Here is a 60,948-nt window from a genome sequence, read left to right as displayed (position 1 = left end):
ATGTGTGGATTGGTATATATGTGTGGATTGGTATATGTGTGTGGATTGGTATATATGTGTGGATTGGTATATATGTGTGGATTGGTGTATATACGTGTGGATTGGTGTATATATGTGTGGTTTGGTATATATGTGTGGTTTGGTATATATGTGTGGATTGGTATATGTGTGTGGATTGGTATATATGTGTGGATTGGTATATATGTGTGTGGATTGGTGTATATATGTGTGGATTGGTGTATATATGTGTGGATTGGTGTATATATGTGTGGTTTGGTATATATGTGTGGTTTGGTATATATGTGTGGTTTGGTATATGTGTGTGGATTGGTGTATGTGTGTGGATTGGTGTATATGTGTAGATTGGTATATATGTGTGGATTGGTGTGGATTGGTGTATACGTGTGGATTGGTATACGTGTGGATTGGTATATATGTGTGGATTGGTATATATGTGTGGATTAGTATATGTGTGGATTGGTATACGTGTGGATTGGTATACGTGTGGATTGGTATATATGTGTGGATTGGTATATATGTGTGGATTAGTATATGTGAGGATTGATATCTATGTGTGGATTGGTATATATATGTGTGGATTAGTATATATGTATGGATTGGTGTATATGTGTGGATTGGTATACGTGTGGATTGGTATACGTGTGGATTGGTAAATGTGGATTGGTATACGTGTGGATTGGTAAGTGTGTGAGAGTGATGGGTGTTATGCTGTACCATTTCCAATTTATTTTTCATGATCTAATTATGCTCTAAAAGTACATCATAACTCCCATCACTCTATACTGTTCCATACAGTGGCAGAGCTGGGAGGCAGAGGCCTTGCACCCTCACCACAGGACTCCTGAAAGGTAAGTGAACTTCAAAGAGGGAGAGGGCAGATAGTTAGGAGGGGGTAGTTGCGGCGGGCTTAAGGGACTCTGCGTTAATGTGGCCATATAGGATCAGTCAGTCCAGTCCTGACTGGACCTATTTTAAGGTGTGGGCCTGGAGCTGCAGCTCCATCAGCCCCTAAGTCAATCCTGCCCTGCCACAGGCGCGGTCGCAGTTGCTGCTTGCTCCGGCAACAAGGTAAGTAGGGTGAGGGAGGGGGTGCAGTGAGAAGGGGCAGAGGGGGGTTAGATAGTGAGAAAGGGGGAGAGGGGATAGATAGAGGCGGTACATATTCAGAAGTGGGGAAGGGGGTTACATAGTGAAAAGGGGGAACATAGTGAGAAGGGGCAGATAAGATGAAGAGAGGGGGTAGTGAGAATGCGTATGAGAATGAATGAATGAATGCGTGGATGAATTGTGTGAATGCGTATGACAATTAATGAATTCATGTGAGGATGAATTGCTTGAATGATTTGTGAGACTGCATTAATGAATGTGTTAATGATTTGTGTGAATGATTAAATGCAAAGATGGTACAGGTGGGCTTTAACAATAAATAAATAAATAAATAAATATGGGCTGCTCAGGCTTAAATGCCCGGGCCTATTTTTTGTCCCAGCCCGGGCCTGGTGATACCCCATATGGTTTGTCGGGTTTTTGGGAACTAAAAGGCCACATTTGGTACGTGTGCATTTTTCTAGTTGGAAATTAGATGTGTGGCCATCCTTCCCCCTGTGTTAATTGGGACATTGTTGAACCCGGCCAATTCAATTTACCCCATCAAATCAAAATTTTGTTAAAAGTAGACATCCCATGGATTTAAATCTCCACACTAAAATCTCACCATATTGTAAAATATAACAGAATGAGGTATATGTAGTGTAAATATAATCTAGCGGGGGATGAGTGTGAGGTATATGTAGTGTAAATATAATCTAGCGGGGGATGGGTGTGAGGTATATGTAGTGTAAGTCTATTCTAGCGGGGGATGGGTGTGAGGTATACACAGTGTAATATATAATAGTAGGGGATGGGTGTGAGGTATATGTAGTGTAATATATTACAGCGGGGGATGGGTCTGAGGTATACGCAGTGTAATATATTCTAGCGGGGAATGGGTGTGAGGTATACGCAGTGTAATATATTATAGCGGGGGATGGGTGTGAGGTATTCGCAGTGTAATGTATTATTTTGGGAGTTTTCTACTACAGATACTGTATACATTATATTCATTTTATTTCGTGAAAGATACATTTCATTAGTGCCCGTGTGATCTCTTTATTTCTTAGACTGTATATTAAGGGGTTAAGCAGTGGGGTCACAATAGTGTAACAGACAGAAATCATTTTTTGTAACCCTGAGTATTGTCCTTCAGATGGGACCAGATAATTAAACACTATGGTCCCATAATACATACAGACCACGGTCAGGTGGGAGCTGCAGGTGGAGAAGGCTTTTTGTCTACCAGCCGAGGCAGAGATCCGGAGGATGGCGGCAATGATGTTCGCATACGTCACAGAGATAAATATTAATGGTAGAAATAATATTGGGACAGAGTTGATCACACTTACAGTTTCTATAGCTGATGTTTCTGAACAGGAAAGACTAAGAAGTGGAGGAAGGTCACAATAAAAATGGTTAATTCTATTTGACCCACAAAATGTCATCTTCTGCAAAATAACAATATGTGGTAAGGAAATAATTGTTCCACAAACCCAACATGAAGATGTAAGAAGAATACGAAGTTTAAAAACCATGATGGAGGAATAACGCAATGGGTTACAGATGGCCAAATATCGATCGTAGGACATCACGGTGAGGAGCAAACACTCATTAACAGTGGAAACTGAGAAAAAGTAGAATTGGGTGAAGCAGCCAGCTTGGGATATAGAACTTCCTTCTCTCAATATAATCTGCAGCATTTCAGGTTGAATGGTTGTGGAGAGAAGGATGTCGTTGAGAGACAGGTGGCTGAGGAAGAAGTACATCGGAGCGTTGATGTGGCGACATGCGAGGACCAGTGATATGATTGTGAAATTAGCAGATAATGTTATAAGATAAATAATTAGAAAGAAAAGAAACGGTAAGAATTTAGTGTTGTGAATATTCTTAAATCCAAGAATCCAGAAATCCTGAATTATTGTTCTGTTCTTAAGATCCTGCAGGTGATGCATGATAAAATAATTCTCTGACTGTGTTTCAGAACTAGAAAACTAGAAAAGAAGCCATAGAAGTGTGACTATTATTATTATTATTATTATTACATTTTATTTATTAAAGCACGCTAGTGAATCAGAGTTTGGATTGAACACCCACTGCATTAGAGTATTGAGAGGTTAGTTGATTATGTCAAATTTTGAACATTTTAACATTTTTTTCATGTCACAGTGAAAACAGAGAAAAAAATGTACCATCTATGCCCTCCCTTACGAAAAAATTACTGCAGTTTTTCTGAAGTAATACTGCAGTTCTTTGGACATGAAAAAACTGCAATACTGCACATTTACTGCAGTTTTACTGCATTTGTACTTCACTGTACTGCAGTTTTACTGCAGTTATTTTTGTACGGAAGTACAAATGCAATAAAGCTGCAGCATATTGAATTACAACTGTAGGTTTGCAATATAAAAAAAAGTGCAGTAAATGTGTAGTAAAACTGCAGTACAGTGAAGTACAAATGCAGTAAAACTGCAGTAAAAGTGCAGTATTGCAGTTTTTTCATGTCCAAAAAACTGCAGTATTACTTCAGAAAAACTGCAGTAATTTTTTGTAAGGGCTGTGTAAAATGTTAGCATCAAACTGTGCATTCTAACCATGGAAGATGTAAGAAGAAAAGTTCAATAACTCTTACCATGTCCATAACGTTCTCTCAATGTTCTTGCAATATTTGTCTAGGTTGATAACAATCTGCCTTTTATATCTTTTTTTTCTACTAGGAGCCTCAGGAATCCTCAAGAGATCTCCGACCAAAACAAACAAATGATTCCAAATACACTAGGCCGCTAATTATCCTCAAGACAAAAAGTCTTTAATGTATTTTGGATTTCTAAAAAAAAAAATCAGCTAGTGACACCGGTCAATGGTTTCATCCAGACGTGTTAATAAAAAGCTATGTTTGTATTATTGATTTGTATATTTTTAATATTGCATTCATAGTACTTTGAGCTATGATGGCATACTATATATTGTATGTAATAAAAATAATAATAATAATAATAAATAATAAAAAATAAAAATACTTATTTCACTCTTTTAATTAACGATGCATTCTGGCCTAGGCAAACTCATTAGCAGGCCCATTGCAGTGGTCGGCAAAAGAAAGTACAGCAGTTGAAACACACATCATGCTTACTTTTTCATTATTGGAAGATGTCCATCAGTGCCATCGGCTCAGCAGTGGTAGAAAACATTTGGACTCTGGTAAACACATCTACTGTCCAGAGAAGTTTGGTCAGAATTGATTTTCATGGAAGACTTGAGGAGTGGCTCGACTACTCATCACAACACAGAAATGAAGTTGGAGGAAAATGGCAGCAGGTTCTCTGGACAGATGAGTCAGAATTTGAAATATTTGGCTGTAGCAGAAGGCAGTTTGTTTGCTGAAGTGTTTGCAGGCAACAGTGTGGCATGGTGGTGGTTTCTTGCAAGTTTGGGGCTACATTTCAGCAAATGGAGTTAGGGATTTAGTCAGTCTCCTCAATGTTGAGAAGTACAGGCAGATAGTTATCCATCATACAATACCATAATGATTGGCCCCAAATTCATTCTAGGAAGCGATGGAATGGCTCCCACAGATCCCCGATCTCAACATCACCGAGTATGTCTTGAATTACATGAATCCTACCTGCCAAGTTGCTTAAAATGCTGTGTGCAAGTGCTCCTCGAAGAATTGATGCTGTTTTGAAGGACGAAGGGGGAGTCGCACAAAATATTAATTTAATTTAGAGTTTTCTTCTGTTTACTAACTTTGCATTTTGTTAAATGATAAAAATAAACTATTAACATGTCTATTTTGTAAAAATCATTCTCACTCTACGGCTTTTTTTGCACAGTACTATATACTAGGAGAAGTGACACAGCCTTAGGACCATAGTGGAGTTTTCTTTTTATCCTTCAACTGCTTTCACCTTAGGTTGAGCCCTTGGTTTCATGCAACCATGATGATCCACCTGATCCACCAGCTGGATAATGGTAGACTAGCCAGCTGAGCCAAAAGGTCAGATAAGGAGAAATCAAATGCCAAGATCAAGATGCCAGAAATTATATGACCAAACATGTTTCTCACCCATGCTGAAAAAAGAAACAGAGGGAAAAAAAAGGTTAGTGAATTAACAAAAAAAACAATCACTAAAATAATACAATAAATAATAATTTAAAAAAAATAAAATAAAGTGAGCTAAGTGATGTCATTGTGACATCACTGGCACTAATAACATTTTCAAGAGGTCCCTAAGATGACCTGTAACCATTTAAAAAAAAAAATATATATATATAAAAAATACAACAAAATACAAAAAAAAGAAAAAAAAAATATATAAAAAAGAAAATAATAATAAAAAAAAGAAAAAAAAACTAACATCCCATTGCCCTAATACAACATCTACCCAGTATAAGCCTCCTGCCCCCGTTCACAACCCCCAAACCCGTTAAGCCATAAGCAGAAAAATTCTACGAGTAATGTACACCTTATAGTATGCTCCCTGGTGCTGGGAAAGTATGGAAAATCTATATAAATTAGGTATTTCTGAAATCAGGACACCTGAATTGATAAAATTGGAGCGGATTTTCCATCACTTTACCTCATTTTGTGAGGATTCAGAGGGAACATTTTTAAAAAATTAGGGTTTTTACTAAATTTCTCATCCTAAATTTTCAGCTAATCATCCAACAATGGTATCCAAAGAAAGCTCTATCTCTCCTTGAAAAAACAATATATAGTTTCCATGGGTACACTATTCACAGGAAACGAGAATCATCGCTGAACCGACATACCCCAAAAATGGCAAAATTGCTCCGGGACTTGAGGTACCAAGAACCTCTGGGATTGAAGGGGTTAATATCTGATAATATGGTTGTGATACCATTGTCTGTATATGCATATTGATTGTACGCTTTTCTAGTAATGTGGCTAATTCACTCACCCCTCCTACTAGAAACTGTGCTTCTTAATCAATTACAGGTAAAAACTTTCCTAAATTAATTCAGAAGCTTTATATTTTTTGTGTATTTTCTTCTCACAAAAAATATATTTTTTATATTATTATTATTATTTATTATTATTATCAGAGCCGGCCTTAGGTGTTCTGGCGCCCTGTGCAGACTACTACTCTGCACTCACTACCCCCCCTCTGCCCCTTCAAACTACCCCCCCTCTGCCCCTTCAAACTACCCCCCTGCCCCTTCAAACTACCCCCCCGCCCCTTCAAACTACCCCCCCCTTCTCCTTATCCTAACTTACCTCGAGGAGTCCTGCGGTGGGAGCGGGAGGCATCACGTCTTCTCGCTCTGCCGCGGTGCCGGCATTTCATGTTGAGCGCCAGAATAGTCCGGCGCTCAACATGAAATGCCGGCACCGCAACGGAGTCACGGAGAGTAAGGGGCGTCGAGCGGTTGCTGAGAACTTTATGAGCAACCGCTCGGCGCCCCTGCCCGGGACTTAGATTAAAGCATCGGTGTTTTTTTTTGTTTTTTTAAAACTTTATTTAAATGAATGATGTTAAATAAAGTTTAAAAAAAAAAACAGCAAAAAAAAAACCCCATGTTTTAATATAAGTCCCTGCTGCCATAGCGCCCTGTGCGCACACATCGCACACCCCTAAGGCCGACCCTGATTATTATTTATTCCCATGTCAAACTGCCCTGTGTTCTGTAACAATGGCCAGGGAAAAAGATAAAGTTCGACGGAATGGTAATTTTTACCGATAGTTAAAAATAGTTAAAAAATGAAGAATTTTCATTTGCAAAATAAAGATTTTTCATTTTGTCTCTTAACCCCTTCGTGACAAAGGCTGATTTTATTTTTGCTCGTGTTTAGCTGTACTTTTCTTCTTTCGCGTTTACTGAACCCACACAAGTTATATATTGTTTTTTTCAGGACACGAAGGGCTTTCTTTAGATGACATTGTTTTGATTGTATCATATTACTTACTATAAAAAAAGTATAAAATATGGTGAAAAATTTAGAAAAAATGACTTTTTCTAACTTTTACTCATCTATAAAAGCTAATGCAAAAACCTGCTAAATAGATTCTACAATTCGACCTGAGTTTAGAAATACCGTATTTGCTCGATTATAAGACGAGGTTTTTTCCAGAGCAAATGCTCTGAAAAATACCCATTGTCTTATAATCGGGGTCGTCTTATAATCAGACCTCAAATAGGTCTTAGTATGCGACTAAGATCCAGATCCCCCGCAGCGATGCATCTGAGTCCCCGGTGCTTAGTCCGGGCAGTGTGTAGAGCTCTACACGATGCCCGGACTAAGCACCGGGGACTCAGATGCAGGGGACCTGGATCCGCCTGTGTTATGCCTGTGTTCGCTTGAGCGAAGTTGTGTACGCGAATCCTGTAGAGCTCTACACGCTGCCCGGACTAAGCACCGGGGACTCAGAAGCACCGGTAAGTTTGGAGGAGGGAGTGTTAAATGGGGGGCATAAGGCATTTCTGGAGGCAGAGTGCTCTGTGAAATGCATTTTAACCCCCTTAATGCCACTCTGCCTCCAGAAATGCCTTTTAACCCTCTATACGCCACTCTGCCTCCTGAAATGCCTTATACCTCCCTATATGCCACTCTGCCCCATAATATGCCTTTTAACCCCCTAAATGCCAGAGTGGCATATAGGGGTATAAGGCAATTCTGGAGGCAGAGTGGCACATAGGGGGGTCAAAAGGCATATCACGGGGCACAGTGGCATATAGAGGGTTGAAAGGCGTATCATGGGGCACAGTGGCATTTAGAGGGTTAAAAGGCATATCATGGGGCACAGTGGCATATAGGGGGTATAAGGCATTTCTGGGGCAGAGTGGCAAGCCTGGGGGCAGATGTGCATAACGGGGGGGGGGGCAGGTTGTAAATAAAAGGAAATAAAACCAAATATTTTTCTCAATCATAGCTTTTATAAAAAAAAATAGTTCACATAGTTTACATGAAGTAACATTAACTGGTAAAACTTTTTTTGACCTATAGGGTCGTCTTATATTCAGGTTTTTTCTTTTTTCCTAAATTAATATTCAGATTTTGGGGGGTCGTCTTATAAAATACGGTACCCAATGTTTTTATGTTTTTTCTGCACATTATGGGGCAATAAGTACAGGTAGCGTTTTGCTATTTCAAAACCATTTTTTCCAAATCTGGTCATTCTTCCCCCCATGTGCCATTTTGGGTATCTTTGAAGCCGGCCAATGCAATTTATCCCATCAAATCAAACATTTTTTAAAAGTAGACACCCCATGGGCATTTAACATGCCAGTATTTTAACTCTTTCCATGCAAATTGTTTTAAGCTAAAGCACAAATTTAAGGACTTTTTTTTGCCTTTTTTTTTTTACAGTATTTTGGAACTTGAAGGTTCTCCCGATGTTGACATCAGTGGGAAATTATTTTTACATTTTACTATTTTTTTAAACTGTTTTTTAATAATTATTATTATTAGACTTGGGAACCAGGGGGCTCTTCGTCTTCGTCTTCGTGCTCATCTTCGTCAAAAAAAAAATCTTCGTATTCCGCGAATATGTTTTTTTCTTCGTTTTTTCCGGTTAAGGGGTTAATGCGTACCGCAGCAGCTCTGGCACCAGTAGTTTAAATGTGCGTATCAGCAACTCCATTGGTCGCCAGCAGGGGGCCTCCTGCTGGCGACCAATGAGCACACTACCATATATATAGCTAATATATTCTCGGGCAGAATATTATGCTACTCAGTGTAAAACCAAAGAGGGCAGCATTCTGTCCGAAGATATATTAGCCATATGTGGCAGTGTGTTCATTTTCATTTATTAATTATTTAAATAAAATATATTCCCATGATCCGCTGGTCTCCCCGCTGCAACAGTTAAATGTCCGCACTCGCGAACATTAATTCTGTCAAACTTGCAAACTCATTTATTTTTGGTTTTTTTTAGTATTAAACCATTACACGAAAGGATCATGGGAATATATTTGAATAAATGCAAATGAGCACACTGCCACATATGGCTAATATATGTTCGGACAGAATGCTGCCCTCTATTGGTTTTACATTAAGTAGCATTGTTCCATATGCTTGAAATCCAGTTATTTATTATGCTACTCAATGTAAAACCAACAGAGGGCAGCATTCTGTCCGAAGATATATTAGCCATATGTGGCAGTGTGCTCATTTGCATTTATTCAAATATATTCCCATGATCCTTTCGTGTAATAGTTTAATACAAAAAAACAAAATAAATGGAAAAAAAGAGTTTGCAAGTTCGACAGAATTAATGTCCACGAGTGCGGACATTTAACTGTTGCAGCGGGGAGACCAGCGGATCATGGGAATATATTTTATTTAAATAATTAATAAATGAAAATGAACACACTGCCACATATGGCTAATATATCTTCGGACAGAATGCTGCCCTCTGTTGGTTATGCATTGAGTAGCATAATAACTTATTAAGCTACTCAATGTATCGTACCAATAGAGGGCAGTATTATAATACGTTATTATGCTAAGTTAAATGTCCGTACCAGCGACTTTGTTGGTCGCTGGCATGGACATTTAACAGTTGCAGCAGGGTCCCAGGTTTTTGTTTTTCTTTTCTGCATAGCAACTAGTGATAAGGGGCCGTGCAAGTGAGCCTAGGAAGACCCTGCAGGTGACCAATAGGCTCACTCCCACTACCCTGTAACCCCTGACGATGAATCTGTGGATTTCCGCTTCAGTTAGCTCCCGCGATGCCGTGAAGATAAGGTAGGCTGGATGGGGAAGGGACCGGGGAGATTAGTAGACGAAGGCGAAGATTCTTCGTGTGAGTCTTTGTCTTCACCTACGTTTTACCAGCACTGTCTTCTCTTCACTGTGTCTTCGGAACGAACACGAAAACGCACTCTTCGTGTTCGTTTTCATGTGGCCGTACTGGTGTATATGTTTTATTGTTACAATATTTTCAGTGTAGGTTCCGATCACAAACTTGCTGTAGCCATGAAAAATTTTAATTGCCTGATATTTAGGCTTTACATTTTACATTTCCTGTGAATTTAAATCTCCACTCTAAAATCTCACCATATTGTAAGATATAATAGAATGAGGTATATGTAGTGTAAATATAATCTAGCGGGGTATGGGTGTGAGGTATATGTAGTGTAAGTATATTCTAGCGGGGAATGGGTGTGAGGTATACGCAGTGTAATATATTATAGTGGGGGATGGGTGTGAGGTATACATAGTGTAATATATTCTAGTGGGGAATAGATGTGAGGTATACAAAGTGTAATATATTATAGAGGGGAGTAAGTGTGAGGTATGCGCAGTGTAATATATTATAGCGGTGGATGGGTGTGAAGTATACACAGTGTAATATATTCTAGTGAGGGATGGGTCTGAGGTATATGCAGTTTAATATATTCTAGCGGGGAATAGATGTGAGGTATACGCAGTGTAATATATTATAGAGTGGAGTAAGTGTGAGGTATATGCAGTGTAATATATTATAGGGGGGAGTAAGTATGAGGTATACGCAGTGTAATATATTCTAGTGAGGGATGGGTCTGAGGTATATGCAGTTTAATATATTCTAGCGGGGAATAGATGTGAGGTATACGCAGTGTAATATATTATAGAGTGGAGTAAGTGTGAGGTATATGCAGTGTAATATATTATAGGGGGGAGTAAGTATGAGGTATACGCAGTGTAATATATTCTAGCGGGGGATGGGTGTGAGGTATACACAGTGTAATATATTATAGAGGGATGAGTGTGAGGGATACACTGTGATATATTATAGCGGGGTGAGTGTGAGGTATACGCAGTGTAATATATTTTAGCGGGGTGAGTGTGAGGTATACGCAGTGTAATATATTTTAGCGGGGATGGGTGTGAGGTATACGCAGTGTAAGATATTTTAGCGGGGATGGGTGTGAGGTATACGCAGTGTAATATATTATAGCGGGGGGGTGGGTGTGAGGTATACGCAGTGTAATATATTATAGCGGGGGATGGGTGTGTGGTAAATGTTACTGGTTTCAAACATGGCGGAACGAGAGGCAGCAACTGTAGAATAATGAGAAGCGGGAGCAGTTTGCAGTCAGTGTCATTCTAGCTGTTTGGCTTTATTTTTTTATTATTCTAGCCACTTTTGCATTTTAGGCAAGCATAAGATTTTCCATAACATTTTTTAGCGTTAATAACATATTTTCTCTAGGTTCACAGATCAGTGCTGTCAGTGTGCATATTCACAATTTCAGATGCTCAGTCTGTACACTCAGTTCAATTTACTTCAGTCGATTCACAACTCACACTACTGTGTCTGACTGCTGAAAACAAAATACAAAACAGGTTTTTCCTTTAGACCTGGAATGTTTTCCACTGGACCACTTCAATAAACGTATCCAAATAACAAGTGTCCTGCGTTTCATTTACCATCATATATACACCAATTCCACACAGGGGCGTAACTAGACGCCTCAGGGCCCGGGTGCGAGAATATGTTAAGGGCCCCACCCCCTCACCCCCCACCCCCCCAAAAAAAACATGATTTTTACCCAACAATTTTTTTTCAACAAATTCAATTTACATATTGAATCATATCTATAAAAAATCAAAGAAAAAGGGGCGCATGTACAAAGGGCATAATCCAGGGGTGTCCAAGTTTTTTCTGCAGTGGGCCACTTCATCAGAATTGTATACATGCGCGGGCCGCACTCATTTTTCACTGTGACAAAAAATATGGCCTTTAATAAAATATGCAGATTAAAATAAAGTAAAATGACACAAAACCTTTACTCTTCCTCTCACTGATTTCTGGGCCTAGAAAGTTTTGCGACTACAAATTCAGGATTCCCTAGATTTATTCTAGGGATGAACTAAAATGAAAATTCTGGACCAAAACATTCAGGGTTCACTTAGCCAAAACCGAAAATGACCCCCACCTTTAAAAATAATAATAAAAACTCACATGTTTAATAAAAGTAGGTAACACACAATTGGACAAAATTAGCAATATGACTTGGCATGATAGGAGTGTGATTGCTAACAGCAATCACACTCCTATCATACCCAGGCAACCAGTAAATGCTGGTACCTAGGCATGATGGGACTGTGCTCACTGTGATTGCTGTTAGCAATCACACTCCTATCATGCCAAGTCAGCCAGTACATGCTGGTACAGGGTGGCTGTAAGTGATGTGTAGACCCCATACTGCTGGCAGCATCACTACACAAGGGGGGCAGCTAGCTAGGTTTCAGCATGTACTGGCTGACTTGGCATGATAGGAGTGTGATTGCTAACAGTAGTCACAGTCCCATCATGCCTAGGTTCCAGCACTTACACATCCATCCAGTAAATGCTGGAACCTAGGCATGATGGGACTGTGATTGCTGTTAGCAATCACACTCCTATCATGCCAAGTCAGCCAATACACGCTGGTACAGGGTGGCTGCAAGTGATGTGCAGACCCCATACTGCTGGCAGCATCAATACACAAGGGGGACAGCTAGCCAGGTTTCAGCATGTACTGGCTGACTTGGCATGATAGGAGTTTGATTGCTAACAGCAATCACAGTCCCATCATGCCTAGGTTCCAGCACTTACACATCCATCCAGTAAATGCTGGAACCTAGGCATTATGGGACTGTGATTGCTGTTAGCAATCACACTCCTATCATGCCAAGTCAGCCAGTACATGCTGGTACAGGGTGGCTGTAAGTGCAGACCCCATACTGCTGGCAGCATCACTACACAAGGGGGGCAGCTGGCCAGGTTTCAGCATGTACTGGCTGACTTGGCATGATAGGAGTGTGATTGCTAACAGCAATCACAGTCCCATCATGCCTAGGTTCCAGCACTTACACATCCATGCTATCACACACACACACACTCATTTATTCATATAATCATTCATTCACAGATTCATTCCCTCAATCACACACACTCATTCAAACACCCTCCCCACCCCCTTACCTGTACTGCAGCTCCTCGATGCCGCTCACAGACTTCAGCAGGGGGCGCGGCCTCCCTCTGCCTTCTCTGCTAAAGCACAGAGGAAGTAGGATGTCACGTGAACTCCGCTTCCTCTGTGCAGTCCACAAGACCCTCCCACAAGTAAGTAGCAGGGCTTGAGGTGGCTGCCGATCTTACGCGGGCCGCACCTCGAGGTCTCGCGGGCCGCATTTGGCCCGCGGGCCGCATGTTGGACGCCCCTGCCTTATTTAAAAAAAAAAAAAAAAAACGGAAAAAAGATTTTGGGCGGCCCCTTGGCTTGGGCCCCCCTGCCGCCGGGGCCCGGTCGCAGTCGCACCCCTGCGACCCTGGTAGTTCCGCCACTGATTCCACATACTCGTTAGAGGCTATGGCAATGGCCGTATTTGTGGGCGGAGTCTGGGGAACTACTTAACCCCTACCACTCACCCTCAGGTGCGATGCGTTGAGTCGGGGGTCACACTGTTCCCCCACCCTCTCCATTTCTTAATTCTCACTACTTGGGTATGCCCTCTTTTTGGCGTACCGTCCATCTTGTAGGTAGGCGTTTCGTCAGTCTCACTATTTTCGTTCCTCACACTAACGTCCCAGACTCCGTACACAAATTAGACTTAAATACTCTTTCCGGATTGCAGAACAGATTTAAACTAATCTGCATTACTGTTTCTTTACCTCTTTTATGTTGCATCTGTTAGTTTGAGCCTATATTTTTAACGATACGATTTATTTTTAAGCTTTGAGAACTTGTACACCTTGCATTGCTCAATACTTGCTTTTAACTGAACATACACCACTGATGAGCCATTATGAATCCCTTACATATCAGTTTTAGTTAAAATGCTATTATTTAAACAGTTTTTCATACCTGGAGAATAATGAGAAGCAGGGACAGTTTGCAGTCACTTTTGGCCAGAATGTCACTTACCCCCTCATTACAGCATTCAGCGCCACCTACAGGCGGCTTCATCAATCCTCACATAGTACTCCATGAACTGTACTAATAAACCAATAAAAACGAGAGGTATATGTTTTCTAACAATTTTTATAGTACTCTTTCCAGTCCATCACATACGCAGTGAAATATATTATTTCGTGAGTTTACTACTACAGATACTGTATACATTATATTCATTTTATTTCGTGAAAGATACATTTTATTAGTGCCCGTGTAATCTCTTTATTTCTTAGGCTGTATATTAAGGGGTTTAACAGCGGGGTCACAATAGTATAACAGACAGAAATCATTTTTTGTAACCCTGAGTATTGTCCTTCAGATGGAACCAGATAATTAAACACCAACGTCCAAAAATACACACAGACCACGGTCAGGTGGGAGCTGCAGGTGGAGAAGGCTTTTTGTCTACCTGCTGAGGCAGAGATCCGGAGGATGGCGGCAATGATGTTCACATACGTCACAGAGATGAAAATTAATGGTAGCAATACTATTGGCAGAGAGTTGATCGTAGTTACAGCTTCAATAGCCGATGTGTCTGAGCAAGAAAGACTAAGAAGTGGAAGCAGGTCACAATAAAAATGGTTAATTCTATTTGACCCACAAAATGTAATCTTCTGCAAAAGGACAATATGTGGTAAGGAAATAATTGTTCCACACACCCAACATGAAGATGTAAGAAGAATACGAAGTTTAAGGTCCATGATGGAGCAATAACGCAATGGGTTACAGATGGCCAAATATCGGTCATAGGACATCACGGTGAGGAGGAAACACTCATTAACAGTGGAAACTGAGAAAAAGTAGAATTGGGTGAAGCAGCCAGCTTGGGATATATAAATTCCTTCTCTCAATATAATCTGCAGCATTTCAGGTTCAATGGTTGTGGAGAGAAGGATGTCGTTGAGAGACAGGTGGCTGAGGAAGAAGTACATCGGAGCGTTGATGTGGCGACATGCGATGACCAGTGAAATGATTGTGAAATTAGCAGATAATGTTACAAGATAAATTATTAGAAACAAAAGAAAAGGTAAGAGTTTAACGTTGTGAATATTCTCAAATCCAATAATCCAGAAATCCTGGATTATTGTTCTGTTTTTAAGATCCTGCAGGTGATGCATGATAAGATAACTCTCTGAATTTGTTTCAGAACTAGAAAAGAAGCCATAGAAGTGTGACTATTATATTATTATTATTATTACTATCATTTATTTATTAACCCCTTAACAACAAAGCACATATATGTACAGGCTTGCAGTGCAACGTGATAACGACAAAGCCCATACATGTACGGGCTGCCGTTAAATAGCTGCATCGCCGCGATCGGCGGCTTTGCAGTATCCACAGAAGCCTCACAAGTGAGACTGACTGTGGATCCGGGGAGGAAAGCCCTCCCCGGAAGAAAAATAGCAGCCACCGCACCGATCATCAAAGATATCGAAGCATGTAGTAACACAACCCCCCTACCCCAATAGCTTTGTGATTGCTCCGAAGAGCAACCACAAGTGCCATCATGTACATGACGTTGCCGTCATTCACACGATGGCATCAACAATAGATATGAGTTCACGGAGGGTCTATCGAGACCCTCTTGAGAACTCTCGAGCTCCATCTGCAGGTTGAATGCAGGTACTGCATCCAACCATGCAAGGTCAATGGAGCCCAGCTCACTAATCAGAGTGATTAGTATAAAAAAAAAATAATAATAATGTTCAAAAATGTTCAAAAAAAAATGTAAAAAAGATATGGTAACATGTAAAAATCCCCACTGTCACCAAAAAAAAAAAAAAAGTTTTTAATGAGCAAGTCCTACAATTCTTTATCTTGACAAAAATTCCCGCATGGAAAGAGTTAAAAGATGTCGCAAATATGGGACATGGGGGCAGTAGGATCAGATGTCTAAATGGCATAAAAATACACACAAAGGCAGCATTTTACCTCCCAAATAACCCTTCAAACCCATGCATGGGGGGTATCACTGCGCTCAGGAGATGTTACTGAACACATATTGGGGTGTTGTGTGACAGTGACATATACCAGGAGCGATAAATTTATACCTGAAGTACAACGTGTGTGTGAAAAAAAAAAAAATTACTACCATAAAGTTTGACAAAGGCTGGTGGTAAAATCAGTGCATGGAAAGGGTTAAAATACCAGCATTTCGAATACCTTTGGGTGTCTAGTTTTCAAAGATATTTGGTTTGAGGGGGTAAATTGTATTGGCCGGCTTCAAAGATACCCGAAATAGGATATGGGGCAGAATGAGCAGCTTTGGGGAAAAAATGGTTTTGAAATAGCAAAACGCTACTGGTACTTATTAACCCCATAACGTGCAGAAAAAAGCAAAAAAGGACAAATAGTAGAATCTATTTAGCAGGTTTTTTCATTCGTTTTTGCAGATGACTAAAAGTTTTTTGTTTAAAAAGTGTGAAAAATTAATTTTTTTAACAAAAAATCACCACATTTTAACATTTTTAAAAAAAGTAAATTAGATGATATGATAAAAATAATGTTATCTTAAGAAAGCCCTGCCTGTCCTGAAAAAAACAAACAATATATAATATGTGTGGGAGCACGGAATGAGAAAGAAGAAAATCACAGCTGAACAGCAACACTGAAAAATGTTAAAAGAGCCGTTGTCCCGCAATATACTACGAGTAAGAAACAGCATTCTAACCATGGAAGATGCAAGAAGAAAAGTTAAATAACTCTTACCATGTCCATAACGTTCTCTCAATCTTCTTGCAATATTTTTCTAGGTTGATAACAATCTGCCTTTTATATCTTTTTTTCTTTCTACTACGAGCCTCAGGAATCCTCAAGAGATCTCCGACCAAAACAAACAAATGATTCCAAATAAGGCCGCTAATTATACTCAAGACAAAAAGTCTTTAATGTATTTTGGATTTCTAAAAAAAAAAATCAGCTAGTGACACCGGTCAATGGTTTCAACCAGACGTGTTAATAAAAAGCTATATACTAAAATAGTCCTTCTGTCTCATTTCCCCCTCAACCTCCTAATACCCAGTAAACTTTTACGGAACTGGTCCTCAAGTACATATATACCAGTTTGCTTGTTTGTATTATTGATTTGTATATTTTTAATATTGCATTCATAGTACGTTGAGCTATGATGGCATACTATATGTTGTATGTAATAATAATAAAAATAATAATAATAAAAGTAAAAATAGCAGCCATATGATTTTTTTGTCTTAAATCATGTGAAAGGAGAACCATTATTTCACTCTTTTAATTAACGATGCATTCTGGCCTAGGCAAACTCATAAGCAGGCCCAAGGGGTGGCAATGTAGATGCAGTGGTCGGGCAGAAGAAACTTAGTGCAGCAGTTGAAACACACATCATGCTTACTTTTTCATAAAAAAAAAAATATATATATATATATATATAAAAAAGATAATAATAAAAAAAGAAGAAACAACCTTACATCCCATTGCCCTAACACAACATCTACCCAGTATAAGCCTCCTGCCCCCGTTCACAACCCCCAAACCCGTTAAGCCATAAGCATAAAAATTCTACGAATAATGTACACCTTATAGTATGCTCCCTGGTGCTGGGAAAGTATGGAAAATCTATATAAATTAGGTATTTCTGAAATCAGGACACCTGAATTGATAAAGTTGGAGGTGATTTTCCATCACTTTACCTAATTTTGTGAGGATTCAGAGGGAAAATGTAAAGAAAATTGGTGGGTTTTTTCTAATTTTCGCTAGTTTTTACTAAATTTCTCATTCTAAATTTTCAGCTAATCATCTAACTAAGGCAAGGGGTTAAATGGGAGGTTGCTGGCTCCTCATCAGTCTGGTTGCAGCTTGCTGTCCAGGGGTTAATGGGGAGGAGGTTTAATTGCACCTCCCCCAACACATTAATAAGGTTTTGGTAGCAGTATAAACTGCTTTGTGTGCCCACTATGTAGGAGATGAGAGTCGGTTCTCACCCTATTGAGAGTGTGCCTTGACGTGGCGGTGAGCTTAATTATGCTTTGGCCAATTCATATAACCAAAACCTCTCATTTATTTTTTCTTTCCCCAATCATCTAACTATGGTATCAAAAGAAAGCTCTATCTCTCCTTGAAAAAAACAATATATAGTTTACATGGGTACACTATTCATAGGAAAGGGGAATAATTGCTGAACGGACATGGGATTGAAGGGGTTAATATCTGATAATATGTTTGTGATACCATTGTCTGTATATGCATATTGGATGTACGCTTTTCTAGTAATGTGGCTAATTCACTCACCCCTCCTACTAGAAACTGTGCTTCTTAATCAATTACAGGTAAAAACTTTCCTAAATTAAGGCAGAAACTTTATATTTTTTTGTGTATTTTCTTCTAAAAAAAGTATATTTTTTATATTCTTGCCCTGTGTTCTGTAACAATGGCCAGGGAAAGGGATAAAGTTTGAGGGATTCGTGATTTTTACCGATGAGTGCCATGGATTGGTGAAAGCATTGCCCACTGTTCACTTGTGTTTCAAAAAATTATGCTAGTTTGCATTAAAAAAATAATTACAAAATGAAGAATTTTCTTTTTCAAAATAAAGATTTTTCATTTTGTCTCTTAACCCCTTCGTGACAACGGCTGACTTTATTTTTTGTACCCTTTGTGACAATGGCTGTTATAACATTTCTGCGGGGCTCGTGTTTAGCTGTCATTTTCTTCTTTCCTGTTTTCTGAACCCACACAAGTTATATATTGTTTTTTTCAGGACAAGAAGGGCTTTCTTTAGATGGCATTGTTTTGATTATATGATTATATCATATTATTTACTATTAAAAAAAAGTATAAAATATGGTGAAAATTTTTGAAAAATGTTTCTAACTTTTACTCATCTATAAAAGCTAATGCAAAAACCTGCTAAATAGATTCTACAATTAGTCCTGAGTTTAGAAATACCCAATGTTTTATGTTTTTTTCTGCACGTTATGGGGCAATAAATACAAGTAGCGTTTTGCTATTTCAAAACCATTTTTTCCAAATCTGGTCATTCTGCCCCATGTGCCATTTCGGGTATCTTTGAAGCCGGCCAATGCAATTTACCCCCTCAAATCATATATGTTTGAAAACTAGACACCCCAGGGTATTTCAAATGCTAGTATTTTAACTCTTTCCATGCATTAATTCTACCACCGGTCTTTGTCAAACTTTGTGGTAGTCATTTTTTTGTTTATTTTTTCACACACATTGTACTTCAGGTATAAATTAAAAGGTCCTGGTATATGCCACTGTCATAAAACACACCAATGTGTGTTCAGCAACATCTCCCGAGTACAGTGATACCCGCGCCTGGCTGTTTTGGGGCAAAAGGGCCACATTTGGAGCATGCACATTTTTCAATGTTGAACTTTGGCATTTGGTGATCCACTGCCCATGCCCTATTTGGTACATCTTTGAGCCGGGCCAATGCAGTGTGCCCAATAAAACCATATATTTTTGAAAACGAGACACCCCAGGGTATTTCAAATGCTGGTATTTTAACTCTTTGCAATTTTTCAAAGTTTGCAGTAGTATTTTTTTGTGTGTATTTTTCTCTACACACATACTTTATGTATGAATTTACAGCTCCTGGTATATGTCGCTGTCACACGACACCCGCTCTTTTAAAGCGGGCGTCCACGCCATACTGATCACGGTATTGCTGGTGCTGACTGTGGTGTTGCTGAATACCTCGAGGCATTACAGCAACACTGTTTGGGTGCAGAAAGCGAATGTAGATCGCTTTCTGAATCCATTAGAAGTCATGACGGTCTGGACACGTCAATTGTCTTTAACCCTTCGTTTTCGGGTGACGTGCCTCCAGTTGTCATTAAGGGGTTAAATAGACAATGGGATACATTTGTGAACCCCTCACAATAAGAGTTAAATGCATTTAACTCTTATTGTGGGTGTGAGGTATATGTAGTGTAAATATAATCTAGATGGATGTGAGGTATACGCAGTGTAATATATTATAGAGGGGAGTAAGCGTGAGGTATACGCACAGGGCCGGCCCGACAATGGAGCCGAGTGGGGCAACTGCTCCAGGCGGCACTTTTGAAGGGGCGGCACTTTGCTGCCCTAAGCCCTTTTTTTTTTTAAAGCGGAAGAGAGAGAGAGGCGCCGAGTGGTTTTCACTTACCAAGTTGTTAGTACACGCTCGGCACCCCTCTCTCTCTCCTCTGCGAGCTCTCTAGCTCGGTCTCGGTGCCAGCTTGTAATGCTGAGCGCCGGAAGATGACGTCATTTCCGGCGCTCAGCATTACAAGCCGGCACCGAGACCGGGCAGGGAGACTCGCCGCAGGACTGCTGAAAGGTAAGTAAAATGGGGGGAGAGGAAGGGTAGATAATGGGGGGGTGGCATTTTAAACTTCTCCCCAGGCAGCATTTTGTCTTGGGCTGGCCCTGTATACGCAGTGTAATATATTCTAGCGGAGGATGGGTGTGAGGTATTCGCAGTGTAATATATTATAGCGGGGGATGGGTGTGAGGTATTCGCAGTGTAATATATTATTGTAGGAGTTTTCTACTACAGATACTGTATACATTATATTCATTTTATTTCGTGAAAGATACATTTTATTAGTGCCCGTGTAATCTCTTTATTTCTTAGACTGTATATTAAGGGGTTTAACAGCGGGGTCACAATAGTGTAACAGACAGAAATCATTTTTTGTAACCCTGAGTATTGTCCTTCAGACGGAACCAGATAATTAAACACCAACGTCCCATAATACATACAGACCACGGTCAGGTGGGAGCTGCAGGTGGAGAAGGCTTTTCGTCTACCAGCCGAGGCAGAGATCCGGAGGATGGCGGCAATGATGTTCGCATACGTCACAGAGATAAAAAATAATGGTAGAAATAATATAGGGACAGAGTTGATCGTAGTTACAGTTTCAATAGCCGATGTGTCTGAACAGGAAAGTCTGAGAAGTGGAAGCAGGTCACAATAAAAATGGTTAATTCTTTTTGGCCCACAAAATGTCATCTTCTGCAAAAGAACAATATGTGGTAAGGAAATAATTATTCCACAAACCCAACATGAAGATGTAAGAAGAATACGAAGTTTAAAGTCCATGATGGAGGAATAACGCAATGGGTTACAGATGGCCAAATATCGGTCATAGGACATCACGGTGAGGAGGAAACACTCATTAACAGTGGAAACTAAGAAAAAGTAGAATTGGGTGAAGCAGCCAGCTCGGGTTATAGAAGTTCCTTCTCTCAATATAATCCGGAGCATTTCAGGTTGAATGGTTGTGGAGATAAGGATGTCGTTGAGAGACAGGTGGCTGAGGAAGAAGTACATCGGAGCGTTGATGTGGCGACACAAGACGACCAGTAATATGATTGTGAAATTAGCAGATAATGTTATAATATAAATAATTAGAAAGAAAAGAAACGGTAAGAATTTAGTGTTGTGAATATTCTTAAATCCAAGAATCCAGAAATCCTGGATTATTGTTCTGTTCTTAAGATCCTCCAGGTGATGCATGATAAAATAATTCTCTGAATGTGTTTCAGAACTAGAAAAGAAGCCATAGAAGTGTGACTATTATTATTATTATTATTATTATTATTATTATTACCTTTTATTTATTAAAGGACGCTAGTGAATCAGAGTTTGGATTGAACCCCAACTGCATTAGAGTATTGAGAGGTTAGTTAATTATGTCAAATTTTGAACATTTTTTTTCATGTCACAGTGAAAACAGAGAAAAAAATGTACCATCTATGCCCTGTGTAAAATGTTAGCATCAAACTGTGCATTCTAACCATGGAAGATGTAAGAAGAAAAGTTCAATAACTCTTACCATGTCTTTAACGTTCTCTCAATGTTCTTGTAATATTTCACTAGGTTGATAACAATCTGCCTTTTATAGATTTTTTTTTTTTCTACTAGGAGCCTCAGGAATCCTCAAGAGATCTCCGACCAAAACAAACAAATGATTCCAAATAAACTAGGCCGCTAATTATCCTCAAGACAAAAAGTCTTTAATGTATTTTGGATTTCTAAAAAAAAAAATCAGCTAGTGACACCGGTCAATGGTTTCAACCAGACGTGTTAATAAAAAGCTATATAGTAAAATAGTCCTTCTGTCTCATTTCCCCCTTAACCCCCTAATACCCAGTAAACTTATACGAAACTGGTCCTCAAGTACATATATACCAGTTTGCAGGGGAGGGCTGGCAGCCTAAGGCCTGGGGGGGGGGCAAGTCATGTGGCCCATTGTGCCACCGAATTAGCCCACCATACATGCCCATCTTTTCCTGATTTTCTAACACATATTGATGTAATAAAGCAAGACAAATATGATTCAAATGTGGTTTAACATAATTACATTTAATAGCAACAAAGGATGGTAAAAAAAAAAAAGCAAAACCCAATGTCCCCCTGATGCTCAGCCAGTTAAATGTCCCCCGTGATACTGGCTGAGGATTATGGGAAGTATAGTGCACAGCAGCAGGGAAATTGTAAAGGCTAATATGAGTATCCCACAAGGATCATACCTTAAAGTAGGCCGATACACTCTCAAATATTAATTCACTGGAAGGGCTGACACTGGGAGGGGCTGATTGGGGACAGAGGTGATACAAGAGCTGAATGGGGACAGCAATGACATGGGGGGCTGAATGGGGACATAGCTGACACTGGGGAGCCTAATGGGGATTGAGGTGACACCAGGGGGAGGTCTGATTAGCGACAGAGGTGACACTGGGGAGCTGAATGGGGGCAGCAACGACACGGGGGGCTAAAAGGGGAAAGAGGTGACATTGGGAGGGGCTGATTGGGGACAGAGGTGACACTGGGGAGCGGAATGGGGAAAGCAGTGACATTGGGGGCTGAAAGGGGACAGAGGTGACACTGGGAGGGGCTGATTGGGGATAGAGGTGACACTGGGAGGGGCTGATTGGGGACAGCAATGACATGGGGGGCTGAAAGGGGACAGAGGCTACACTGGGAGGGGCTGGTTGGAGACAGAGGTGACACTGGGAGGGTCTGATTGGGGACAGAGATGACACTGGGAGGGTCTAATTGGGGACAGAGGTGACACTGGGAGGAGCTGATTGGGGACAGAGGTGACACTGGGGAGCTGAACTTGTGAACACATACAGACACAGAGATTTCTTTTTTTGTTTAATTTAAAAAAGTATTATGTTGTTTGTTCCCCACAGGCACACTTACATACACACATTTTTTTTTTTTTTTTTAACGAATACAAAAAAATATTATACAGTCTGTAGAAAAATAAATGAGTTTACTGACCTTCTACTTCTTCCACTTTGGGCCTTTTTCATCCTGACCCCCGTCCTCTGGTAGTGTTTTCTATGCTAGAAACAAAAACTGTCTGCGCTTCTTACCCTAATAAAGTTGGCAACAAATATATAAACATAATATAAATGAGAGGTTTTGGTTATATGAATTGGCCAAAGCATAATTAAGCTCACCCGCCACATCAAGGCACACTCTCAATAGGGTGAGAACCTACTCTCACCTCCTACATAGTGGGCACACAAAGCAGTTTATACGGCTACCAAAACCTTATTAATGTGTTGGGGGAGGTGCAATTAAACCTCCTCCCTATTAACCCCTGGACAGCAAGCTGCAACCAGACTGATGAGGAGCCAACAACCTCAAATATGTGCAAACAGGGAAAAGAAAAAATGTCGGTGCGCTAAGCTAGTCTCAGGCTCAAATAATACAAATGTGTAATACGAGGCCTACCAAACAGGTGTAAGCATGCTGCAAGAAACAGTGTATTGGCTGTACAATGTATACAAGAAACAAAAACTGTGTTTTCTATGCTAACAGGAAGTCACTGACCCGACATCCGGTGCTCCAGCAGTCTGAGTGCGAGAGGGCGGAGCTTTCACCCCTCACGCTGCTCCCATCACTAGGCGGCCATCGCACAAGGCCGCTGCGTGTTGATGCGGCCAGCGCTACTTTAATACTGGTCCGGCTTGCCATATTATTTTTTTTTTAAAAAAAGTATTAAAGTAGCGCCAGCCGGCCCTGCCAGTTTTCTTGTTTGTATCATTGAGTTGTATATTTTGAGATATGATGACATAAACCGTATTTGCTCGATTATAATAATGACCCTGATTATAAGATGACCATCCCCAAAATGTGAATATTAATTTAGGAAAAAAGCCTGAATATAAGACTACCCTGTAGGAAAAAAGTTTTGCTAGTAAATATTAATTAATGTAAACTATTAAATATTTAATAAAAGCTATGATTGAGAAAAATATTTTTTTTGTTTTTATTTCCTTTTATTTGCCCACCTCCCCCCCAGTTATGCACATCTGCCCCAGATATGCCTTTTAACCCCCTATATGCCACTCTGTCTCCAGAAATGCCTTTTAACCCCCTATATGCCACTCTGCCTCCAGAAATGCCTTATACCCCCCTAAATGCCACTTTGGCCTATGATGTGTCTTTTAACCCCCTATATGCCACTCTGCCTCCAGAAATGCCTTATACTCTGGCATATAGGCGGTTAAAAGGCATATTATGGGGCAGAGTGGCATATAGGGGGTATAAGGCATATCTGGAGGCAGAGTGGCATAAAGGGGGTTAAAGGGCATTTCTGGAGGCAGAGTGGCATAAAGGGGGCATATACTGCTTTGATGGGTTCTGACAGTAGATGAACTTAAATTGCCTGTTATTAAAATATTAAAATGTATGCATTAGTCTTAACATGTTTAATTTACTTGTGGATTTAAAGTTTAGGCTCTAGAATCACTTCCGGGAATGATCTTCTGAAAGAAAATGTAGAAGGTGACCAAATTTAGGGAATTTAATAATATTACCCATTTGAACGGGTTTCCCATTAATTCTAGGTGACAGATGCTGATTTAATAAAATGGCAACCACAAGCCATCTACAGACTAAACTAAAACTTAACAAAACTTAAATTCAACAGACTTAAGTATTCAAATTGTAAATAAATTAGGCTAGAACTACAATTTATAGTTCATTTTCTCTCCACTTTTTTGTCTTGGTAATTTTGCACGCTTTACTATTTTTTTTTTTTTAATTAAAAATATAAAGTAATAAATGTATCTATTATAACGTATTTGCTCGATTATAAGACGACCCTGATTATAAGACGACACCCCAAAATCTGAATATTAATTTAGGGAGAAAAAAATAATTCATGTAAACTTTTTTTTTTTTTTTTTTTATTTCCTTTTATTTACCAACCTGCCCACAGTTATGCTCATCTGCCGCCAGTTATGCACATCTGCCCCAGGCATGCCTTATACCCTCCTATATGCCACTCTGCCCCATGTTATGCCTTTTAACCCCCTATATGCCACTATGGCATATAGGGGGTTAAAAGGCATATCATGGGACAGAGTGGCATATAGGGGGACACTTACATACCCACCCAGACACTAATATACCCACCCAGACACTAATATACCCACCCAGACACTTACCTACCCATTGAGACACTTACACTTACCTACCCACCCAGACACTTACCTACCTGCCCAGACACTTACCTACCTGCCCAGACACTAATATACCCACTCAGGCACTTCACTCACCGCGATGCCTCAGCAGGCGCTTGCTGCAGCTCCCACGGGATTTCAGCATGACGCTGTGTGACCCCGCTAGGCCCCGCCTCCTCCAAAAAATTGAAGAGGTCTACCGGATCTGCTTTGAGACGGCACAGAGCCGCCGGGTCCCGGTCCTGCTTCTGGAGCAATCTCCCCAACCAGCTCTGCTTCCCCGCAGTGGGCGGGCTATCCTGGGAGCAGGAAGGTACACGCGTATGCAACCTCGGCTGCTGCCGGTGATAGACGGCGGCAGCAGCTGAGGTTACCATACAGGAGGATCCAGGTCCCCTGCAGCGATGCGGGGGATCTAGATCTTAGTCTAATAGTCAGACCTCATTTGAGGTCTGATTAGAAGACGACCCCGATTACAAGACGAGGGGTATTTTTCAGGGCATTTGCTCTGAAAAAAACCTCGTCTTATAATCGAGCAAATACGGTATATCAATTTTCCCTTAAACTACAGAAGGATCTATAATATCAAAACCGGTGATTGGTTTTATCAAAGTTAATATATTTTATGTAAAATAAGTAAACTAAAATAGGTTACCTATATCTTAAAAAAATCAACCTGTTCTAATATCCAAGATTCCAACATGTTCTATTCTTCTCTATTTAAAGTCTCCTTATATATGTTATAATATAATAAAAAAAAGTGCCGTCATTGTCATTGCACAACATCATTTTATATATCTTCCACATTTTTAGTTTTCAGCTTACATAATTTTTAACTTACATATTTTTTTACTTTTAAAAAAAAAAAATGATTAAATTTACATATTTAATGATTCATTTAACATATTTATTTCATGATGTTGTCGGGGCATTCGTACCACTTTCTATACATTCAAAGTAGAAGGGAAAAGCCATTTCCTCCGCTCCTGCAAGCAGGTAGAGACAGAAGATCTACCGGTAGTTCCTTTACCGATAAGTTATGTTGCGTTGAGGTACAAAATAAGAAGTTACCAATATACGGTATATGTAAGGTTGGCATCTAGCGACCAACTGTCGGAATGCTTGCTGGATAGGTAGGGAGCGTAGAGCAGGATGGCACCACATGGAAGGAATAAGCCAAAGACAATGTCTGAGAGATAAATCCGGGTCAGGGCAGGCAGCGAAGGAGCAATAACGAGAAACAAGCCGAAGTCAAATACCGGGAGGTCACACACGAAAAAGGCAGGATAAATGGGGAATGGCACAGAGAAGAACAAGAGGCACTAGAAGCTCAATAACTAAGCTCAGACTGGAGGGTGAGCAGGGTTTTTATATCCTACAGGCCAGGTTCCTCCCACTGACTCACAGGTGTTACCATCTTCACCTGTGAGGATATGTAATCCCCACCATGGGGTTAAGTAAAAGTTAATTTTGTCTGCCCTGCACTACCGTGCGGCGCACAGCAGATGGCGCATGAGGCCGGGATTGTGTGTGCCCGCAACGGAGTGGGGGCGCACCTCGCGGCCGTGATGGCCAAACGATCTGCTGCGTGGTTGGCGGCACGGGAGGCACTGCAGGAGGACGGGGATGCAGTCCGCCCCACAATGGAGCACGGCGTCCAGCCGAAGACCCTGGTAAGGGGTATGATGAAGGGCTGGGGGCCTGACACCAACATTGGCATTACTGCGAAAACCCCAACATGTATTGGTCCAATCAAAATATTGTTAAGTTCCGACGCACCAAAAACCAGATGAGCTTCCTCTTTTTTGTCAGATGCAATTAGCCCGGAGAAACGACTTATTTTTGGATAATTTGGGAAGGAAAATGGCTTCCTTCGATATTTAGCCATCTGCCGCCCCCCATTGCATTTTACCTCGATTATGGATCTCAGGCTTCAACTCCAACTAGTTAGTTTTTGTTGGCTTTCAGCATTTTTTATAATGTTACCCATCATTTTCCCAATGTACAAGTTACAGTTTTGTGGTCCCCATATAATTGACCATTATTTCTGTGATCTTGCACCCATGCTGGAACTGTCATGTTCAGATGCTACCATTGTGAAACTTGTAGATTTTGCCTTAGGAGCACCTTTTCTTCTTTTACTTTTTTGTTTATTCTTTTCACATATGTCTATATCTTTATCGCCATCATTGGAATTTCCAGCACCATCGGGAGACAGAAAGCCTTCTCCACCTGCAGCTCACACTTGATCGTGGTGATCATGTACTATGGGACTCTGATAATGATTTACTTGGTTCCTTCTAAGGGTCAAGCATCTAATCATAATAATATAATATCTCTTCTATATACAATGGGAAGCTCATTTATTAATCCAGGTTATTAATATATTAATTATAAACAGTTTGAGAAATCAGGAGATTAAGGAAAATATGTTGAAATGTATTACAAATAATTTTAAGAAGAATTAAACACAAAGTTAGCTAATTTCCTGGGGAAAGACTAAACGTTACAGAAAAAAACCTTGAATTTACAAATTATCATTTGTGCCAAATTCCCTAATTCATAGTATTTAGATCTGGGTGAAAACATCTAAAAAAAATGGATGAAAAATATCACTTGTTCCCACGTTGTCAGGATTCCACCCTGCTAGCCCGGACCCTGCATGATTATTTTTGCCGTTCTGTCCGGCTGCTACCACTAGTGGCCACCCTCCCCCTCCCTCTGGAGTGTTTAGGATCAGATTACGAGGTCAGCTGAGTCGGATCACCTGAGTGGAACCTGCCTTTATTAACCTGCCCTTTAGTCAGGGCCTTTGCATTGAAGAGCATGGACCGCTCTGCTTTGGCCTTGTACCTGAACCCGTGTCTTGTACCTGAGCTACCTGCCTGTACCTGAGCTACCTGCCTGTACCTGCCCTGCCAGTGGGCATCCTAGCCGCCTGCCCTGCCAGTGGGCATCCTAGCCACCTGCCCTGCCAGTGGGCATCCTAGCCGTCTGCCCTGCCAGTGGGCATCCTAGCCGTCTGCCCTGCCAGTGGGCATCTTAGCCGCCTGCCCTGCCAGTGGGCATCCTAGCCGCCTGCCCTGGCAGTGGGCTACCTGCCGCCTGCCCTGCCAGTGGGCATCCTGCCGCCTGCCCTGCCAGTGGGCTACCTGCCCTGCCAGTGGGCTTCCTGCCGTCCGCCCATCCAGCGGGCCTCCGTACCCGTCAGCCCTGCCAGTGGGCTTCCTGCCGTCAGCCCTGCCAGTGGGCCTCCGTACCCGTCAGCCCTGCCAGTGGGCCTCCGTACCCGTCAGCCCTGCCAGTGGGCTTTCTGCCGTCAGTCCTGCCAGTGGGCCTCCGTACCCGTCAGCCCGGCCAGTGGGCTTCCTGCCGTCAGCCTATCCAGTGGGCCTCTGTATCCGTCAGCCCTGCCAGTGGGCATCCTGCCTAGAGACTTACTGCCTTTACTTGCTGGTCATATCACCTATATCAATACAGTACCTTTCCACGTATTCTGTTTGTGCTGTGTTTTATTGTGCCTGTCCGTACCATCCCACTTACCGTCATGCCTCGTGGGGTACAAACGGAACCCCTTGTATCCCCTGCTACTGGGCTCCTACCCGACCTGCTTACCAGGGTCGTGACACACTTGGATTTCCACGAATAATTATGCCACAAGCATTGTCACGTTACCACTCATGATGTCACATGATGTCATGATGTCACACATCACATTTTGGGTTTTGCTTGCTATAGCGTTGTCAAGCTCCTTGTCTTAGGGCTGCTGCAGAAATACATGTCAGGTATCAGCAGGGAGCTCCTTGTTTTGTTAGCAGGGGTAAATACGGGTTTACACTGTAAGCAGCTTTGGCACTTCAAACAATCTGATCAAACAGAAAACTAATGAGGAAGAGTTATTTCTTAATTTTTGTTATTATTTTTTTTAAGCATTACAAAGCCCCATGAAGCATGAGAAACACACCCCAACAAGGATAGCACCAACAGCCAAAAGTCAGAACGGCAAGAACCAGTCTACTAGCTGTATTCCACAAGACGAAGATGAACATAGAAATGGAAACAAGTAGTTACCCAGAGCCTGGCTCAGCACACAATCAAATCCGCCAAACCCCATCTAGTAGCTTCAGCAGCAGCCCCAATAAGAAAGGAATGAGTGCCACATTCTGGTGCAGAGAGGCCGAGATGCGACAAGCACTTCCTGAAGATAGCAATAAACTGATAACAGGAAAGGGCAGAACCATCCAAATGGACCAATAGTGAGTGAACACCAGCAGGTCTCACGGATATGAATACTTTGAAGGCAGCCACCAGGCACACGGGCGAGCCCGGGAAGGACACCCTCAAACCTTTACGTTCTTGGTCCATTTTTGAGCATAATGATATCCACTGCATTATCTGAACAAAGCACATCCGACAGTGCAAACCCACCAAAACACATCCAGGTAGGGTTAACCAATTCGATGATGCAAAATGCGGCCCAAGTAAATGCCAATTAAAACAATGACACTTCAAAAGGAGATTTGCAAATAACCGGTAATATACCTATGACGCAAGATAACAATGCAAACAACACTGGGCAACGGTGGTCAACCAGACAGAAACCCTTCTGATAGCCCCGCAGGGCCTGTCTAACCAGACATCCCTTGATGAGAATGGGCTGACCTGAAAACTTAAAGAAAGAGGCCAAGGCCGCCATCCTCGTGTTCAATGCTGGGACTGAAACACCCTCTGGGAACATTTGCCCGATGAACTAAAACAGAACCAATCTCCTACCCTCATGGGACAAGGGGTTTCCTGTCCCCTACAGGAAGCCACTCCACTGTGTCCAGACCTTCTTATAAGCGGACTCATAAGGCGACTGCAGAAAATACAGCCCGTAGGGATAATCCGGCAAGCAAAATTAAGCATGCAGAGGAGGGACTGGAGCTGGCACATTTGAACCCTACAAAAGGCCCTCAAATTTGCATCTAAAACTTCAAAACCTCCAACTTATCCTGTGGCAAATGACACTCTATGGCATCCAAATCCAGCTCTATGCCCAAGAATTTAATGGTAGATGAAGGGCCCTGTGTCTTTTCTCAGGATAAAGTGACTCCAAAATGACCTTCTTTATTATCAGTAAAGCGAAATAAAAGTAGGGGAGGGATTGTAGTTGTGTATTAATTTAAAGCATATATTAACTTTTATCTTCTTATTTTGCTAGGCCTAATAAGTTAATTTGTTTTGTTGATTGGTTCATTCCATTATTATATTTGAAATAAATTGGTTAAATGTAATCAGAGAACACGAATATTTGTTTTGAAAAATAACTTATTACTGAAATTGGGCAATTTGTTCTCTGCCGTCATCCCTATACGCAATGGTCCTTCCCTTGTGTTTACTGTCCCTAGTGTCCTACAGACAGCATATCACAGTTTCCATGTGTGTCTAGAAAAGATATAAATGCATACCGATTGCCACAATTTTGTAATTTTGAAGGGAGACTCCATGAATTTTAATTATTTAATGGGACAACTCGGGTAAGTTGATCAATCTTCTGGTTTTATGGGTGATTATGAATATATTTACTCATACATACTGTGCTTAGACAATACCAGCATATCCCCCACATCGATGGTTAGAAAAATCTTCCAGTGATGTCTTGATTTTGATGCTTAACAAAATTGGATTGTATCATACTTCAAATATTTCATTACTTTAGGAAGTCTTGTAGCGGACTTTAAATCTAAGAGGCTCTTCCTTTAATCAGATTTTCAATATTTTTCAATATTTAACTTTTTCATATTAAATTTTTTTCAATGATACTTTTATTATCAAGCTTTCAGATAAGATAGCCTCCAATTAAGCAACAGACAACGCCACCAAAGAATGACAGTATCACAGATTTGAGGTACGTGGTCCATCGTTGTCCAGGTTATGGATAATGTATCAGGCATCCACTCCTAGATCAGGTAGACACTTGACATACAATAGTACTCATCTACTTGAATACTGGTACCACTTTTTAACAATTACTTGGACATCCTTCCTTTAAATCCTAAAGGGGGGGACCAACTTCATATTAATGTCTATGTATTTAGAATGTGATGTCATCAGAGTTCCTGTTGGTGTAATGGTCAGGTGTCCCAATACTTATGTCCTCTCCTTCAAATTGTATTTCGGTGATATATCTGTTTTTTTCTTTTTAAGTATGCTTTTTCATCTGCTGTTCTCCTCCCCACCCTCTGGTCTCGCTGAGATTACATAGGTCACAAAGGTCGGTGAAAAGATATTATGATATTATAAATATTACAGAAATCTATATATAATTATATCATACTTTAGTAAAGGGTAAAGATATGATTATATTGCATGCAAAATACCTAAATAAGGATACTATAGGAAACTATAAATATAGCCATAATCGTCCAATAGGAGATGGCATCCTTAATGGTAAATGCCGTTAATTTGAACAGCACAGAAAAGGTGTTAACTTAAGCTTTTGAGAACTCAAATGTATCTTCTTCTGATGGAATGCTGAAGAAGGGACCTTTGGCCACTGACCATCTTTGGGCAAAGAAAATGTATCACCTTCAACTTAATCTTCCAAAAACCCACAAATACTAACTATTTTTTCCTGCTCGTAGGATATGTTATCAGCCAACCAGACAAAGTGCATTACATTTCTGCTTTTGGGATTTCAGAACCCCCTGTTTGTTAATCGGATGCTCTTTGTTCTGTTCCTTGTGATCTACATCTTGACGTTAGTCGGAAACCTGCTGATTATTATATTGGTGGCAAAGTTTCCGAGTCTGAAATCCCCCATGTATTTCTTCCTCACGCAGTTATCATTGTGTGATATTCTGCTCACCACAAACATTGCCCCCAATATGCTCCATGTGATAATTGATAGAGGAAGTATCATTTCTTTTTCTGGATGCATCACGCAACTATACTTTCATGGAACTTCTACCGCTGCTGAATGTTATCTCCTAACAGTGATGTCCTACGACCGTTTTTTAGCCATCTGCCGGCCTCTCCATTACACCTCTATTATGAATCTCAGGCTTCAATTACATTTCATTATTTTGTGTTGGACTTCAGCATTTCTTGTATCGTTTCCTGTTATGTTACTAACAGCCAACTTGCAATTCTGCGGACCCTATGTTATAGACCATTATTTTTGTGATTTTGAACCACTGCTGGAGTTGTCTTGTTCAGATAATACTATTCTTGAACTTGTACAAAATGCTATAGGAATACCTTCTGGACTTTTCCCTTTTTTCTTTATCCTTTTCACATACATCTATATATTTATAACTATTTTTGGAATTTCCAGCACCACTGGGAGGCAGAAGGCCTTCCTCACCTGCAGCTCACATTTGACTGTGGTGAGCACGTTCTATGGGACTATAATAGCCATTTACCTGTTTCCCTCTAAAGGACAATCATCTACCGTTAATAAACTTATCTCGCTCCTACTTTCAATGGGAACGCCATTTCTCAACCCAATCATATACAGTCTTAGAAATCAGGAGATTAAGAAAACTCTGATTGAATGTATTTCAAAAAGCCTGGAGGCAAAAAAAACCATCATGTAAGCTAATGCTAAAGAGTGAGGTGATACCAAAAAATCATGTTGTCTTGTGTAAGTTCTTTAGTCTACCTGTACTAAATATACAATAAATAAGTCCAAAATTGAAATGTAAATTGTCTCTGCACAAGTGTCAGGGGCTCTGGTCAGGTTGAAGTACCTGTGAAGGGGCAGGATTGGGCTTTGAACTTGGCTGGAGGCAGTCAGGTGTTGCTGTGTTGAGCTGTTTGTTTTAGCCTTTGGCTTTCTCTTTGGTGCCATCTGTAGACACAACTGGAAAACACCAGGAATCTAAGAATAGGCTCACAATATCAGGTTCTGTAGAGAAGGCAGGTAGGGGCAGGTGGAAATGGGGTCTGTCGGACAAGCAGACATCAAGGCATTCTGCAAGACGAGCAAGTGGCCAGGGGGAATGTGGGACAAGAAGAAGGCAAGGTGTTCTCTAGAATGAGCAGGCTGCAAGGGGGTCTGTAAGATCTAACTCAATCACAGTGCAAAGGGGCAAACCAATGTCAAAGTCCATGTCAAGAGTCAAAATTCAGGTAAGCAAAACTATTGTACTTAATGAAATATAAACACGGCCAGAAACACAATGCTCTTGTGTTGAGCTATGAGCATGTCCAGGTATTTATAGGCACTTGACGGCCATAACAAGCAACAGGTGAGACAGGAGCAGTAGTTATCTATTGTCCATGGGGAGGTAGAAAGACCACAAAACTTCCATGGCTCCTGACAACAAGGAAACAGCCCCAGACCTACGTTTCAGCCTTCACGAGCCTCATAGTGGGGTCCGGTTGGTATTCTAACCTTAGAGCAGAAACATTAAAATCTGGACTCACCTTTCTGCCATTACAAAGGGAACATTTCCATCAACATATACAAATGTGAGGCAAAATTCCTTTGTGTAAGGGAACTAACAACTCCAGACCTACCTTTCAACCTTCATGAGCCTCATCAGTGGGGTCTGGTTGGTATCCCTCTAAACACAAGAGATGATGAGGCCCAGGAAAGCCGAAACATACCAGAGAGGTTGTTGGTTATGATGCTGCTGTCCATTCTTGGTAAGCATCTCAAACTTGCTTTGTATGGCATTTCATCATTGGAGATCTCTTGATGTACCTAATCAGATAGTGTTTGAATTTTGACTACTGCTTGGGTAAGGCCCTTTTCTATTCATGACCGTGTCCCAGTGCACAAAGCAAGGTCTATAAAAACATGGTTTGATGAGTTTGGTGTGGAAGAACTGGTCTGATCTGCAGAAAGCCCTGACCTCAACCCCATCAAACACCTTTGAAATGAACTGGAACGGAGATTGTGAGTCAGGACTTCTTGTCCAACATCAGTGCTTGAATTCACAAATGTATGGGCAAAACTTCCCATAAAAACACTCCACAATCTTGTGGAAAGCCTTCCCAGAAGAGTGGAAGCTGTTATAGCAGCAAAGGAAGGGACCAACTATATATATATATATATTTTATGTCTATATATTAAGAATGAATGTGCTGGCATCAAAGTCACTGTTGGTATGATGGTCAGGTGTCCCAATACTTTTGTCCACATAGTGTACAAATAATATATTCAAGCGTGGATAAAATATGTTGAAGCACACCACCAAGTTAATCCACAAAGTTCCCAATAGTTTGAAATTATCATCATCATATCCAGATATTATAAAGGTGCAGAAATTTGCCCTTTTAGTTGCATGATGCTCCAGGGCCTCATTAAGCCCCACACAGAGCCTCTCAAAATATGTGGGCTGTAGTCACAAGCCCACAAGCCCACAATCCACTGATGGTTTAGATAAAATGCCAACATGTGGCTGGAATTCCTATATCCTATTAAGGTAAAATAAAGTGCATCCAGAACGGAGTTATCCATCTCACAATTTGTTGGTAATTATAGCATCCAAAGTCCTCAGCAGATCAGCATCAGATCAACATACATTGGTGCCTCAGTGCTTAACCAGCTGCTCAAAAAATGGAATAACTATCAGCATAATATCAGGAACCCACACACACAACGAGACCAACAATTGTTTCACTACACAAGCTTCTTCCAGGTCTGAATGAACCAATAATCCAGATCCCCCGCAGCACTGCAGAGGAACCTGTTCCTCCTCTCCAGCAGCCAGAGGAGGTCTGTGCGATGCGTGCACACAACCTCCACTGCTGCCGGGGCTTCTATGACATCACATGACCTTCCGGTGCTCATTTCATAAGAGTGCCGGCAGCAGCAGCGGAGGTTGTCTGTGCACATCGTGCAGACCTCCACCAGCTGCCCTCATTACACACCAAGGAATCTGAAGCACGGAGGAGAAGTCTAGGGAAGCACTTGTAAGTTGGGGGAGGGTAAGCGTGGTATATAGGGGGCTATAAGGGCTTTCTAGAGACAAAGTGGCATTTAGGGGTTAAAAAAAAAGAATATCAGGGAGGCAGAGTGGCATATAGGGCTTAAAAAGAATATCAGGGAAGCAGAGTGGCAATTAGGGGGTTAAAAGAAATATCAGGGAGGCAGAGTGGCATATAAGGGTTAAAAGGCATATCTGGGAGGCAGAGTGGCATATAAGAGGTATAAGGCAAATCTGGGGGGCAGAGTGGCAAATAGGGGGTATAAGGCAAATCTAGGGGCAGATGTGCATAACTGGGGGCAGATTGTCAATCATAGTTTTTATTAAATATGAAAAAAATAGTTTACATGTGAATTAATATTTACTAGTAAAACTTTTTTCCTATAGGGTAGTCTTATATTAAGGCTTTTTCTTTTTTTTCCTAAATTAATATTCACATTTTCGGGGGTCGTCTTATAATCAGGGTCGTCTTATAATCGAGTATGTGTGGTAATTACCACCCCCACACTGGCACTCGCCGCGGAAGTTTTTCCACCCAAAGTACTACTGCTGAAGGAGAAGCCCTCGGCAGCAGCGCCCCAGGATTTAGATGATCCTAACAGCAAGGAGGCCAGGTAGACGTAGGTAATATAGGAACGGAGTTGGATCAACAAGGTACAGGACGAGCGTAGAAGGATCCAGTAAAGGATCTCCGCAGGGTAGGGGTAGATGCCAAAGAAATAGTCAGGATAGCCGGGTCAGTACATAAAATCGGGTAGTCATACAAGCCGGGGTCCAGATCCAGAGAGGTTAGTCAGACGAGCCAAATTGGTAGCCAAATCAGAATAGGTAGGCAAGAGAGACGTCAGGCAAGCAAAGGGTCAAAATTATCCAGGTAACTAAACAGCACAGTACATACAGCAAAGACCGCAACAGGGTAACTGGAGTGAGCATTTCCGGATTTTTAAATCCGGTGCCAGACCTAAGCCCCGCCCCCAGATCACGTCACCGCTGCAGCTCCAGCCGGCCGTCAAGACCGGGCCTCCAGCTTTGCGGCAATGTCATGCCCCCATCTTCTTCGTGAGACCATGGATGCGCCGGGATCGGATAAGTACTTGTCTCCGGGGTCACCACCTTGGCGAGCAGCCCGCTGCAGCGGGGTAGACTGACCTCCGGAGGAACCCTCGCGTCTCCAACCTTGGTGAACGGCCACCCCGATTGCCGACATCAGAGGCGCGAGTCACCGATCGTGATGCCCATCGCGCATGTGCATTAGCTTGCCCGTGCCTGCCGGGACCTGAGGAAGCAACACCAGTCCCCGATGCCTGTCGCGCACGGGCGTTGGCCTCCCCCTGCTTCCCGGGACCCGGGACTGTGACAATTACAATGAGATTTAATTGCAAAGCGAAATAGTATGAAAAGCGACACAAACTTTATTGGGAGTGGAGCCCAAAAAAAAAATGGAAAGAAAAAATATTTTCACACCAAAGAACAAGAAAAGGACAATACATTCTTAACAAATTTACCAAATTATATCCGAATCATGGGAATCAAAGGGAAATAGTACTGTTCCAGCTGTCTCCACGCCCTGATGGGAATAGGCCCCACTCTAAAACAGCCTAGAGACTACCTTGGACCTCTCTAACATTACGCCAGGGAACTGATGTAAGAGTGATAGAATATCCCTTACGAAAAATTACTGCAGTTTTTCTGAAGTAATACTGCTATTTTTTGGACATGAAAAAACTGCAATACTGCACTTTTACTGCAGTATTACTGCATTTGTACTTCACTGTACTGCAGTTTTACTGCACATTTACCGCACTTTTTTTTTTTATATTGCAAACCTACAGTTGTACTTCAATGTACTGCAGCTTTATTGCATTTGTACTTCCGTACAAAAATAACTGCAGTACAGTGAAGTACATGTAACGGGTTTTTGTGTAGACCCACCAATATCTCTGTGGTCATTTATCCCAGTTACCTCTTTGTGCTCTGCAGGCCAATCCTGAGCCTCCGCTACCTGGGAGTTGGGATACATAACTGTGGCAGTGCCTCCACCCAACGGAGCATCCAGGGTATGGATGTGAGCTCCCGCTGGGAACATAGCCGAGTGATTAATAAAACTGACACAGGGCTAACTTAAAATTAACTTTGTATTGCACAGCAAAACACTATGCATAAATGCAACAGAAAAACATGAAATATATTAGAATAAAATATACAGAAATGAAATATACAATACAAGGTTCATCCACCCACAACAATCACTGCGGCCCACCCTAATCTTCGCCCTAGTGGCCGCTGGGTACCTTTAGTTGGTGCACATAACACAGTTGGGGCCCATGAGTAACTTACTCCACAGTATGAGTTGAATTGTATTGGAAACTTCAGTATGTCAGTGGGACTGGAGATCAAACGCTTTTATTGGTGTGTGGCTAAATTCAGGGTGCCCTGTTGTGGAGACAGGGGGAGAGGTTTTAGGCTTACCACTCTACCACCTGCAATCAGGGCAGTTCAGCCTTTAACTTCTTCACTGCCAACTCTGCTGCAAACAGCTCTGTATCTCTGACTGTCTGCTGGAAGATTCTGCCAGGATGCTGCAACTCTCCTCTGAGCATGGATTTCAAGCAGGCCTCTGTTCCTAGGCCTCTCTCACTCTCCTTCTCTCTCAGCAAGGGTCCTTCACCTCTGGCATCCAACTCTCAACTCCTGTCTCCAAACTCCAATGGCCCCTTTTTTCACCTCAGCCATGTGCTTTGCAGTTCGCCATCTGCTGGTCACTCCATAAGAACTGCAGGTGAGTCAGTGACACAGCAGCAGTCACTAAAATCCCTTGAGGGGTTACATACAAATGCAGTAAAACTGCAGTAAATGTGCAGTAATACTGCAGTAAAAGTGCAGTATTGCAGTTTTTTCATGTCCAAAAAATAGCAGTATTACTTCAGAAAAACTGCAGTAATTTTTTTGTAAGGGATAGGCCTTTACAATGTGGATTCCTGAGTGAACAGAGCATAGATAGTTACACCCAAGATGCAGGATTAAGACATGGGGGTGCACAGAGACTACGGCATGGGAGACCTGGTCCGACAACCGTGACCATCTCAATCCCCAGAAACCCATTATTATTATTATTATTTTGTTTTTTAAGCATTACAATGTTCCATGGAGCATGACAATCATCACAACAAGAACAGCACCAACAGCGACATGTTGTCAGATGTCAAAAAGGCAATGACCAGTCTATCAGCCGTATTTCACAAGGTGAGGACGAACGTAGGAACAGAAGCAAGCAGGTTCCTACTGCCCAATGTGGCACATCTAGCTGCCATATAAGGAGTGCCACATTCTTATGTTAGGAGGTCAAGATGCGGCAAGCACTTCCTGGGGACAGGGAAAAACAGATAAAGGAAAAAGAGAGAGCCATCCAAATGGACCAATAGCGAGTAATAACCAGCAGGTCCCACAGATATGAATACCTTGAAGGCAGCCACCAGGCACACCCGGCAGCAAGGACACCCTCAATCCTTTACCTTTTTGGGTCCGTTTTTGAGGAAAATGATATGCAGAGTCAGGATAACTTGTAGCCTTCCCTTCTGTCTCAGGGGCCGACAAATGGAAATGCTGCCTTTGCTGCCAAGACAAGGAATTGGCAACCCACAAATTCAGTTCAAGACAGTGGAGGGCTAATTGCCTAAGCTAAGAAATGACCAGAGAAAATGACGCAGAAATCTTTTTGATCGTCTGGACCACCCCAAGGTTATTGCACCAAAAAGTATTTTTTTTATTCTGAATAATTCCAAAAATGCTAGATAAGTGGATAAGACTGCACGCATTTGTTGGGCCAGGACCCAAACAACCAACGACCTTAAAAGAATGCCCCAAAACCCATAGCGCCTGAAGCATAGATCCAGAGGCTGAGGTCAGTGTTAGACAAACCGTTCTCCAGAAACAACGAGCGCCCATTATACTGATGAAAAAAGGAAACCCAAGTCAGCCATGTGCTTGGCTGCCAGGTTACATAGTTACATGGGCCGAAAAAAAGACATGCGTCCATCAAGTTCAGCCTTTAACATATCTGTTAATTGCTGTTGAATATAATAGTGTGGGGACCGCATGGCCGCCGTCGCTTGGGACAGGCGACGGCAGAAAATACGGCCCGTAGGGATAATCCGGCAAGCAAAATTAAGCTTGCGGAGCGGGGACTGGAGCTGGCGCAATTGAAGGTCCTCAACTGTGCAACCTCAAACTTCAAAACCTCCAGCTTATCCTGTGGCAAACGGCACTCCATTACAACCGAATCCAGCTCTATGCCCAAGAATTCAATGGTAGCTGAAGGGCCCTCTGTCTTTTCTGGGTGTAACCGGACTCCAAAATGATCTTCTCTGTAAAGCAAAATAGAAGCGTTAGAAAGGGAGGGATTGGACATGTTTATTCATTTAAAACAAAAATTAACTTCTTTTTTTTCTTCTTCTTTTGCTAGGCCTGTAACAAAATTGCTATAAAGAGTTCACTTGTTTTGTTGATTGGTTTATTCCATTATTATATTTGAAATAATTTGGTTCAATGTATTCAGAGAACATCAATATTTGTTTTGAAAAATAACTTATTACTGAAATTGGGCAATTTGTTCTCTGCCGTCATCCCTATACGCAATGGTCCTTCCTTTGTGTTTACTGTCCCTAGTGTCCTACAGACAGCATATCACAGTTTCCATGCGTGTCTAGAAAAGATATAAATGCATACCGATTGCCACAATTTTGTAATTTTGAAGGGAGACTCCATGAATTTAATTATTTAATGGGACAACTCGGGTAAGTTGATCAATCTTCTGGTTTTATGGGTGATTATGAATATATTTACTCATACATACTGTGCTTAGACAATACCAGCATATCCCCCACATCGATGGTTACAAAAATCTTCCAGTGATGTCTTGATTTTGATGCTTAACAAAATTGGATTGTATCATACTTCAAATATTTCATTACTTTAGGAAGTCTTGTAGCGGACTTTAAATCTAAGAGGCTCTTCCTTTAATCAGATTTTCAATATTTTTCTATATTTAACTTTTTCATATTTAATTTTTTTCAATGATATTTTTATTATCAAGCTTCCAGATAAGATAGCCTCCAATTAAGCAACAGACAACGCCACCAAAGAATGACAGTATCACAGATTTGAGGTACGTGGTCCATCGTTGTCCAGGTTATGGATAATGTATCAGGCATCCACTCCTAGATCAGGTAGACACTTGACATACAATAGTACTCATCTACTTGAATACTGGTACCACTTTTTAACAATTACTTGGACATCCTTCCTTTAAATCCCAAAGGGGGGGACCGACTTCATATTAATGTCTATGTATTTAGAATGTGATGTCATCAGAGTTCCTGTTGGTATAATGGTCAGGTGTCCCAATACTTATGTCCTGTCCTTCAAATTGTATTTCGGTGATATATCCGTTTTTTTCTTATTAAGTATGCTTCTTCATCTGCTGTTCTCCTCCCCACCCTCTGGTCTCGCTGAGATTACATAGGTCACAAAGGTCGGTGACAAGATATTATAATATTATAAATATTACAGAAATCTATATATAATTATATCATATTTTAGTAAAGGGTAAAGATATGATTATATTGCATGCAAAATACCTAAATAAGGATACTATAGGAAACTATAAATATAGCCATAATTGTCCAATAGGAGATGGCATCCTTAATGGTAAATGCCGTTAATTTGAACAGTGCAGAAAAGGTGTTAACTTAAGCTTTTGAGAACTCAATGTACGGAATGCTGAAGAAGGACCTTGGGGTTCCCAAAAGCTTCTGCCACTGGACATCTTTTTCTAAGTGGGCAAAGAAAATGAGTCACCTTCTAAAAATCCACAAATACTAACTATTTTTTCCTGCTCGTAGGATATGTTATCAGCCAACCAGACAAAGTGCATTACATTTCTGCTTTTGGGATTTCAGAACCCCCTGTTTGTTAATCGGATTCTCTTTGTTGTGTTCCTTGTGATCTACATCTTGACATTAGTTGGGAACCTGATGATTATTATATTGGTGGCAACGTTTCAGAGTCTGAAATCCCCCATGTATTTCTTCCTCACTCAGTTATCATTGTGTGATATCCTTATAACCACAAATATAGCCCCCAACATGCTCCATGTGATAATTGATAGAGGAAGTATCATTTCTATTTCTGGATGCATCACGCAACTATACTTTCATGGAACTTCTACCGCTGCTGAATGTTATCTCCTAACAGTGATGTCCTACGACCGTTTTTTAGCCATCTGCCGGCCTCTCCATTACACCTCTATTATGAATCTCAGGCTTCAATTACATTTCAGTATTTTGTGTTGGACTTCAGCATTTCTTGTATCGTTTCCCATTATGTTACTAACAGCCAATTTGCAATTCTGCGGACCCTATGTTATAGACCATTATTTTTGTGATTTTGAACCACTGCTGGAGTTGTCTTGTTCAGATAATACTATTCTTGAACTTGTACAAAATGCTTTAGGAATACCTTCTGGCCTTTTCCCTTTTTTCTTTATCCTTTTCACATACATCTATATTTTTATAACTATTTTTGGAATTTCCAGCACCACTGGGAGGCAGAAGGCCTTCCTCACCTGCAGCTCACATTTGACTGTGGTGAGCACGTTCTATGGGACTATAGTAACCATTTACCTGTTTCACTCTAAAGGACAATCATCTACCGTTAATAAACTTATCTCACTCCTACTTTCAATGGGAACGCCATTTCTCAACCCAATCATATACAGTCTTAGAAATCAGGAGATTAAGAAAACTCTGATTGAATGTATTTCAAAAAGCCTGGAGACAAAAAAGCATCATATAAGCTAATGCTAAAGTGGAAACTTAAATGAGTGAGGTGATACTAAAATATTATCCTTTCACACCAAAAAAAAAAAAACAAGAAAAGGGTAATACATTCTTAACAAAAATACCAAATCATGGGGATATTTATGTATGATCTATCTAAAATATATCATGTATATGTCATAATATTTACCAATATTTTTTGGACTCCTCTTAGACTCAACTGTATCCTTTCTAGGACCCATGTTCTCAATCCTTCTGCTTTTCCACTATGTTCTTGTAAAAATGTACTGTTACAGTGCTCCGCTTTATTAAGAATGTATGTAATATGTTCCAGACTCCTGTCCTTTAGTCTACATATGATCTTACCCATATAATATTTTTGACATAGATCGCGGCTGATGTAAAATGAAGTTTTATTTTGTATCTGATACCTTTTGTACTTATGCATTCACATTTCACCACTTTCCAATAAATCTGTAACATGGATCTAATTTTATTATTATTATCATTATTATTATTATTATTATACTTTATTTATAAAGCGGCAACAGATTCTGCATCGCTGTACAAAGATGAAAAGGTAACAGATAACGATACAATACAACAATTGACATACAGATACGAGAGGGATGAAGGGTCCTGTTCCAGCAGGAACTTACAATCTAGGTGGATAAGGGGTGAGAAACAGGAGGTGAGGACTGCATGGTAGTGAATGACGTTAATGTAGGGCGAGATAAGGGTTATAAGTGGGTGAGAGAGACGTTTTGATGTTTATGTCAGTGGTAGGCTTCCCTGAAGAGCAAGGTTTTTAGGGAGCGTTTGAAGGAGGGTAGAGTTGGTGAGAGTCGGACAGCACGGGGAAGGGAGTTCCAGAGGGTTGGTGCTGCGCGAGAGAAGTCCTGTAGGCGGGCATGTGAGGAGGTGATGAGTAAAGATGCAAGGAGCAGGTCATTGTTGGATCTTAGAGGGCGGGCTGGAGTATATTTGCTTAAAAAAAAAACCTCTCTGCTTGACCCTCTACAATCTGTTCACAGCATTCCTCCTCCCTGCTAAAACAAAAAAACTCACAACCTTTGTTTTGTATTTTTTAATTTAACCCCTAAAAGATCAGTGACATATCAGACACATCGTGTAAAAACAGTCAGTTAACAACCAATGATGTGCGTGGCACGTCATGGCACTAAACAGACTTAAAAAGTAATCTAAGATTGCTTTCTTCACTTAAACACCGAGATAAGCAGCAGGGGCCCATGTGGCCCCTCTGTAAGGCATCAATATCCACTATACAATGTATAGCAGCAGATGCCCCTGATTTAAAAGAGCTTTCATATATATATATATATATATATATATATATATATATATAGATATATAGCGCTATACCTGGATCGCATCCTAAGCTTAAATGGTAAATGTAAAAACAGTCAGTTAATGACCAAAGATAGCAAAGCATTCAGCGACACTGAAAACCCACCCCAGGACTCACTGTGACCTCTCCGGAGGGCGTTCACAAGCACCACTGCGTTTAAACAAGTTCTCAAGAGGGTCTGTCCAGATACAGGTACTGCATTCGACCATGCAAGTTAAAGGAGCCCAGCTTTCTGATCACAATGTGATTAGTAAAATATGTTTTAAAAAAATAATTATGCAGTGATCTCCCCATAAGGGTTAACATCCAGTCCCAAGAAAATGTAGCAAAAACTAGCACTGTGTCGTTCCAAAGATCCTGACATGGACATGGAGTTAAAATACTAGTGTTTCAAATACTCAAGCAATGTCTTCTTTAAAACAATGTAAATGGGGTAAATTGAAGTGGCTAGCTTCAAAGATGTCTCAAATAGGGCATAGGCACAGACTGACCAGATGTCGAAATAGGGGAAAAAAGCACACCTCCCAAATGGGGCCTTTAACCCATGCATGGAAGGTATCACTGTACTCAGGAGATGATGCTGAACACGTATTGGGAAGTAAAGTACAATGTGTGTGAAAAAGAACACACAAAAAATTACTACAACAGACTTTGACAAAGGATGGTGGTACAATTAGTGCATGTAAGGAGTTAATATACCATCATGTGAAATATCCTGGAGTGTCTAGTTTTTAAAAAATATAGTTTGATGGGGTACATTGAATTAGCCAGCTTCAAGGATGTCCCAAATAGCATATGAGGCAGAAGGACCAGATGTCAAAGTTCCAAGTTGAAAAATGTGCACTTTGAAAATGTGGCATTTTTACCTCCCAAACAACCTTTGCACGGGGGGTATCACTGTACTCATCAGATGTTGCTAAACACATACTGGGGTTTTGTTTGACAGTGACACATACCAGGAGATATAAATTCATAGCTGAAGTACATTTTGTGTAATAAAAAAAAATACTACAAAATTACCACCAGAAATGTTGGAAAAGGCTAGTGGTAGAATTCGTAAAGCGAAAGGGTTAAAATACCAGAATTTGAAATACCTTGTGGTGTCTAGTTTTCAAAAATATATGGTTTGATGGGGTAAATTGAATTGGCCGGCTTCAAAGATGGCCCTATTAGGACATGGGGGCAGTAGGACCAGATGTCAAAATTCCAAGTTGAAAACCTGAAATGTATATATCCCAAATGTGGCCTTTTAGCCCCCAAATAACCTGACAAACCCATGCATGGGTGATATCACTGTACTCAGGAGATGTTGCTACACATATATGGAAGTGACATATACCAGGAGTTGTAAAATGTATACCTGAATTGCAAGCAAGCAGGGCCCGGACTGGGAAAAGCAGCCCTGGAAACATTTGACCAGCCCCATATAGTTTATCTCGCGGCCGAGCTCTTATACCCACACGCACCCCTTATACCCGAGTCACACTATTTACCACACAAATAACTATAAAACATTCTTTTTATCACATTATTTGTATTAAAATGCCAGGAAGCACAAGTGTTCAAAGGCCCTAATAAATGAAATGCATTACACAGAATGGAATCAAAACATTTGCTACTGCAAACATTTTTAGATGAAAAACGACCATTTTATTGAGTGGAACAAAACAGTGATCACATTATTCTTCACCATGTTCTTGTAAGAAACTTTTATTCCTTCATTAATTCATGTAAACTATTTTTTCAGTTTTAATAAAAGCTGTGATTGATTAAACTACCGTATTGGCTCGAATATAGGCCGCACTTTTTTCCCCCACTTTAAGTCTTTAAAGTGGGGGTGCGGCCTATATTCAGGGTCTAGCGCCCAACGCCCGGGACATGCCGGGCAGGCAGCGGTGCAGGGGACCTGCATCCTACTCCCCGATACGCTCAGATGCGTTTTACCTCTGCCCACCCCCCGACTTACCGGAGCAGAATCCCGGGTGTCTTGCGGGGCCGGCGGGGGACATCTACGCAATACGCGTATACAACTTCAGGTGCCGGCACTGGATGTGCTCCGGTAAGTCGGAGGAGGGCAGAGGAGGACAGTGGCAGCATATCTCGGGAGGAGGGGAGGAGGAGGACAGTGGCAGCATATCTCGGGGGGGGAGGATGAGGACAGTGGCAGCATATCTCGGGGGGAGGAGGAGGACAGTGGCAGCATATCTCGGGGGGGTGGACAGTGGTAGCATATCTCGGGGAGGGAGGACAGTGGCAGCATATCTCGGGGGGTGGGACAGAGTGGCAGCATGTTTTTTTTGGTGCTTTTTTAAAGAAAAAAACTTTTTCTTTAAAAAAGCACCAAAATTTTAGGGTGCGGCCAACCTGCCCCCAGTTATGCACATCTGCCCCCAGGCTTGCCACTCTGCCCCTAGAAATGCCTTATACCCCCCTATATGCCACTCTCCCTCCCTGATATGCCTTATACACTCCTATATGCCACTCTGCCCCATGATATGCCTTTTAACACCCTATATGCCACTCTGTCCCATGATATATAGTGGTGTATATAGTCCCAAAGTATATATATATAGTCCCAAAGTGGCATATAGCAGTATAAGGCATTTCTGGAGGCAGAGTGGCATATAGGGGGTTAAAAGGCATTTCTAGAGGCAGTGTGGCATAAAGGGGGTTAAAAGGCATATCATGGGGCACTCTGCCTCCAGAAAAGCCTTAAGCCCCCATATGATACACACACACAACAACCTCCCCGACTCACCACTGCTTCTGGTGTCTGGTGTCGGGTGGAGGCCGGCATTCATGAGGTTAAAGGGGCCGGTGTGCACGCACCGTGCCCCCCAATGGCCATGCCTCAGATCTTCGTCCCACCCCTTTTAAGACGCAGGACGAAGTGCTGAGGCACTGCCATTGGGCGGCATGGTGTATGCACACCGACCCCCTTATTAGGCGCCAGCGTCCGGAGGAGGCAGCCTGTGTGCCGCTTTCAATCCCGCTCACAGTCGCTCAGCGGCTGTTTTGAAGGTTGGTCTGCCGGCCGACTGGCCCACCGGGAAATTTCCTGGTATCCCGGCCCTGCTTGCAAGCCCCCTCAAATCTCACAAGTTAGAGAACCTCCGAGCTATACTCATCTCTCCTGCAGTCAAGTGTGGAGAAATTGCGAGTGATTTTTTTTAAATCTGTAGTCAGCTGACCTCTTGGTTTCGTCCAACTCACAGTCTCAGGACTAACAATCCAGTGAAAATACCCCAAAAACATTCAGTATCGATAAACATTTACATTCTGTTCCTTTCACAAAAAGTCTGAGGAATTTATTCTACTGCATAGCTAACAATTTAATGACATTTCCAGCGTATTTCTATTTAAACCAAGTAAAAGGACACAATGATTTTGCTAAAGTTTTTGGAATGATGCTATTTGTTTAATCCGTCTGTTGAGGTTTCTTTCTTCAATAACTGTCCCTGGTGGCCTTTTACAGAAGTCACATCACGGTTCCCGTGTGTATTTATAAACGATATAAAAATCTTTAAAGCAGCTATAGCTTATTTAATGCATTTGCATTACGTGTGGAGAAGACATGCAAAATCTTCATTAAAAATGTCCGATCTCTATTTCTGGTTCCATCTCGAAAGTGGGGAGAAACTGAATTTTTGAACATTTGAATTTGTGATTTAATAGAACAACCTGTGTTGTCCATTGATTCATGAAGGGTTCATTGAAAATGGAATAGAGAATTGAGGATATATCCCGTGCTAAAGATCTTGGAAAATCTAGGAAAATGCGATGGGCGACATTTCCAAAAAAATAGGTAGGTAAAAAGGAATGGCGGCATTAGTCCAGGCACCCTGGTCATATCTGCCACCATATGAAATGAAATCAAATTTCCTATTGATTGGATGTAATATCTACAACATTTTAACCATATTTTCATTTAATTGGAGATCCAAATGAAGTCTCCAGAATGACCTTTTCTTTTTTTTTAAGGACAAAATTTAAGTATTTAAACAAGAAATAAGTTGGGTTAGAACTACAATTTATAATTCATTTATTATCCACGGCAATTATGTTTGTCTCACTACCATTTCATACTTTATCTGTTTTCTTACTCCAATAAGATAATAATGTAAGTTCACTTTTGTGCGTTTTGAAATTATATTACTTACATCATGTTAATATTAACCTGATCTAACAACCAACATTGTAATATTTTCTATATTTTTTGCATTTGAAGTTACTGTAAATTTTTTATAGTAATTGAGGAATTGTCTTTTTTATATTTATATAAAAAATGTATATATATATATTATATTATATGTTATATTATTCATGTATCACACATTACATTTTTTATCTGTTTGATTTCCAAATAACATGTTTAACTTGCAGATTTCTCTTAATACCTAAATTCTATTTTCCAAACAGTTTTGGGACAGTCGCAGACTCTAAGGTGAGTAAAAATATAGACCAATAGACATGATTTTTTTTTTAAATATAATGCCTCTGTTATTTAATGCCTTGATTAATGATCTTGCAGTGCATATTGAAAGCCATGTGTCACTGTTTGCAGATGCCATACAATTAGGTAAAGTAATGCAGTCATAACTAAAAGCTCTTTCCATGCAAGTTGGATCAATGTTGACAAATGCAAGTTCTACATTTTTTGGGGGGAAATTAATGTTCAAATTACACCTTAAATGGGTCTGTGTTAGGAAAATCATCAAACGAAAAAGGACTTGGAGATAATTGTGGGAACTAAACTTTACAACAGTGTACAATGTCAGGAAGCTGCTGTAAGGTCCATTAACCCTTTGCAGTCCAATAGATTTTCATTAAGTGCGCCAAGCAGATCCAATTTAATTTTCTGAAAAAAACACATTTTTATACAAGTTCAGTTACATTTCCTTATCACTACAAAACAATTATGAAATACTATTCTAAAACCATATATTATGTTAGTCTCTATATTGTTTTTGTATGAAACTTTTTTATAATCATCTTCATCACTAAAATCACATTCAGAATCTCTCTATACTAATAATATGGCAAATTCTTCCTTATAATAGCGACATCTAGTGGTCACCAGGAAATCCAACATTGAACCACAAGCTGTAAAATATTTTTTCTATAGTAGCGACACCTAATGGTCAACTAGTAAATCCGACATTGGACCACAATCGGTAAAATATTTTGTTGGATATATTCCGACATAGGGCCGAAAAGGGTTAAGATGTAAATATAATTTTGCCTCTGTCCAAGTGAATGTGCAATTCATTTCTAGGTGCCTGGAGTTCACATTCATAAAAAGGCATTTTAGAGGGGGTATGATGTCATCACATACAGGGCATGATCAGCCTCTCTCTGATGTCCATTAATAGGACTGTACAAAGAACAAGAGTCCATCCATTAGGAGCTGAGGAAAGGAATTTTCACTTAAAGCAGGGCAAAGTGTTCATTACAGCAAAAAACAAAAAGTTGTGGTATTTGCTACATTGTGACATCAAATTCAATAGGGACTTACATATTTGATTTATCTTATTTATTAAATGTTTTTGTTCTAGCTTTACGTCCTTTTTTGGTGTTATGAGTTTGTATTGTTATCGATACAAGTTGAGTCACATAAATAATATAAAAATGAATGATCTCTTTACGCTTGTCTCTGCTAACCAAGAATCTCCTCTAATTTACAGCTGAAACCATTACAATTACGTGTCAGGAAAAGGAGACTGCTTGCAGTGTTAGTTGGGATAGCAAAACTATCCATTTTTTGTGAACTTACTTCTAGAAAATGTTCCTTGTCAACCATACAGAAGTAACAGAGTTCATGCTCTTAGGATTTAGGAGCCACCATATTTTGACCTTGGTTCTGTTTGTTCTGTTCCTTGTGATCTACATCTTGACGTTGGTGGAGAACCTGATGATAATTATATTGGTGGCAAATGTTCCAAGTTTGAAATCTCCCATGTATGTCTTCCTCACTCAGCTATCAACATCTGATATCCTGCTCACCACAAATATAGTTCCTAATACTCTCCATGTCATAATTAATGAAGGAAGCACAATATCCGTTACCGGCTGCATCACACAGTTTTACATTCACTGTGTTTTAACTGCTGCTGAATGTTTTCTTCTCACTGTGATGTCCTATGACCGATATTTAGCCATCTGCCGCCCGTTGCATTATACCTCTGTTATGCATCTCAGGCTTCAACTCCAACTCATTATTTTGTGTTGGCTTTCAGCATTTATTGTCATATTACCAATCGTTCTGTTAATGAACAATTTAGACTTTTGTGGTCCTCATATAATTGACCATTATTTCTGTGATCTCGCACCCGTGCTGGAACTGTCGTGTTCAGATTCGACCATTGTGGAACTTGTAGATTTTTCTTTGGGAATACCTTTTCTTCTTTCCCCTTTTTTCTTTATCCTTTTCACGTATATCTATATTTTTATCACCATCATTGGAATTTCTGGAACCATCGGGAGACAGAAAGCCTTCTCCACCTGCAGCTCGCATTTGATAGTGGTGTGTACGTACTACGGAACTCTAATAATGGTTTATATGTTTCCTTCTAATGGCCAAACTTCAAATGATAGTAAGATAATGTCTATTCTATATACAATGGGAACTTCATTTGTTAATCCAATTATATACAGTTTGAAAAATAAGGAGATTATGAAGAATCTACTGAAATATCTTACAAATATTCGCAAAAAGAATTAAGGGTACAATATTAGCTATGATAAGCTAAGCAAAGTAAGGGTTTTACCTCTCTTAGTAAAGTTTTTTTGCAATACATGTGATGGAGTGCATAAACCCTTCCTCTAAACAAGCCACCAGGGGTTAAAACCTCAAAACATGAGCAGGGAGTCAGGCCTTTAACATTCTGTCTGCATTGAACAGGTGGATCATGGAGACTTATCACTTGGGTTTGGAAAGTGCTGCAGTTTTGAACCCGAGGGAGAGGTCAGCGTGAGAAGTCTCTAGGTTGGGACTGGAAGCCACCTGATGGTTTCCCAATAGAACGCTTATGGAAGTTAAAGACCAGTGGCAGTCTCTGAAAGTTAAAGAGTCGGCTTTTGAGAGGCTGCAGAGTGAAATAAAACTGACTTTATTCTGAACCTACTGCGTCCGGTCCTGCTGTGAGAGTATCCTGCAGAGGAACACACTACCACAATTACCTAGACTTTCTTCCTAAGTTAGTCGCCACCGATAAAAGCCCCTGATGTCCCTCTGCAGAATAGCACCCTAAATGCAAAGTTTTTTAAAATATTTTCCGGGAGCTCCGAGACACACTATACATTTTTTGTTATTTTTGAACTTCTATGTTAGTGAGTAAGTTAGTCTGTGCTACTGCTGTGGGAGAGAAATAAGATTCACTAAAATTAGCAAACAATGGCTTGAATAGAAAAACTAATGTTGCCTCTTACAGCTGTCATGAAACGTGTTATATCATAGAGCTTGAGAGAGAGGGTGAGTGTGAGTGTGTGTGTGCGAGAGAGAGAGAGCAAGTGAGTGTGAAAAAAACCAACAAAATGCAAACGAAAATTCGAAGCTCTCTGTTTTGTTTTCATTTGGTTTCGTCGGTGTCCCCTCCTGGTTTTTGGAAATTTGTGCAAAATTTGTACAAATCTGAATGCACAAGAAATATGTGTTCTTAAACTTATTTTTCTGTCATTGTGGGTACTGAAAGTTACTCTTACATAGTACATAGTTCATAAGGTTGAAAAAAGACCTAAGGCCATCAAGTTCAACCCTTCTACCTAAACTTCCTATTCTTGATCCAAAAAACCCCTAATTAAGCTACTTCAAATTCTGCTATTAGGGGGAAAAAAATTCCTTCTTGACTCCAAGAGGCAATCGGATTTTTCCTTGGATACTGTTATATTTTTATGTTAATGTATTGAAACCACTTGGCTTTATTCTCTTTTTTGACCTATGTATAAAATTAAAGCTTAGAGAAATAACGCCAATAGCAGCAACACAACATTAACACATTAAGTTTTTTATTAAAACAATTCCAGTAAAAAGTGTATTTTTTATCCATTTTTTATATGGACTATTTTTTTCATCTATATCCTTATATAATGAACTGAAGCAGTTGTCTTATGTCCTTGTTTTTTTTAGACACATGAGATATAACCCCTTCAATCCCCTATAGACGTACCGGGACGTCCAAAAAACGCCCACTAAGAAACCCCTATGGACGTCCCGGTACGTCCAGCCCTTCGTGCAGCGTCAGGGACACATCCCTGCCGCTGCACGGGAGACCAGGCTGTCGTTTGACAGCCTGGACTCCCCCCTGACAGCAGAAGCCAGCTTTGCCGGCTTTCTGCTGTCCGATCTCCTGTAACAGCTTCCGGCATGAAAGCCGGTAAGCTGTTACCGGTAAACTGCCCGATCGCGCGTTTGAAACCATTACCTTCCGGGTTGCGTCACTGCTGACGTAACCCGGAAGGTCGTCGGAGGACAGGATATCCTGCCCTCCGATGATATCCTGCCCTCCGATGAGGCACAGAGACGCTGCGATCTCCATGCAGGTCTGTGAGGACCTGCATAGAGATCACAGTGTGATCGGTGCAGGGGGATCGCGGGGAGGGGAGTGAGAAACCATCTCTCTCACTCCCCCTCCCGTCCTGTAACAGAAAAGCTGGGAAAAAAAAAAACAGTTAGTCATTAAAAAATAATATTAAATAAATGATTAAAATAATAATATAAATAATACTAAAAAAAATTATAATGTGAGCTGTGATGTCATTGTGACATCACTGGCATGTTCAGGAGGTCCCTAGGAGGACCTCTAACTATTACTGTGTAAAAAAATATATATAAAAAATACAAAAAAATGTAAAAAAATTAAAATAAAAAAAATAAAAAATAAAATATATAAAAAAAGATAATAAAAAAATTCTTAAAAAAACCTTACATCCCATTTCCCTAGCATAACATCTAGCCAGTATAACCCTTCGGCCCCCGTTCACAACCCCCAAACCCGTTAAGCCATAAGCATAACAAAATGCTGCAACTTACCCTGCAGATGCCACTGGTCTCCTTCCCTGTTCAATTAGTTAAAGACCAGTGGCATCTGCAGGGTAAGTTACAGCATTGGGGTTTTAAAACCTCAATGCTGCAACTTTCCCGGCACATCCCACTGGTCTCCCTCCCTGTTCCATTTGTTAAAGACCAGTGGCATCTGCAGGGTAAGTTGCCGCATTGGGGTTTTAAAACCCCAATGCTGCAACTTACCCGGCCGATGCCACTGGTCTCCCTCCCTGTTCAATTAGTTAGTCTGTGCCGGGTTAAATGTCCGTACGAGCGACCAATAAAGTCGCTCATGCGGACATTTAACTAATTGAACAGGGAGGGAGACCAGTGGCATCTGCAGGGTAAGTTGCAGCATTGGGGTTTAGTATGCTCCCTGGTGCTGGGAAAGTCTGGAAAATCTTTATAAATTAGGTATTTCTGAAATCAGGACACCTGAATTGATAAACTTGGAGGGGATTTTCCATCACTTTACCTAATTTTGTGAGGATTCAGAGGGAAAATGTAAAACAAATTAGTTTATTTTTCTAATCTCCGCTAGTTTTTACTAAATTTCTCATTCTAAATTTTCAGCTAATCATCCAACTATGGTATCAAACGAAAGCTCTATCTCTCCTTGAAAAAACAATATATAGTTTACATGGGTACACTATTCACAGGAAAAGAGAATCATCGCTGAACCGACATACCCCAAAAAAGGCAAAATTGCTCTGGGCTTTGAGGTACCAAAAACCCCTGGGATTGAAGTGGTTAAAGTCATTTTTTGTGGGGGTGCGGTCTGCATGGCAACCTTGGCAACCGTGTTTCATAGGAGCGCTCTCCAGCCGGCTACTAAATATTAATAGAATCACCTCTAATCCACCTCAATCCTGCTGTCATTTATAAAAGTAGGCTTTATTAGGATGACCACCCAAAAATCTAAGCTTTCTACATCTAAATTGCCATGACTTTTAGAGCAGAAAATTACCATTAGACTTGTGCATTCGTCTTCGGGCGAACATGAAAACGAACACGAAGAGTGCATTTTCGTGTTCGTTCCGAAGACACGAAGAAGAGAAGACAGCGGCGGTAAAACGTAGGCGAAGACGAAGACACACACCAAGAAGATCTTTGTGATTGTCTTCGTCTTCGTCTACCATTCCCCCCCCCCTTCTAACTTACCTTGTCTTCGCGGCATCGCGGCAACGCGGCAGTTCCAGGAAGTGGAAATCCGCAGCTTCCCCGTCACAGGTTACAGGGCAGTGCGAATGAGCCTATTGGTCGCCTACAGGGACCTCCTCTGGCATCAACCAAAGGAGATTAATGAAATAAAATAGGTTTGTTTGGAGAGATGGAGGGCTGATGCATAGGAATAGGACATGCGTTTATAATGTATAAAGTCAGGTGAGAGAGACTTCCTCCACAGGCGTTCAGCAGTATGTGAAACACAGGTTTGTGTGAATTGTCCATGGCTAAGGTGGATGGTGCACAGTTACAAGGGCAACCGTATCAAAGGCTAAGGTTAATGTATGGTGTGGCAACATCAGGACAGGAGGAGGAAGAGATGCTTAAGAGAAGTGGCAGAAGTACATTAGCAAATTGTAGACTGTTATGGTCACGGAGGTTGCGGTAGGCTTGTGTTACGGAGACACGGAAAGTATGGGAAGGTTTAATGATCACAGGCTTTGGACAGACAGAGAAAAGAAAAGTTAAAGAAATAAGTAGGGCTGCAACTAACGATTAGTTTTTATAATCAATTAGTTGGCCAATTATTTTTTCGATTAATAGATTAATCGGATAAAAAAATAAATGTACATTTTTCGTTTATTTAAAATAATATACCCGGGTAGCTATTGTAGTCTGTGAGGAAGATGGTAAACACGGTGGGTCGCTGATTTCTGGCTGAAACCTGCTGGATATCAGATTCTGGTACAAATACTAGCCATGGAGGTCTCTGTCCTGTAAATCCAGACCTGATGGAGGGTAAAACACCACACATAAACCCCCTCCCAAAATGCAGGTGCCCCAAATCTGTGTCCGAGCTCCACAGTCTCTGGTAACAGGGGAAACGTGGCACTCTGTACCAGGGGTAAGAAGTAGTCCCAATGGACCCCCTGTACCCACCTCCCCAAAAACAGAACCCCTTCCAAGACCCCCCATAGTCTGTAGGAAGGAGGCTGGCCCTCAGGCCCCTCCAGGAGGCATGGAGGCTTTTGTGACAGCAACTGTCAACAACTTTGTGTCCTGTTACTTCCACAAAACCCCCAAAAACATATGCATTGTCTTCTTTACAAAGATCAATTATTTTCTCGGTATGTTTTGAAATGGAGAGCTACTAAACCACTCCAAATATTATATTTGTCTGATGGATTACTCTCCCAAAATACATAACCTGTGCAAAAAATCTAAATCTATGTTGATGAAAACGCAAAGCTTTTAGTTACGGTTAACTTTGATAGTGATTAGAGGAGTTGTCTGTGTCTATAAATATACACTTGTGTGGATGTTTTATGGGTTCTTTCTTTGAACAGTCCAGTAAAAACTCAGGATACTAAATGAAACAAACAAATGAAACAACAATGTACACCTTCTAATATTTGTCACATAATTACCAAAAATATATGGACATTCTAGAAAAATGAGCCATTTCCAAAATCAAAACACTTAAATTATTACATGTCACTGAAGCCTCCGTGCCATGGGCTTCTGGAGGGGACTGAGTGCCAGCCTCCTTCCTGCAGACTATGGGCCATGGTACAGAGAGACACGTTACCCAAAGTACAAGAGAATCTAAAGACTGTGGAGCTTGGACAGATTTGAGGTTCCTGCACTTTGGGAGGGGGTTTTATGTGTGTTTTACTCTTCATCGGGTCAGGACTTATAGGACAGAGACCTCTATACCCTGTATGTATACCTGGATCTGATTTCCAGCAGGTTTCAGCCAGAAGTCAGGGAAGCGCCCATGTTTACCATCTTCCCCACAGACTACAATAGCGACCCCCTGCTGGGCTAAGGTTGGCTGAGTGCAATTACTGAGCCGTGTGCAAAGGAGGACCTGATGGAGAACTTTGTGTGGCTTGTTGTATCTCTTGTATGTAAATTACCCCCTGTACTGTTTAAATACCCCTGTGTTAGCAAATAAACTGAGTCCTTTTTTCACCTCGATATGCGTTATGTCTGATGCTTGGGGTGGGCTGCTATGATCCTTTATTGTCCTTTTCAGGACAGTAGCCACACTGTGTAGATAAATTTCGGCTAGCCACAGTGCCAGCGCAGCTCTGGTGCTGCGACGTCCCCCTTCTCTCTACAACGCTGGTTCTGTCTGGCGGTGAAGGCGTTAATTGCTGGTGTCCCGGCAGGAGGAAGGAACGTTTGGTGGGAGTACCCAGTCGGGGTACAGGACCTCAGGTACAGGTCACATTACATTTTAGGGGTAGTTTTCTCATCTTGACTAATTTAATGATGATTTATTTAGGAAGATATTTGTATTAATAATAAGCTACGCATACACAAATGGTACCAAATGAAAGCTTTATCTGTCATTTAAAAAGAAAACAATCCTCAGAGTGGTCACAATCACCAATGTGAGAGATTTTGCCTCTCGCAAGATGGCCACGTCCTTTAAAAAAAAAATGAACAAGAACTCTGGGCTGTCCCTACAGGTTGAATACAGGTAGCATTCAACCATGCATGTCAATGGAGCCATACTTTCTAATCACAATGTGATTAGTAAAATATATTTAAAAAAATTGAAAAAATAAAATAGTTGGAAAACCTTTTGGTCAGGTTCAACAATGTCCCAAATAGAACAGGGGGGCAGAATGTCCAGATTTGGAAACTTATTGTCCAGTATTGTAACTTGCAAAAAAAAATTAAAAACATTATGGTATTTCTAAAATCAGAACAAATAGTAGAATCTATTTAACAGATTTTTTCATTAGCTTAAGTAGATGAGTAAAAGGTTTTTCTAAACAAAAGTGAGAAAAGGTGCTTTTTCAATTAGTTATCATATTTTATTATTTTCTTTTATAGGAAATATTATATGATCAAAGAAAAGGTATCTGAAGAAAGCCCTTCTTGTTCTGAAAAAAACAACATATAATAACTTGTGTGGGTTCAGTGGGTTGAGATTGACTCATCTATCCAGCAACCAAGTGTGAACTTGCGAGTGATTTTCTTTTTCTGAAGTGAGCTGACCTTTTGCTTTTGTCCAACTCACAATCTCAAGACTAACAATCCAGTGAAAATGCCCAAAAAATGTTCAGTATCGATAAAAGGAGAGTACTTTATTCTACTACATAGCAAACAATTAATGACATTTCAAGCTCATTTCTTTTTGAACAAAGTAAGTAAAATGACATGATGATAATGTTTTCGGAATTATGCTATTTGTTTAATCCGTCTGTTGAGGTTTCTTTCTTCAATAACTGTCCCTGATGGCCTTTTACAGAAGTCACACAACGGTTCCCGTGCGTATTTATAAAAGATATAAAAATCTTTAAAGCAGCTATAGCTTATTTAATGCATTTGCATTACGTGTGGAGAAGACATGTAAAATCTTCATTAAAAATTTCCGATCTCTATTTTCTGGTTCCATCTCGGAAGTGGGGAGAAACTTTGAATTTTGCAACCTCGAATCTTACTTATTTGTGATGCAATAGAACATCCCGTGTAGTCCATTGATTCATGATGAATTAACTGAAAATGAAATAGAGGATAAATCCTGTGCTAAAGAACTTCTGGGAAACGCGACGGGCAACACTTCCAAAAAATAGGTAGGTAAAAAGGAATGGCGGCTTTAATCCAGGCACTCTGGTCATATCTGCCACCATATGAAATGAAATCAAATTTACCATGTTTTAATTTCATTGAGGGCCCAAAGTGAAGTCTCCAGAATCAGTTTCAGGAACGATTTTCTAAACCAAAATGTCACTAATTTCCAATGCATTTTAAGGGAAGGGAAGATACTAATTTAGTTAAATAGTAACCCTTGTCTCACTAACTACAATGAGCTTTATGTATATAACTTTATATTACTTGTAGTGTTAGGACTAAGGGATATTGAGGCAGTTTTGTGAAAAAAAACTTTTTTATCTTTTTACATTTTTTATTATTTTTTGCACTATGCAGTATGGATCAAGATCCCTTAGGTGATCTCTCTTATACTTTTTGAATGCTCCATAGCCCTGTATTGCTGATCCCAATATTCCACCAACAGAGGAGAGACCAGGCTGTTGACAGACATCTCCATGCTGCTGCAACAAAGTCTGGATGTGACGATTTTACTAAGAGGCATCTTGGCACAGTTTTTAAGACATACCAGTATGTCCTAAGTGGTGCGAACGGGTTAAAAAACAAGCTCAGAGAGTTGTAGTTAACTTAAATAAATGTTCAAATTTTACCTTAAATGGGGCTGTGTTAGGAAAATCATTGAACATTGTGACATCAAATGCAATAGGGACTTACATGCATATTTGATTTATCTTATTTATTAAATATTTATGTTCTCGCTTTATGTCCTATTTTGGTGTTATGAGTTTGTATTTTAATCGACACAAGTTGAGGTCATAAATTCTATAAAAACAAATGCTCTCTTAATGCTTGTCTCTGCTAAGCCAGACTCTCCTCTAATTTACAGCAGAAACCGTTAGCCAACAATATGTGTCAGGAATGGGAGACTGCTTGCAGTGTAACTTTTTATTCAGATAATGCTAGCCATTTTTTGTGAACTCACTTCAAGAAAATGTTCCTTGTCAACCATACAGAAGTAACAGAGTTCATGCTCTTAGGATTTAGGAGCCACCATATTTTGACCTTGGTTCTATTTGTTCTGTTCCTTATGATCTACATCTTGACGTTGGTGGAGAACCTGCTGATTATTATATTGGTGGCAAATGTTCCAAGTTTGAAATCTCCCATGTACGTCTTCCTCACTCAGCTATCAACATCTGATATCCTGCTCACCACAAATATAGTTCCTAATACTCTCCATGTCATAATTAATGAAGGAAGCAGAATATCTGTTACCGGATGCATCACACAGCTTTACATTCACTGTGTTTTAACTGCTGCTGAATGTTTTCTTCTCACTGTGATGTCCTTCGATAGATATTTAGCCATTTGTCGCCCGTTGCATTATACCTCTGTTATGCATCTCAGGCTTCAACTCCAACTCATTATTTTGTGTTGGCTTTCAGCATTTCTTATCATATTACCAATCATTCTGTTAATGAACAATTTAGAGTTTTGTGGTCCTCATATAATTGACCATTATTTCTGTGATCTCGCACCTGTGCTGGAACTGTCGTGTTCGGATTCTACCATTGTGGAACTTGTAGATTTCTCTTTAGGAGTCCAATTTGTTTTTCTACCTTTTTTCTTTATCATTTTCACGTATATCTATATTTTTATCACCATCATTGGAATTTCTGGAACCATCGGCAGACAGAAAGCCTTCTCCACCTGCAGCTCACATTTGATAGTGGTGTGTACGTACTATGGAACTCTAATAATGGTCTATATATTTCCTTCTAATGGACAAACGTCAAATTATAATAAGATAATCTCTCTTCTATATACAATGGGAACTTCATTTGTTAATCCAATTATCTACAGTTTGAAAAATAAAGAGATTATGAAGAATCTACTGAAATATCTTACAAATATTCTTCAAAAGAATTAAGGGTACAATTAGCTATGATAAGCTAAGCTAAGGGTTCTACCTTTTTTGCAATATTACTGTGATGGAGTGCATAAACCCTTCCTCCAAACAAGCCACCAGGGGTTAAAACCTCGAAACATGAGCAGGGAGTCAGGCCTTTAACATTCTGTCTGCATTGAACAGGTGGATCACGGAGACTTAAAACTTGGGTTTGGAAAGTGCTGCAGTTTTGAACCTGAGGGAGAGGTCAGCGTGAGAAGTCTCCGGGTTGGGACTGGAAGCCACCTGATGGTTTCCCAACAGAACATCTCCTAAGAGATGTCTTTTTCTTTTCTTTTTTTTACGTTTATTAACAAGTTGGGGGTCGCTGAAAGTTAAGATTTGAAGGGGTGCAGAGTGAAATAAAACAGACTTCTGTGTCCGGTCTTGCTGTAAGAGTACCCTGCACCGATGAAAACCCCTGATGCCCCTAAGCAGAATAGTACCCTAAATGCAAACTTTAAGGGAGCACCATTACACACTATAGATTGTTTTGTTATTTTTGAACTTCTAAATTAGTGAGTAGGGAAAATCTTTTTTATTGGGGGAGAAGAAAGTGTTTTGGGTAATTTTTTTTTGCATTTTTAATCTTTTTTTTTTTTGCATTTTTTTCTTTTATATTTAGTTATTTAATTTACCTTTTCTTTATTTTTTTATATTTTTTGGAAGCCACCTGATGGTTTCCCAATAGAACATTTATGGAAGTAAGCTGGCAGTTTTTGTTATTTTTGAACTTCTATGTTAGTGAGTAAGTTAGTCTGTGCTACTGCTGTGGGGGCAAAATAAGATTCCCCCAAATTAGCAAACAATGGCTTGAATAGAAAAACTAATGTTGCCTCTTATAGCTGTCATGAAACGTGTTATATCATAGAGCTTGAGAGAGAGGGTGAGTGTGTGTGCGAGAGAGAGTAAGTGAGAGTGAAAAAAAACAACAAAATGCAAACGAAAATTCGAAGCTCTCTGTTTTGTTTTCATTTGTTTTCGTCGGTGCCCCCTCCTGGTTTTTGCAAATTTGTGCGAAATTTGTACAAATCTGAATGCACAAGAAATACGTGTTCTTTAACTTATTTTTCTGTCATTGTGGCTACTGAAAGTTACTCTTACATAGTTACATAGTTCATAAGGTTGAAAAAAGACCTAAATCCATCAAGTTCAACCCTTCTACCTAACCTTCCTATGCTTGATCAAAAAGAAGGCCAACCCCCCCCCCCTAATTAAGCTACTTCCAATTCTGCCATATGGGGAAAAACCTTCCTTCTTGACTCCAAGAGGCAATCGGATTTCTCCTTGGATACTGTTATATTTTTATGTTAATGTATTAAAACCACTTTATTCACTTTTTTTGACCTATGTATCTTTATCATTTAAAGTAAAAAATAAAATTACAGCTGAGAGAAATAATGCCAATAGCAGCAACACAACATTAACACATTAAGTTTTTTCATTAAAACAGTTCCAGTAAAAAGTGTATTTTTTACCCATTTTATATATGGACTATTTTTTTCACCTATATCCTTATACGATGAACTGAAGCAGTTGTCTTATGTCCTTGGTTTTTTTAGACTTGCACATGAGGCTAAAAGTCATTTTTTGTGGGGGTGTGATCTCCATGGAAACCTTAACAACCGTGTTTC

At 40.5% G+C, this 60,948-nt stretch overlaps 6 protein-coding genes across 6 annotated transcripts; 3 read left to right on the top strand and 3 right to left on the bottom strand.

Moving 5' to 3' along the window:
• Nucleotides 1-2,120: 2,120 nt before the first annotated feature.
• Nucleotides 2,121-3,065, bottom strand: LOC128491698 (olfactory receptor 5V1-like). The gene has a single exon (XM_053464010.1). The coding sequence runs from the start codon at nucleotides 3,063-3,065 to the stop codon at nucleotides 2,121-2,123; it is 945 nt and encodes a 314-aa protein (XP_053319985.1).
• Nucleotides 3,066-13,987: 10,922 nt separating this feature from the next.
• LOC128491697 (olfactory receptor 5L2-like) lies at nucleotides 13,988-15,119 on the bottom strand. Its single transcript, XM_053464009.1, has 2 exons — nucleotides 14,198-15,119; nucleotides 13,988-14,043 (listed from the first exon to the last, which is right to left on the bottom strand). Exons 1-2 carry the CDS (start codon nucleotides 15,117-15,119, stop codon nucleotides 13,988-13,990), a joined length of 978 nt encoding a protein of 325 aa, XP_053319984.1.
• Nucleotides 15,120-18,780: 3,661 nt separating this feature from the next.
• On the bottom strand, nucleotides 18,781-21,502 carry LOC128491696 (olfactory receptor 5V1-like). The gene is made up of 2 exons (XM_053464008.1): nucleotides 20,581-21,502; nucleotides 18,781-18,797 (listed from the first exon to the last, which is right to left on the bottom strand). Exons 1-2 carry the CDS (start codon nucleotides 21,500-21,502, stop codon nucleotides 18,781-18,783), a joined length of 939 nt encoding a protein of 312 aa, XP_053319983.1.
• Nucleotides 21,503-26,975: 5,473 nt separating this feature from the next.
• LOC128491695 (olfactory receptor 10A7-like) lies at nucleotides 26,976-33,050 on the top strand. The gene is made up of 2 exons (XM_053464007.1): nucleotides 26,976-27,143; nucleotides 32,097-33,050. Exons 1-2 carry the CDS (start codon nucleotides 26,976-26,978, stop codon nucleotides 33,048-33,050), a joined length of 1,122 nt encoding a protein of 373 aa, XP_053319982.1.
• A 16,327-nt stretch (nucleotides 33,051-49,377) lies between these two features.
• Nucleotides 49,378-50,316, top strand: LOC128491694 (olfactory receptor 10A7-like). Its single transcript, XM_053464006.1, has one exon. The coding sequence runs from the start codon at nucleotides 49,378-49,380 to the stop codon at nucleotides 50,314-50,316; it is 939 nt and encodes a 312-aa protein (XP_053319981.1).
• An 8,041-nt stretch (nucleotides 50,317-58,357) lies between these two features.
• LOC128491693 (olfactory receptor 6P1-like) lies at nucleotides 58,358-59,296 on the top strand. Its single transcript, XM_053464005.1, has one exon. The coding sequence runs from the start codon at nucleotides 58,358-58,360 to the stop codon at nucleotides 59,294-59,296; it is 939 nt and encodes a 312-aa protein (XP_053319980.1).
• Nucleotides 59,297-60,948: the final 1,652 nt, after the last annotated feature.

This window comes from Spea bombifrons, chromosome 4 (assembly GCF_027358695.1).
Source record: "Spea bombifrons isolate aSpeBom1 chromosome 4, aSpeBom1.2.pri, whole genome shotgun sequence".
NCBI lineage: Eukaryota > Metazoa > Chordata > Amphibia > Anura > Pelobatidae > Spea > Spea bombifrons.
The sequence above is the reverse complement of the archived record's forward strand: the minus strand, read 5'-3'. Positions and strand labels throughout refer to the sequence as shown.

Excerpts from the sequence above, each read along its gene's own strand:
- LOC128491696 (XM_053464008.1), bottom strand. The coding sequence starts at position 21,502 with ATGCATCACCTGGAGGATCTTAAGAACAGAACAATAATCCAGGATTTC.
- LOC128491698 (XM_053464010.1), bottom strand. The coding sequence starts at position 3,065 with ATGCATCACCTGCAGGATCTTAAGAACAGAACAATAATTCAGGATTTC.
- LOC128491697 (XM_053464009.1), bottom strand. The coding sequence starts at position 15,119 with ATGCATCACCTGCAGGATCTTAAAAACAGAACAATAATCCAGGATTTC. Across the intron at positions 14,044-14,197 it reads TACACGGGCACTAATAAAAT|TACAGTTCATGGAGTACTAT; the intron begins GTATCTTTCACG and ends TTGGTTTATTAG.
- LOC128491694 (XM_053464006.1), top strand. The coding sequence starts at position 49,378 with ATGTTCCTTGTCAACCATACAGAAGTAACAGAGTTCATGCTCTTAGGA.
- LOC128491695 (XM_053464007.1), top strand. The coding sequence starts at position 26,976 with ATGGCGCATGAGGCCGGGATTGTGTGTGCCCGCAACGGAGTGGGGGCG. Across the intron at positions 27,144-32,096 it reads GCGTCCAGCCGAAGACCCTG|GATATGTTATCAGCCAACCA; the intron begins GTAAGGGGTATG and ends TCCTGCTCGTAG.
- LOC128491693 (XM_053464005.1), top strand. The coding sequence starts at position 58,358 with ATGTTCCTTGTCAACCATACAGAAGTAACAGAGTTCATGCTCTTAGGA.